General features: G+C 38.4%; 2 protein-coding genes and 1 pseudogene across 7 annotated transcripts; 1 reads left to right on the top strand and 2 right to left on the bottom strand.

Annotated features, from left to right (window-relative positions):
• The first annotated feature begins 5,143 nt into the window (after nt 1-5,143).
• LOC137738916 (centromere protein C-like) lies at nt 5,144-15,859 on the top strand (annotated as a pseudogene).
• A 219-nt stretch (nt 15,860-16,078) lies between these two features.
• On the bottom strand, nt 16,079-20,411 carry LOC137738913 (uncharacterized). 2 transcript variants are annotated; one of them, XM_068478382.1, is made up of 5 exons: nt 20,166-20,411; nt 18,515-19,839; nt 16,852-17,753; nt 16,699-16,755; nt 16,079-16,444 (listed from the first exon to the last, which is right to left on the bottom strand). In XM_068478382.1, exons 2-5 carry the CDS (start codon nt 19,479-19,481, stop codon nt 16,199-16,201), a joined length of 2,172 nt encoding a protein of 723 aa, XP_068334483.1. In that variant the 5' UTR covers nt 19,482-19,839; nt 20,166-20,411; the 3' UTR covers nt 16,079-16,198. The 2 variants fall into 2 exon arrangements, with proteins under 2 accessions (XP_068334483.1, XP_068334484.1); XM_068478383.1 differs by having other exon boundaries at nt 18,515-19,616.
• A 3,423-nt stretch (nt 20,412-23,834) lies between these two features.
• On the bottom strand, nt 23,835-29,871 carry LOC137739983 (protein MLN51 homolog). 5 transcript variants are annotated; one of them, XM_068479754.1, is made up of 12 exons: nt 28,985-29,871; nt 27,802-27,907; nt 27,506-27,705; nt 26,565-27,415; nt 26,116-26,236; nt 25,667-25,789; nt 25,323-25,378; nt 25,152-25,197; nt 24,928-24,999; nt 24,775-24,850; nt 24,308-24,399; nt 23,835-24,211 (listed from the first exon to the last, which is right to left on the bottom strand). In XM_068479754.1, exons 1-9 carry the CDS (start codon nt 29,506-29,508, stop codon nt 24,942-24,944), a joined length of 2,085 nt encoding a protein of 694 aa, XP_068335855.1. In that variant the 5' UTR covers nt 29,509-29,871; the 3' UTR covers nt 23,835-24,211; nt 24,308-24,399; nt 24,775-24,850; nt 24,928-24,941. The 5 variants fall into 5 exon arrangements, with proteins under 5 accessions (XP_068335855.1, XP_068335857.1, XP_068335854.1 ...); XM_068479756.1 differs by having other exon boundaries at nt 24,333-24,399; XM_068479753.1 differs by having other exon boundaries at nt 24,308-24,396.
• Nucleotides 29,872-51,101: the final 21,230 nt, after the last annotated feature.

Raw genomic sequence — 51,101 nt, 5'->3', positions numbered from 1 at the left:
AGTTCACTAGAAGGACTCTAGTACTTAAGGAAGCTCGTGATTGGGTTGTACGAATCGCCACGCGTAGTGGCAACCGTGGAAGATTTGGAACCCGAATTTTCACCCTTAACAAAATAAGTTCAATATAAACCTCGATGAATGGAACAACTTTCCTAACTAGCTTGACGACAAATTCTAGCTAGAAACTGGCCAAACCTATCGGGGAAAGCCATATTTCTAAGGTTCTAAATACCTGACTCCAAACCAACTACCAATGCATAAACCAAACATATCAACTTGAAGATCATGAAGAGTAGATGAATATTTATACCTCACACGACGAAATGGTTGCCGGAATAATCGAAAAAAGAGAAAAATCACCGAAAAATACTCGGGGCTTTGCAGCTTTGACCTGGAAAACAGGAGTGAAATTTGGAAATCTAACACCAGCAAGACTTTTAGCTCGTTAGAACTTTCCATAGACACCAAGATCACGCAAAATAGAGGTCAGATAGAAGAGAAACGACGGGATCAACCAACTATGTTGGCTACCTTAGTCGCCCCCAAAATAGGTCTGCAGTCAGCCTTCCATTTTTGGAAGCTTCTAGAACTTTCTGAAAATGTCCGTCTATTTATAACACTCTAGCCAATTTACCAAAATGCCCTCTAACTTAAGACGCTTCTAACTTCTTCATTCTAACTCGAAACTAGGATCTATTTGTGCCTACGAACTCATGGGATCGAGATTTAGTACATAAACTAAAGATTTGACCAAAAAAGATGACTAAATTTTTTAAATGCTCAAAATACCCCTAACTTCACTTTCTTCAAAATTGGAGAATTATCTCCAAACTTCAATTAGATCTTTGAAATGCTTCTAAAAATGAAATAAAATACTAAAATTTAGGATGGGATATCACATGCACATACCAAGAAGTTTGATACTGCTAGGTACAAATAAAACTTTTCCCTGTCCACCAGTTTGCCCATTAGTGGAGGGTCAGATAAGTATTCATTCAGCTTTATGAAAGCTTCTTCACATTCATCCGTTTAGAGTAGGCCTTTGCTTTTCTCTATAGCAGTGAATTAAGGTTTGCATTTGTTGGTAGACCGCAAGAGGAAGCAACTAAGTGCTGCTGCTTTTCTGGTTAGACTCTATATTTCCTTTATTGTTCTTGGGGACTTCATATCCATGGCCGCCTTGATCTTATTAGGTTGGTCTCTATTATGCGTTTACTCACTAGGTAATCCCAGAACTTTCCAAATGCCACTCTGAATGTGCACTTTTCTAGATTAAGCTTTATGTTATACCTCTGAAGTAAGTCGAAAGATTCCTGAAGGTGATTAAGATCTTTCTTCTCATTCTTTTGACGACCATGTCGTCTACATAAACTTTCATTGTTCATCCAATCTACTCCTTGAAGATCCAGTTGACCAACTTTGATATGTTGCTCCTACATTTTTTAGACCAAAAGGCATAACTTTGTAATACTGTGTACTCGGTCTATGATGAAGGAAGTTGTTTCCATGTTTGGCTCATATATCTTTATCTAGTTGTAACTGTAATATGCATCCATGAAGCTTAGTAACTTGTGCCTCATTGTGGAGTCTACTAGCAAGTCAATCCGAGGAAGAGGGTATGGACCCTTGGAGCATTCGGCATGGTGGACTTCAATGATGAAGTTGGTGTCTTTAAGTTTATCGATATCTGATTTAATGATATTACTCAACTTTGTGCCATAATTCTGCTTCTGCTAGATAACCAACTTGTCAATTGGGTCTAAGTGGAGTTGATGGCAAATGGTGCAGGTGTCGATTCTAGGCATATCTTTCACAAACAATGCGAATACATCCTTGTTGGCTCGTAAGAAAGATGTGAAAAATTCTTTCTCATGGTCGAACAACTTTGACCCTATCTTAGCCCTGCGCCTCGATTTATCGAGGTCAAGACTGATGTAGACAACATCCTCGTCAGCCTTGGGTTCTTGATTGTTGTCATCTTGGGGGTCAAGGTTTAAATCGAATTCTTTATAATTTAGTTGTTGACTGTCCGGTTGTGAGTGTTATACTGTCTCATCCATGGTAGATTTGGGAGACCGTTATTCTTTCCGGATATCATTTATACTCTCTACCATGCATCAACGTGCTACTGCCTGATCTCTCATAATTTCTTTGACTTCGTCGGGCGCTAGGTAATGTAATAGTTGATGGAAATATGAAGGGCTTGCTTTCATCTTATAGAGCCAATTGCTTCCTAGTATGGCATTGTGCGAAGTCGAGGCAATCCATGATGTGGAAAAACACCGAGTAGTTGTAAGGTACACATGAACTGCAAGCTTCGCCATTTTAAACGACTGGACGAGAGTTTCGATGAAGGTGTGGAACGTAGTCTTGTTTTTGTTAATGATATCCAAAATCCTCATCCTTTCAATTGCATCCTTGAAAAAGATGCTAATCCTAGCCCCAATATCGACCAGAACGCGACTGACCATATTGTTAGAAATTTGGACCTTAATGACAAGAGCATCATCATAGGGTGAATGAATATCCTCCAAATCCTGATAAGAGAACATTAAGATATTAAATTCGATTGAGAGTGGTTTGTTAATACTCGCCACCATTCAGGGCTTCTTGCATGCTGCATTTCTTCTTTGCAAGTCTTCTTATGTACTTTTTCTCCCCATAAATGCAAATGACCTTGAGTGTGAAACCTTTGGTTAGGTCTTAGCCTTTCGAGGATTGTTGAGTTATTTGGGGCTTCTTTCGTGAAGCCTTAGAAGCACGGCGTTGGTGCTTTGCTCACTGAGTTTAGGCAAGTGGTTCTTGTTGGAGTCTGAATAGGCGTTGCCTCTGTCTCGAGTTCTGTAAAACTGAAGATGACTTCCTCTAGGGCATTCACACATCTTTTGAGGTTAGCGAATCTTGCATGCTTTCTATTTTGCGAGTCCTTTCGAAGCTTGTCGATGATTACATAAATATGTAGCAAACTCTCCCAGATCCTATCTATGGGTGGAGTATCTTCGTTGGTGCACTTACACCGTGGGGACGTTGCTGTAGTCATATTAGTAATAGAGTGATGTGGTCAAAAGGTTCTTGAGTTCAACTCTCAATGAAAGCACCAATAGTTAGAACCAAATCCTCACATTGCCATGAGTGGTGGATATACTCGAATTCGTTTACCTGTAAAAGTACACACAATCGTGAGTAAGCTTAAGACCCGGGGGGTGTGTCAGTCAAAGGCTTTTCGACGATCAAGTTAGTAAGCAATATTAAGACTCAAGCAGTAAGCAAGAGAATAAATATGCAGAGATTGTGCTACCGGAGATGAACCTTAGAAGGACGTATTTATACCAGTCAAAGATATGACCTTTTAGGATAGTAGAATCCATATTAAACCAGAAGAATCCATGAGGATATCTAGAAAGTAGATATTGTATCCTCTTAAAAGTGATATTACTTGCGGCGCACGCCAATCCTTAAATTATAAGGACTTCAAGATTATAGAAAACTTGTTGATTCCTTGCTCAATTGGGTTCAGAAATCTTACGGAACAAGAATGGTCTATCTTAACAAAGTCGACAAACTTCACTCACAACTTCTGAAACAGGATAATGGTCGCATCTCTGATTCGTTTAGTCAGCTCCGTTTTAGACGCTATTGCATCCATGACTGGACTTTTGAGGTTGGTATACTCAGATTCGTGTTACTCCAGCCCTGGAAAATCATGGTCCTACATAACATTTGTGCCTTGTGAATGACTTTTTGTGTAGATTGAACCACATTTGTGTTTGTAGTTGCGGAAAAAAGAATTGTGAAACAACATAATAACTTACATAATCAAATTATTACTTTTCAAATAACCTAAATGACATTTTAACATGACTTAACAATAAAATTTTATTACCTCATTGGCTAGTTATCGCCACTTTAATAAATTTCTTCCGCTTTATGTAAATGTTTGTACTTGCTCGATATAGATTGCTCAGTCCATGATGTGCTTTGAATCTGCTCAACAAATTGTGCATGAATCTTCTTCTACATGTGTTGCACTCTCATTTTTTCCCATGACTAGGTCATGAGTAATAAGCACCCAAGCCTCAAGCAAAGCAATGTTTTCCCCAATTGACCAATTTGCATTCTCACTCATTTTTTGTGTGCTAACAAAAGGATTTGGAAAGTAGATAACAAATATAGGAGATTGTAGTAAAAATATATGTTGAGCCATGATGTGGGGAATGAAGAAGAACGTTGGGTATTTATAGAATAAAATTGGGTATTTTTGTTTATATTTTTTGGGTAATTTTTTGTTTTTTGTTTTTTTTAAAGTTGGATAAATTATGGCTATTGATTTTCAAAATCTTTTGAAATCCTATGCGCCAAATTTTGCCACGTGACACAGTAGAAGAATTTTCAACTTTGTTTACTGTTGAAAATTCAACGGTCCAAATCAACGAAATGTTGGGGCACACCTTTTGCTTGCATGATGTTATCATCGACAGTAACCATTGCGAGCATACTAAGGCCTGGTTTGGTATTGAGGTGATTTTGAAAAAAGCTGGTATAAAAAAAAGCTGGGAGCTGTTTTTGTGTTTGGTAAATATTCAACTTCAGCTTTTTTTCACAGTTTTGGATGAAAAAAAGCCAAAAACAAGAAGCTGCAAAACCCAGCTTTGAAAAAGCAGCTTTTTTTCCAATCTGTTTTACATAAAAGTTTACCAAACACTATAATACTGCTTTTTTTTTTTCTTTTCAAAAGCACTTTTACAAAAAAGTTTACCAAACACTCTGCTGCTTTATTTCATAGCTGCTTATTTTCACAGCACAACAGAAACAATTTTTTTTCTTCAAAACACAGCAATACCAAACCAGCCCTTAAAAGCACGCTACTTTTTGTCCAGATAGTTCAACGGGCTACTGCCAGCAACCCAACTGCCTCCTTCTTTTTGGAGCGGTGGTGCTCATTTTGTTTGGTTGGGTGCAATTTAACCCAATTGCGTGGACATTTGGAGCTCCGTTGGACTTCTCGTATAGCGATGAGCTTGTCCAAAACCGTTACTTAGGGACAGGTGTCATCAATCCAATCAAGGGACAGTTAAGCGACAGATACAATGGGAACACAAGATCCAAGCTCGGTTAACTCCCGCTCAAGTTGCCTCCTCCGTCTCGCAGACCCCGCGAGAACGACTCAAACGGTCTCGCCTCCGTCGTCTGACTCCTCCTTTCTCTATCTCTCTGGAATCGATCGACCTATTCGAAGAGGATCGACAGATCTGAAATGGTGTTTAGGTAGGTAGCTTCTGGGCACTTTTTTTTTCTTTCTATATTTTTCTAAATTTCTTACCCGTTTCTGAAATCAATTCTTGCTGTTTCTTCTCGATATTTGCTGAAATTTCTGTTCAATTAGTATTAGAAGTGAAATAAATTGTTAATTTTGACCGCATTGACAAGGGTTTAGGGCTTCTGAGAGCTAGGGTTTAAGGATTCTGTAATTGTTAATTAAGAATTCTGTATCATTTAGCTGCTTCGATTATTTGTAGTTAATTTTGTGGCAGAGTGTTATCATCTGTTTCGATTATTGCCCGTGCAACAACATGCTTCTTAATTAATTAAATTACACAAAACAAACCCTAGACCCTGTATTTTGTCTCCTTATCTCTACTAGGGATTTCCCTCCTGAAAATTGAAATGTGAGGGAGAAAAAATGAACGAAGCTCGGAGCTCTGATCCATTGGATCCGCTGCAGGGTTTCACAGGCCTCTCCCTCTTCCACCAGAGCTTCAAGGCCATCCCAGACAATTCAATTTCCATTCCCTTCGATTTTGACCTCAACCTTCAACCCATCCATTTCCAATTCAACTCCACGGTACTTGGTCACACTACTCTACTCCCCAAAATTTATATTTGAGATCAATATTTAGTTTGGGTGAAAAGTTTTCAGTTAATCATATTTCTGCTTACTGTGAGTTTGTTTCGGGGAAATATTGTTTTTTCTTTCATTTTTCGAAATTTTTGTTTTGAATTTTTTTTTAATTTATGACCTAGAAATTATCGGATTAATAATTTCATTTTTGTTTGGAATCTTGTAATTTTGTTTTTATTGTTGATTGAGCTCAGTGTGACAATTTTGATGTGGGTGCTTAAGTGAAGCCTATATTTTCTGTTGGTTGCTGAGAAAACGAATGGACATGGTATAAATATGAACTTTTGGCACTTTGTAAAAATTTTGAAACTTGGAATTGGGAAAACTATAAATTTTACCAGAGTTTGATTTTCCTTTTCAGAATTTTGGGGATATTAACTTTGGAAAGCTCATCATATTGTCTATTTTATTTTATGCTTACATTTGTTAAAATGCAACAAGACTGAGAACCAATTAATTACTGACTTTATATTTTAGTATAAGGCAATACCGATTCTATGGGGGGGTGGGGTTCAGGTTTTGTCTCAAATAAAGTCATTCTGTATCTGATCTCTTATGCAGTGGAATTTTATCAGTGGGTGGAATGCTTTCATAGTTAATTTTTTTCTAGTGTTTTTTCAGGCCTCACAAGTTAAACTTGTAGATCAGGTGAAAAACATTTTAAGTGATGCTTCGAAATTCTGAAGTCTGGTATTCCACAAGCTAAACAGAATAGTGAAGTTGTTCATGAAAAGGCTGAGTATAATCCCCTAAAAAAGAATACCAGCCTCCGGTCGTGAACTTGCTCGTTTTTCTGTGAAGCCTAATTCCAGGTAAAGTGTATGGTTGGTGCTTTTGATTTTCTCAAGAGTCACTTTTACAGCAATAGGTTGATATTTGGTTGTATTCATTTTGCAGTCAACCTAATATGTGTTCACTACCACCTTTTGACATCAGTCGGCATGAGAGTAAGTTGCACTCCCTCTGTGTTCCTGAATTTATGCTACAAACCCTTGTGCAACTGTAAATTTTGATGCTTTCTGATCGGTGCACAGATGCTAGAAAAGGAAAAGAGAATTTGAGGGGTGGTGCTGCGTTGGATGCTGATCAGCAAGCCATCCATATCCTACTCAATTTCATGGTACTTACTCACACAATCTCCATCTCATTTTGTCCCACTAACTTATTCTACTATATCAAATAAAAGTTTAAGTTTACTTTTATTTCTTCTGAGTCTCAGTTTATCTTGGGTAGATATTGTTTTTCTTAACATGCTAACTTTTCCAGTGTATTTATTCCTTAATATTATGACCTAGAAATTTTATGAGGGGATCAAATGTCTAGTTGATTGAGCTCAGTGTAGTTATTTTGATCTGGGTGCTTGAGTGAAAACTGTAATCCAGATTGGTTGCTGGGAGAACGAATGACAAGTAGATAAAGGCATTTTAATATGAGCTTTTTGACACTTTGTTTGAATCTTGGAATTTGGGTAGTCTGAAAATTGGAGCGTGTTGAATTTTCCTTTCAAAGTTTTGGCAATTTTAATCTCAAGAAAGCCCAGAATGCTATTTATTTATGATTAGGTTTGCTATATTAAAGAAAAGCAGACGGAGGACCAATTGATTTTTCATTACGGAATTTATATCTTATCATCTCCCATACAGTGGGGAACTAACTCTCTAAGTATGTCCTCATTATAGGGTTAATTTTTGCCTTAAATAAAATTATAAAACCTTTTTATATTAAATCACTTTTATACATAATGCAATCACTTGTACACTGCAGTTCAATCACAGAAGCAATAAAAGTTAATTCTTATGGTGCTTTTTTCAGGCCTCACAACATAGTCCAAGTAAACTTAATGATCAAGTGGAAAACATTGCAAGTGTTACTTCAGAAATTGTGGAGCCTGGTAATCGACAGGCATTGAAACAGAAAAATAAAGTTGTTCCTGAAAAGGCTGCGAAAAGTCCCCGACAGAGAAGACCAGCCTTGGGTCTTAAACATGCTCGGTTTTCTATGAAGCCTGATTCCAGGTAAAGCTTACAGTTGATGCTTCATTTTATTAAAGTATTTTTACTCTTTTAAAGATAGAGGTTGATGTTTTTTACATGCAGTCAACCTAATACGAATTTGCTAACACCTTTCGATCCCAAAAATTATAAAGACCCAGAGGAATTGTTCAAGGAACATGAAAAATATGAGAGTAAGTTGCACCCCGCTTGTATTTCATAATCTTTGCAAATTCTAGTCCAACTGTAAATTTTACTGCTTTTGGATTTGTACACAGATGCTAAAAAGGAATTAGAAAAGCTGAAGGGTGGTGCTATGTTTGATGCATACAAGCACAATCCATCCCCAATTAAACGAAGCCGTCGACCATCGATTATGAGGTAATAATAAATTTTATTTAATGGCCAGAAAATATATATTTTCATCTATTTGTTCATTATGCCTGCATTAGGATCTAGCACACTTTTTTATTTTTTTATTTTTTTTATTTTTTGTTATTAGGACAGCAGTGTTTTTTATAATGCAGAAAGCGGGCTAAGCACAAGCATTCCTATCCGCTGATGGATTTTGAAAGTCGTGAGAATGGTAGTCCACTGAACCATTGCTCACAAGTAGAACCTAATGAAAATGTTACATGGGAGGAGATGGATTTAGCTGGTAAGAAAATGCTGTTAAAAAGGTCTTTTAGTATCTACTGTGAATCATGACAAATCTTTGCGTGTATGCATACATAGATACATATCTTCCCCTTCCATCCCCTTATTATTCATTCCTTGGGGCATGATAACTGTGACCATTACAGGTTCATTAGCTGAGGAAGTGAACGATGGAAGTTTTTGTTAGTTTTTGGCTCGTCAGTTTGTGTCCTTTTCTGTTTAGGATTGTTTTAGGGAAAGGGTGCACCAATTCTTCTCCTAAAAGGGCTAGGAAAGAATCTTAGTTTCCTTATTCAATGTAGATTAGAAATCCTAGAAGTCTATTTGGAATTGGAAAGGAAGTCTAAATTCCTATTCCACTTAGAATAGGAATTATAATCTGTAAAGGACATGTAAGCCAACCCTATATCTATAAATAGGGTGCGGCAAGGCTGATTTACAGCAGAGAGAAAACAGCCAAACAGCAGAGAGGTTTGAGATTAGTTCTAGGGTTTGCATAAGTTCTGTAATCTCTATTATTAATCAAAGAAGCGGTGATTTCTCTACCTAGGGAAATCACAACTGGACGTAGGCATAAGTTCTGCCGAACCAGTATAATTCTTGTGTGTTTCTAAGTTTTCTATATTTGCTAGTTTAGTCTATTGCCGTTGGTTACATCAAAGAACAAGGTCCAGTGTGCGGGGTTTTTCAACAATTGGTATCAAGAGCTAGGATCAAGGTGTTCTACGATGTTAAAAGGGAAGATGAATGCAGATCAAGGACCTGCGTTAAAACCCTTTGACGGCAAGGATGACTTCACGGACTGGCAAAGGATGATGAAGAACGTACTGATACAGCAGGATTTGGATGATGCACTTGATGGTAAGAAGCCGGAAAGCATGACAGAAGCAGCATGGAATAAGGTTCTCAAGAAGGCCAAGAGTTCCATCGAGATCCATCTCACAAGATCAGTTCGGTCACACATCACCGAAAAGATGTCTGCCCAGGAAGCATGGGAAAAATTGGAGAATGTTTATATGGGAAAAACCGTGTCCAATAAACTTTTTCTAAAGGATGAACTATTCGGGCTTCGACTAGAAGAAGGAGGTGATATTGAAGATCACGTATGCAGGTTCCAAAATTGCATAGCTAATCTTCAGAAAGTCGAAGAAACTTACAAAGATGATGATATGGCTATCATCCTGCTAAGGTCTCTACCTTCGTCTTTCAAGCACTTTCGAACAACTCTAATGTTTGGAAAAGAGTCCTTGAAGCTTGAAGACGTAATTCAAGCTCTTCAGTCATATGCTAAACTAGATGATATAACTGAAAGCTCTCAAGGCCTTTATGCCAAAGGCAAGGAGAGGGGGCGGGAAAAGACAAGAGAAGAGAAAACTGGCAACAGAGGTAGGTCAAAATCCAAGAAGAAAAAGGAAAAGAAGGAAGGTTGCTTCGAATGTGGTTCAGCCGATCATTGGAAGAGGAACTGCAAGATTTGGAAAGAAAAGAAAGCCAAGATGGAAGGAAGCTCAGGTTCCGCTAGTGCTGTCACCGAACATGAGAGTGACGGGGAACTTCTTTCGGTAACATCGGGCTCCAAGGCTTTCAATTGGATTTTGGATACTGGATGCACGTTTCATATGTGTGCAGTAAAAGAATGGTTCGATACTTTCAAAGAAGTCAGCAACGGGGAAGTCTTAATGGGGGATGATTCTTCATGTCCTGTAAGAGGAATCGGCACTGTTCGAATCAGAATGTTCGATGGGATGATACGAGCTTTAGGGAACGTCAGGTATGTCCCTAGACTAAGAAAGAATTTGATTTCCTTGGGTACTTTAGATGAGGCCGGTTATGGGTACAAGTCTAAAAAAGGAAGACTCAGGGTAACCAAAGGATCGCTAGTGGTAATGTGGGGTGACCTACAACCCAATAAGTTGTATAAGTTAATTAGGACCACTATAGTTGGGGGAGCAGCTGTTTCTGTAAATCAAAGTATAGAAGACAAGACTGAACTATGGCATCATAGGCTCGGGCACATAAGCCAGAAGGGATTGCAAGAATTACACAAGCAAGGCTTGTTGGAAGGCGTGTCAGCTTGCAAACTGGACTTTTGTGAATACTGTGTTCTTGGGAAGCAAAGAAAGGTATCATTCGCAAGTAGCAGTGCAGATAGCCGAAGTAAGGAGCAACTCAGCTATATTCACTCAGATGTTTGGGGTCCTGCTCCAACTAAATCAAATGGTGGAGCCAGGTATTTTGTTACTTTCATGGATGATTTTTCTAGGAAGGTTTGGATTTATTTCATGAAGCAGAAATCCGAGGTTTTTGCAAAGTTCAAGGAATGAAAAACAGAAACCGAGAATCAAACTGGAAGAAAGATCAAGTATCTGAGAAGTGACAATGGAGGTGAATATACAAGTAATGAGTTCACCGATTACTGCAAGCAGGAAGGCATCATAAGGCACTTCACAGTAAAGAAGAATCCCCAACAAAATGGAGCTGCTGAGAGGATGAACTGAACTCTCATGGAGAGAGAAAGGAGCATGCGATTTCATGCAGGATTGCCTGATAGTTTTTGGGCAGAGGCTGTTAATCATGCAAGTTATTTGATTAACAGATCACCATCTACAGTTCTCGGTTTTAAGAGTGCAGAAGAGGTATGGTCTGAGAAGCCGGTGGATTATTCCAAGCTCAGGGTGTTCGGCTGTAGTGCTTATGCACATATTCCAAGTGATGAAAGGTCCAAGCTCAAACCGAAGTCTATACATTGCATATTCCTAGGTTTTGAGAAAGGAGTGAAGGGTTTCAAGCTTTGGGATTTCAACAACAGGAAAAAGGTTGTCAGCCGAGATGTTGTCTTTGATGAGACAACCATGCCTCTGAATAAAGTTGAGAGCAGTAGGGAGAAGAAGGATGATGCTGGAATTGAAGCAACAAAGATTCCGTTAATCAGTTCAGATGAAGAAGAAGCTCAAGTGGAGCAAATTGAGCAAGAGGCCGAATCTGATGGTTTTGAGGAAGAAGAAGAGCATCAGCATCATTCACCAGTTAGGAATCAGGTGGAGCAAGAAACAGGACAGATTGAAGGTACTCCAATCCGCCAGATATCCCAAAGGGGTCAAACTCCACCCAACAATCCACCTGCATTCCAAAGATGCATAGCACTGGACAAACCTAAGCAGAACAAGAAGAAACTTGATAGGTTTGGGTTTGACCAAAACGAAGTTAATTATGCTCTTAACATTAGTCAAGGAGATCCGACTACTTATCGAGAAGCTATAGCAAGTGATGAGCGAGATAGTTGGATAAGTGCTATGACAGAGGAAATGGAGTCTCTTTACAAGAACTCTGTTTGGGAGTTGGTTCCTAAACCCAAAGACAGAAAGCTAGTTGGATGCAAGTGGGTATTTAAGAAAAAGGATGGACTACATGAACAAGATGCCGTGAGATTCAAAGCAAGGCTCGTGGCTAAGGGGTACTCACAAAAGGAAGGGGTGGATTATGATGAGATCTTTTCACCTGTAGTCAAGCATACTTCTATCCGATTGCTTTTAGCAATGGCAGCTCAGCATGACATGGAGATTGAGCAGATGGATGTGAAGACAGCGTTTCTTCATGGGGATTTAGAGGAGACGATATTCATGGCTCAACCAGAAGGGTTTGTTGAATATGGGAAAGAAAACCTAGTATGTCAGCTAAGGAAGTCCCTGTATGGCCTGAAACAGTCTCCAAGACAGTGGTACAAGAGGTTTGATTCATTCATGCTGAAAATTAATTTTAGAAGGTGTTTGTATGACTGTTGTGTGTACTATCATGTGTTCCAAGATGGGATGATCATATTGCTATTGCTATATGTGGATGACATGTTAATTGCTTGTCAAGACAAGTCTAGAATTCAAGACTTGAAAAGGATGTTGAGCGAGGAGTTCGACATGAAGGATCTAGGTGCCGCACAGAAGATCCTTGGCATGGAAATTCAGAGAGATAGGACCGCTGGAAGGATTTGGATATCACAAGCCAAGTATATTCAGAAGGTTCTTGAGAAGTTCAACATGCAAGAAGCAAAGGTAGTTTCGACTCCTTTGGCAGCTCACTTCAGGTTAAGTGGACAACAGTGTCCTACGTCCGAGGAAGAGCAACAAGAAATGAAGAAGGTGCCTTATGCTAATGCTGTGGGCTGCCTCATGTATGCAATGGTATGCACACGTCCTGACATAGCTCAAGCAATCAGTGTCGTTTCCAGATACATGGCAAATCCAGGAAAGCAACATTGGGATGTAGTCAAGTGGATTTTGCGTTATTTGAAGGGTTCTTGGCGACAAAGGATTATGTTTGAGAAGCAAAAGGAAAATGTAGGGGTGTTAGGATATGTGGATGCCGATTATGCAGGGGACTTGGACAAGAGAAGGTCAACTTCTGGTTATGTGTTTACATGCACAGGAGGACCAATCAGTTGGAGGGCACTACTGCAACCAATTACAGCTTTATCGACCACAGAGGCAGAGTATATTGCATTGGCCGAAGCTGGAAAGGAAGCAATTTGGCTTAGTGGCTTGGTAAGTCAAATGGGAATCACTCAAGATTGTGTGAAGCTTAAGTGTGATAGTCAAAGTGCCATTCACTTGGCAAAGAATCAGGTTTTTTCTGGAAGATCAAAGCACATTGAAGCAAGATATCACAGAATCAGAGATTGGGTGGAGTCTAAGGAAATTTGGATTGAAAAGGTTCATACGGATGACAATGCCGCAGATTTCCTTACAAAGATAGTGCCGGCCAAGAAGTTCAAGCATTGTTTGAACTTGATCAATCTCGTTGATTGATTAAAGTGGAGCACCTCCTCACCTGAGGTGCAATGAGGCAAGAAGGAGGTTGCCAAGGTGAAGACTCTTGAAGTTTTTCCAGAGCTACTTCAAGAAGGTTCAAAGATACTCTGGGGTGCAAACGATCAAGACTTGGTTTGACTCACCAAGGTGGAGATTGTTAGTTTTTGGCTCGTCAGTTTGTGTCCTTTTCTGTTTAGGATTGTTTTAGGGAAAGGGTCCACCAATTCTTCTCCTAAAAGGGCTAGGAAAGAATCTTAGTTTCCTTATTCAATGTAGATTAGAAATCCTAGAAGTCTATTTGGAATTGGAAAGGAAGTCTAAATTCCTATTCCACTTAGAATAGGAATTATAATCTGTAAAGGACATGTAAGCCAACCCTATATCTATAAATAGGGTGCGGCAAGGCTGATTTACAGCAGAGAGAAAACAGCCAAACAGCAGAGAGGTTTGAGATTAGTTCTAGGGTTTGCATAAGTTCTGTAATCTCTATTATTAATCAAAGAAGCGGTGATTTCTCTACCTAGGGAAATCACAACTGGACGTAGGCATAAGTTCTGCCGAACCAGTATAATTCTTGTGTGTTTCTAAGTTTTCTATATTTGCTAGTTTAGTCTATTGCCGTTGGTTACATCAAAGAACAAGGTCCAGTGTGCGGGGTTTTTCAACAGTTTTGATGAACTGCTGTCTCTAAATACTGAATGTCTAGAAGGTGATGAAGCAGTCACTCATGTACAGAAGTGTTTGAGGATGAAACCAATTGAACCAGAGAAATCAGACCTTCCAGAATTCCAAAGTATGACAAACATAGATAATTTGGTAAAAGGGTTAATCAGTTCAACAGGTGTGGAACATAGAAAGCGGGCAGAAGGGTCTGTTCTTTTTGCATCTCCAACATCACCAAAAAGCCCTTTTGCTTCGGTTCTGGATTTGCATAAGAGAATTTTACATTCAAGTCAATCAAGCGATCCATTTTCAGCTCATGACATTGATCAGTTGCCAGTAACAAATCCTTCTTCGGTTGAGAACTGTGACAAACAATCTGAGCTGGTTGACATGGGAGAGTGGATTACTATTTCTAATGAGTTGAAGTCACATTTAATTGAACCAAGTGACAATGTTGAAGTTGCCGAGTTAGGTCCACCTGACATGGATTTTGAAGAATTCAGTCATGCATCAAAAAGATCTGCGAGTGAAGATTCAAGAAAACATGATGCTAGAATTGAGTTTGGCTCAAGTGGATCTCACGTTGACATTGAGGATAACATTGGAGGCAGTAACATGCATAACAGGGTTATAAATGATACATCAAGTTGCCCTAATGCTGATACAGATGCTTGGGACAATGGGGACAATGATGGGGATGAGGTCTGTTTACCTCTCGTCTTGTTTTTACGTGTTTTATTTATGTAATTATAAACTTTTGCTGATTTTGTGATGTATTATGAGAAGATACTGGTCGAAAACGAGCATGAGGAAGCAGTGGCTAGTGCGGAGCCTGAACTTTATGTGGCAGACTCAACTTTGGGAAAGGCGAGCAGCACTGTGAATGACAATACACACCCTGATGCTGATACAAATAATTTGGACTGTGGGGCTAATGATGGAGACATGGTCTGTTTACCTTTTTGGCTTGTTTACATTTATTTTTGGAATTGTAAACATTTGCTTATCTGGCGATTTATTATGACAAGATACAGGTGGAAGACAAACATGAGGAAGCAGTGGCTAGTGAGGAGCCTGAACTTAACGTGGCAGACTCAACTTTGGAGCTGAACTCACGCCCACAGAGAAGGCGGAAGAGTAGGGAACTTTCTAGAAGGAAAAGTCTAGCAGGTGTTTACTCATTCATATGTGACATCATATAAATATCCAATTCTGCTGCTGCTTGTTTACTGCTATTAATTAATATTCATTGTGTTTGAATATCCACTTCTCAGGGGCTGGTACAACATGGCAATCAGGTGTTAGGCGAAGCACGAGGATCAAGACAAGACCTTTGGAGTATTGGAAAGGGGAGCGGCTGTTATATGGACGTATACACGATAGTGAGTATTTTGTGTGGATATTGTTGGATCGATCGCAGTTAAAATGCTTTTTGTTTTCATTTTTGCATTTACTAGCCCTTGCACGTGTATCTGGTTGCAGTTTCACTTTCTATTACGCATAAGAAATACACGAGTAGAACAAGTTAATTGTATTGGATATTGCAGGTTTGGTAACAGTGATCGGGATTAAGTACGCCTCTCCAGAAAAGGATAACGGAAGAGGTCCTCTGAAGGTGAAGTCATTCGTATCTGATGAATACAAAGAGCTCGTTGAGCTGGCAGCTTTGCATTGACATGGCTAATCACGTAACAATACAAGATTTGAGATATGTAATGGCGTTTCTTGTTCGTTTCATCCCTACGAACATTTTTTCGTTTTAATAAATGTTCGTCGAAGTAACCAGTGCTGCCTGTTGTAAAAACTCACTCTCCACGATGATCAGCTTATGAAAGGTGGTTCTCTCATTGCCCTTTTTATCTTCAAATATTTTCTGTTTCTGAGACTCTAAATTGTTGAAGCCCCCTTAATACCCTTCGTTTTTCTTTATCCGGCGTTACAGACGACATCAACTTTTGTGGAGCCATATGATTGTTCATCTTCATTTTTGAACTAACTCAACCAAGAAAGAAAGAAAAGAAAGGAACAACCTTTCGAACAATCAAAAACACTCGCACAAGAAAATATCGAGTAATTGTATCGTATCGATTAGCCGGAGTAACATATTTTGCATTAATTCCACACTCGCAGCATTCTCTAAAATTAAGAAACAAAAGAATAAGAATGTCATCTTACTGGTACATGTTCTATTTGGGTCTCATGCACTTGAGAAGAACGTCTACAAATTTCTTGTACATGTGCCGCTTTAGGTACATCCGCTCTACCTTTTCTCGTCCTTTCAGTCCCATTTGCTTCCTTAAAACTGGGTTCTTAAGATAAAACCGAAGATTTTCAGCGAGGCCATGGGTCCCGGATTGCCCCACAGGATGAAGCAGACCTGTTACATTGTGTTCAACAATCTCCTTTGTGCCTCCAGCTTCTGTTCCAACCACCTGCCCAGAGCAAAAACAGAGGAATTGTATTTGATCAAATGACCGAGATGTATTCGTGAGGCCATTTCGCTTCACAGATGCATGCATAAAAGTATCACTGTTTTTCGTCATTGCATAGCCGATTCTGAGATACTGACTTTACGTAGTTGTTAGAAAAGAAAGATTATGCCTTTGCAGATCTAAGGTTCGGTTAGCAAGACTAACTGTCAGCAGTAGACTTAGGATGAGGAATAAAATCAACTTGTATGTCATACCGGAAGACCGAATGCCATGGCTTCAATTGTCACTCTCCCAAAAGTTTCTCCCAGTCCCTGTGCACCGTTTGACAAATTGTGTTAGTTCTAAATGACATCGAATAATTGATCAAATACATACAAGCGTAAATAAAGTTTAACAAGATGGATCACCTGAGAGTTCATTGCATAAACGTCAGCTGCAGAGTATAATGCGGCTACACGTGTGGTTGCTGGAGTCCACAACACTGACTTTGACAAGTTTGAATGCTGAGACAGGAATCCTAAAAGTTCTTTGACATAAACGACCTTATTACTCTTAGATCCAACAGAACCAACAAGAAATTTAACAGACCGTTTGAGTGTTCCTCCTTTATCTGACAACACTTTCCTCTTATGAGTGACATCGAAAGTCAAAGCACCTGTACCATCAACAGAGGTATAGAGATTACTTAACGGAAAAATATTCTTCTGGGGTTCATTCAACTGGTCATCAGATTCCCTGGACGGTAGTAATCCATTTGATGATACACCATCTTTCAATTCTTGTAACAAAGCTCTCAAGTGATGTTTTCTACCCAAGGTAGAGCGGGCTTGGCGCTTACGTACGGGATTTTTTATCTTAGGATTATCTTTCAGAGGTTCTTCAATCATCAAGCGTGCTGAGTCAAGAAGCAAGAGCTGCCCCTTTCCAGGGTTTATACTGCTCAGAGTCATCACAAGCATATCATTATCGGTTAACCCCATTTCCTTTCTGACTGAATCTCGCAATAACTGTCTCTTCTCGAGCATCTTCTCAGTACTAGCAGATGGAGTATTGAGTGAACAAGCTATGCCAGCTACAAAGGCCAGCTCATCATTAATAGAGAGTGGTACAACAGCAGGTGGAGACCTAAGGTTAATCTTTTCTTCTTCACACCAGTCTTGCCATTGTTTAGACTGTGATTCTGATAGAAAAGCCAGCATTTTCACTCGGTTAAGCACAACCTTCGCGTGATCAAAGTATTCTCTCCGGTTTTCCATGATCCACCAAGCAATTTGACTTGCACCAGCTGGAAAATGATCCATGTATTGATCTGAAACAAGCAAACCAAGACAAATCATATCAGCTGCAAATTTAAGAATGGTTCTTTCTGTCCAGTCCCAAAATAGCAAATATGAATGTCACTTAGTTTAAAAAAAGTTTTAATACAAAAACCCACCAATGCAAAACAAACTAATAAAGTGTTAAAGGAATTTATGTATATACAAACTACTGAGGGAATACTGATTTCAAATTTATATCTGATGGCTTGCACAGAAAAATAAACGATGCATAAACACATCCTCAGACGGTAAAGGAAACCAGAGCATAATAATAACTTAGTCGATGTCATTGTTCTCCTAGAATGAAAAAACCCGTCTTACTTGCAGAAAACATGCATAGTTCCCACATCAATCTGTATGAAAGTAGATAAGAGTATTGGAGGACAGTACATGGTTTTCAACACAGGATAAATTACTTAGGCAATATATGTTGTTCCATCCACACGGTGCTGTAACATTTACATGGAAATCACTCTGGAGATTGGAGTCATCGGACCAATTTAACATGTTGATAAATATATGTTTTTACATGTATAACGTGTACTGCATGAGGCTGAACAGGTACTGAAATCTGTAACTACACAAGCACAAGACTCGATGGTAGATACAAAATCACTCCACTGGCTAGCATAGAAACATTGCAACATGTTATTACTGGAAACAATATGGAGGTATTGATAGTTAATGTCATACACTTAAAAAATTTTGAGATCAGCAAATGTATTAACTTAGTTCTTAAAATGGTTCTCACCAATCCATGATGCACACACTGCCGACCCGGCAATGACAAGATCTGCCTTCATAGCAGTTTTGAAGCTTTGTTTTTCTTTATCCTCAAGCACCTTGATTCTTCTCCTAGCTAGCTCTGGCATCAAACCACCCTTCTTGCTAAGAACTACAGCAGAAACCATGGCTCCACAGCTCAAAAGCTCTGTTGCTAACTCCATCATAGAAAGTGGAGCCCCAGTCATTGAAAGTTCATGGAATATTAATATAAATCTCCTAGACCAAACAAGACGTGCAAAGTCCCCCTTCCTGTCACAGGTTCCAGACCGTGTTTTAGGACTCCATTCTAAAATTCGATCCTCTAGAACGCCAAATGGACCAACAAGCATCCCATAAGTAGTGTTTGTCTTAGGAAGGTCCAATTCCTGCTCCTCTGTCTCATGGCTATCAACCTCCACTGCTTTCTTCTGATTACCTTGCCCTTTACCACGAAGACTACGAGCTCCTTTTTTACTCCTCTTTTTTGGACTTGCATTTCGATGAGATGAAACTCCATAATCCTTTTTTGTTGAAACTACACCTATCCTTTTACCATCTTCCACCTGATTTTCAGCGGTCTCATTCTTAACTTCCACAGAACTGTTGCTGGCAAGCAAATTTCTCTGCATATTCTGTTCATTGTCTGAGTTCCCATTCCTTGCTTTATTTCGAAACCCCAAGAAGTTATCCTTGTTATTGCTATGAGCCCAACTGGACTGAAAATAAACTCCCAGATAAGCCCAAAGAGTAATCAATAACAACCAAAACAATACCCGATTGCTCCGAAACCACTGTACACCACCACTACTTCTACCTTCTTTTTGTGGAGTACGGCTTGAATTCAATCTCCGAAATGAAGGAGAATTTCGAGGACTCGATCTTCCTGACAATATAGACTTAAAACTTCCAATTTCCCTCGAGGGTTTATATTCCACTCTAGTGCTATCCTCCATTGCTCTTTTTAAGTATTTTACAGCAGAAAAAAGCTCAAAGCACACATTCTTCGAAAATCATCAGATTCTCTTTTAACAGCTAAAATACCTCCAATAACACTCAAACAGCTCAAATTTTTACAGTGATTTACGTTTCTGCAACAATTAAGGATACAAAAAAGTTACTTTCTTTATACAGAAGAATGAGCAAATGTGTAGAATTAAAGACGCAAAAATTGCTTCCAGAGCCAAAAATTTCCTCAGCTGTCAGGAATCTTCTTTAAGTTCCTAAATAGCACACCGACTGAAATTTTAATCTGTTTACCATTACTTGGAAATCCCGGCAATCGAACGGAGTAGCTGCCTCCAGCATTCTACCCTAAACCCAAAAAATCAGCACGCAGATTCTATGTTAATTTAACATCCATCTCTAGGTCTGAAAATAGTATCACTGTAATTTGTAAAATCTCAACCAACTGGCAAAACACAGGAAAAAAATATCGAATTCATGTAAATCTTACCTGTCTGTACTAAAAATTAACAAAGTAAAAATCAAGATCCAAGTATTTTCATTTCTTTACTTTCTCGGTCTTCAAAGTTATCCGATCCTAATTCTCACTAACTTGACAGACTTGAGTCATTTTCTTTCTATCCATTTTCTCGGCAGCCAAACAGACCACAAAAGATTGACTGATTACTACTTACCAAGAAACAATGCAATTACATCAGAGCTCCTTCTCTTCCAAATGGTTTTTTCTTTCTTTCGGGAAGATTCGGTAAGCAAATACGAGCTTTGAGAGGAGAGAGAGATTATATGGATTTGCTGTATGCTCTCGCTCCGCAGCTGCGGCTCCAAGATCTCGACGTTTCTTCTTGAGAGGGAGAGAGAAGCACAAGTTGCAGGGTGAGTGAGTGTGAAATGGCTGACAGGTTTTACAGACAATTGGCATGTGTCTCAGCTCTCTATATTTTTCCAACACAATCTGATCGCACGTGCGAGTCTGTAAACGGATTCAAGAAGCGGGGATTCCCTGCGGCACTTTCTGGCTATTGGGAGGGCCATGAGTTTGGGTTACATGGACCGCATTTGGATCCAATACGGATTCTCTTTGTGAAAATTCTAATAGTTTTGATATCTTTTTCATTCATTTTACGTTGTTCGGTAAAAACTATTTTAAAATTTTCATTTAAATTTAAACACAAACAATTTTTAATAAAAATTAACCTCTCAATGTATCATAAACGGATAGATGTGAGGACCTGTAAAATCTGCACAAATAAGATGATCTTTATCCACGTGGACGAGAGTGCCTGGATTTTGGTCTGGGTCTTCTTCTTATTGACCTACGCTGAATAGAATTGTAACGGTCCCACGGAAATGTCGGTGGGGTCTCACAGCCAATCCTGGCCCTTCATCTGTACTGCCCTTCTAATAATCTGGCCCCACAAAACCCCTTAAAAACTTGCGAGTGTTCCGCAAGTGGCGGCAAGTGTCCGTTATTTTGGATAATTGCACGATCAAGCTTTGATTTCTTTATTTTGTTTGCGCTAAACCAACGTTAAAGTCAATCATTCATGCGTATTTGTATTTTAACGATTAGTGTATGTCATTTTTATCAACTGTAAACGACCTATGCCGACAATTGGTGTTAGCAAAAAATTAATGCTACGAAGGTTAAATTTTACACAAAATTTGCAAACTAAATTATGTATCACCAATAGAAAATGAGCACGTTTATTAACGTTTAAGTAATAATCCAATCATAAATTTCCATGTCATTTAGTTTACTAAAATTTATCTACAAATTTAGTCTCTCTAGCATTACTTTTAGCAAAATAGTTGTGTACATAGTTAAATTGTTGTATTTCGTAAATATATTTTTGGTTTAATTCGTATTTACACAATGAATACAATACATATAGGGATACAACCATGTAAAGTTGTCAATATAAATGCTGTAATTCCTAGGGCTTTATAAGGTAACTAAGCCCCTTTCTAAGTACCTTCCAAATCCAATATATCAAAACTACACACATCCACAGATAGTTGATTTTGTTTACAAAAGTTAACACTAATAATAAAGACATAACACAATCTGTATACCACAAATGATTCTAACTAGGACGGTGCCACGTGGCGGCACGTCTTTCTGGTGCGTAAGGCGCGTGCAAACTCGTGGCCTACCCTAAGGGTTTTTGGTGTTCTAAATCACGTGGCACCCTTTGTTTGTGCAAATTTGAAGCCTAAATGGCAATTTTGGATAATTTTTGATAGAATGACTACTAGACAAGCTTAGTTAAGCTGCATGTCACATCCAAATGTTTATTAGAGATTAAAAGGAGTCAGACAAGGAGCCTAACGAGGAAGGACGCTATACTTACCTGTGAGTGGATTCCTTCGAAAACTAGGGTTTACTTTAAATGACCAACAATATGATTAGTTTAAATGATATCTTGATACGATTGGTGATTTATTTTCACCACATGGTCTTCATACATATCGTATAGTTATATACTGCAGTAGGTTTATTGCAAGTACTAATATTTCTAGTAGAGGTTAGATTCGCTAGTAGACGCTAGTCATCGATCAAGTAGATGCCATTTCACTTGCTATACAACTTGATTGATATTGCGTGTTTGATTGAATTACTTTCTTTGATATGATGAGCGTTGTGTGATGTGAACCTTATTACTATTATGGTAGTATTATTATTTATGTAGTTTTCGACTCTATATGTGATTTCAAAACGGGAGTTAATATGCTCAAATGATTTTAACTAGATAAACTTGGTTCATTCTCACTTGGTTTGTTGACCCTCGAGACATAGCAAGAACAAGGAAAACCGTGGGAGTGACAAGTGGGCTTGCCAATGAGGTTTTCACTTACAGACTTGGTGATGGTTCCTCTACTACAATATTACCTAATTTGTAATATTCACGTAATCTTACTTTTAATTATGCACTGCACTACACTTTATTGTGTTAATTGTTATGCAAACTACTTTCTACTCTGAATTGATGTGATGTGATAATAATGGGATTGTATCCCTAAACATGTGTTCCCAAGTGGGAAGGTTGATTAGGATCGCTTAGTAGTTTACTTTTGAAATAAATAAAGAACATTTTAGTTCAAATTCATTCGCATCATTATTACCTTGCGTTATTAGGTTGACATTGTGACGACATCTTATGATGGAGTTATATCTTATATCAAGCCAACAGCCCAATGAACAATGTTTTATGGGATCACAAGCTTCACTAAAAATAAGTGGACAAAAATGCCCCCTCAAACAAAAAACTTCAAAAATAGTACAAAATAATCCATCAAATGTGGTAGGAGTATTTTCGTCATTTTAACAGTAATTTTTTAATAATTAATTAATTTTTTTGTACAGTTTTTTATTTATTTATTTTTATAATTAGTACCTCACAATAGACTAGCAATAATGTGATTCAATCAGTAGTTCATTAAATATTATTTTCTCTATTTTTAAACACGTTCAAAACATTGCGTATAATACCGGTTATAAAAAAAAGTTTTTCGCACACGCATAATAATGTGATTAAATTAGTTATCAAATGATTATTTTTTTTATTTTAAACAAACGATATTATCTACACTAAAGAGGAGGGGTAGACTTAGCCTTATAATAGACTACTAATAATGTGATTCAATCAGTTGTTTACTAAATATTATTTTCTCTATTTTTAATGTAAATTCAATAGAAACCGATTTTATTAAGTGAATTCAGCTACTTTGATTAGTTTATGAGGGATTTCTTCTAGCATGATCTAAGATTATTCATTTCCTTCAAATATTTGACTTTTCTTCTGTTAATTTACGCATATAAATACATTTAAAACGTCTAAATCGCATGTAGCACGCCGTGATTCAAAAAATACCTTCTGGACACACTAAAGCTAGTTATCAATTTAATGGTGGTGAGCACATAACCACCTCGTAACTTTTGATTATCGAGGACAGGCATTAATGCACATATATATGGGCATTTTGGTATTTTGGTTAAACAAATCATTGTCATTCAGGTCAGGTAAGCAGTCAATGTCAGATTTAATCGTTAAACTTGTATCATGTTGTCCATTTCTAAGATTTAAGTACCCATTAGCATCCAAATCATGCTGCAACCAATATGCCTTCAAATCTGCGACGACCTTCGATCAGGAGGCGGATGGTCGACTGCCCTGGCCGCCTCAGACCACACAACCCAGATCGAAGGCTGCCGCGGTCGCCGTCCTTAGACCGGGCCACTTGAAGATGTCATTTGCTTCGTTCTCACCAGAAAAAATAAAAAATAAATAATAAATAATAAAAAAATAAAAACATGGATTACCGATTACACTTAACAAAAAATCTCAGCTAAAAATTTCCAATTAAACATAATTAATTCACTTATCAAGGCAAACAGTGATTACATTATCGACAGTTCAATAATCAAGAAACTCTACTCTTCAAATATTCAAGCAGGTTCAAACTCCCCAGCTAAACAAGGAAAATAAACTAACACAAAGGTCTTTCAACAATATAAATAAACAAAAAAACCAATGCATCTATATATGTAAAAATTAAAAAAAATTAAAAAAAAAACCTTTTGAAACTCCGACCGACGGAACTGCTGCTGCACAACAATTCTTTGTACTTTTTTTTCCATTTTCTTTATATAGTAGTTTATGAGGAGGCCCGTCTTCATTTCTCACGAGCTTTTCGATAAAAAACCAAACCACAAGAAAACCTGAAAACAGCAAAAGAGAAGGTATCGCACAACTGTCAACGCCAATTCACAAGGACAAAGATGTTAAAAGTCATTTCAATTGAGACCGTTTCCTACCGAACATGTAAACAAGGAATGCCACCCGTCAAGCCGCAAATGTTGATCTTAGGTTGAGTACAGCATGAGCAGGTGTTTGTCATACATAACTGCTAGAACAGGGGGAACGGAGAAACAGAAGAAAACTTTGTCAAATACAACTAAATAATATCACAAAGCCGTAAAATACATTCAGCAATATGACGATAAAACTTTATCAAATCTTCCCGATGGTCTAAGTACAGAATAAGAAAACTAGTCACAATTGTGGTTGTAGTGTCCAATTCTCGACAATACAAATAAATGAATTTTAGTTCTCCACCTAAAGGCCTTTCCAAATTATTTAATTGTTCATTCGTGTTTGTTCATAAAACATAGAAGGCCATTACTTGTGGAAGAAATTTGAGCTATCCATATAGAATTATCACTTTGAGATGTCAAGCACTAAATATATGTAAAACCAAATTAACGAAAGACCAAGGCCCTACCTAAGATATCTTGGAACACAGTGGCCCAAAGTGCCCCAGAACATAAGCTGAAGATCACAAAGGGCTGAACGAAGGACTGCATCACCAAATAAACACAACTTAGAATTTTGTGACTCCCACAGCAGAAAATTTAAATTCGGGCAAAGATGGAACCTTTATCTGCTTATTCAAACAAGCTCCGTTTTATTTTGAAGTACTTCACTGGCCACATTCATCTGTGAGTATCTGTACGTGAGAAGAAATAAAAAACATTCAGATCGCATCAAAAGGTAGAAATCTAAACCATGCACCCTCACCACTCTAGCCCAACCCTGGATAAGTCAAAGAAAGTCTGGCAAACAAATAATTAGCGCAAGAAAACATGAGGTATGACTTGCCTGCGAGGCTTGTTTTGTCGCTGCCCATATTCATCTCCCGCAATCTCTGTAAAAGAAAAAACTATGTTAATACCAAATCATAACAATAAATTAAAAGTATTTAATGCCCAACTCAATGGCCAAGAGTTAAAAAAGTAGGAAGCAGAGGCAAAGTGTAAGATAATGCTGTACCAGGCTTTTGTGAAGGCTTCCATTCGTTATTGGTTTTATTTGAATTTTTCTCTTTGCTGCAAATTAACGAAGATTATTTAGAATGGTAGATAGAGATGTTAAATAAAATATAGGATCTTCTGACCACGTGGCAATAAAAAGACCACTTAAACAATTATTTCAACTTCAACAAGGGAAATTTAACCAAGACAGACAGTTAAATAAATAAACAGACAACAAGAAGATAAAAAGGAACCACATAATATTAAACGAGACAAATCTAACAAACAAGCTAAGTAAAATATGATACAGGAGAGGCCATTATCTCAGAATCAAAACTATCAAAGAGGCACCAAACCACCAACCTCAAGGAACCCACAGAAGATGTTTGTCCTGATGGGCGAGCATGATAAGAACCATCAACAGTAATATAGGGAGGGCAATATGTTGCCCCCAATGGTCCTCCAGCACCCGCCAATACAGGTAACCTGAAAAAATTCAAACAATTACCACCATAGATCTTTCTCAAACTAAAGGAATCACCCCTTTATACTGCACTCCATTCTCATAGCAATATTTGAAGATATTTTTCCAAGACAGATATGACATTGAAGCAGTTCCTACGCACACAGCAATGAAGTATAAAGAAAAGATATTTGAATATAATTTTCTTTATAGCAGACAATAATTTCTAATGCAAAGTAGTCAACCACTAACTGAACTAAATAAGATATCTACTTCCCATAAACAAGAAGATCTAAAAGAAGACAAGACAACAGATAGAACCATACTGACATTAAAATAATTCCCATACCATGTCATTTCGCCCGAATTTCCTAAACCGCCAAGTTGTGGCTGAGCAACATATCCAGGGAATGCCATGCCAACAGCAGGAACTCCCATACCCCCAGTATGCTGGCCACCAAATTGCATGACTGCACAATCATCGAACCAGATGAGATCTCAAATTATAATCTATTGAAAGCTTAAGTGTTAGAAAACGAAACAAGCTAACATGCACTAATAATTTAGTCTCTATATTCTAGCTACTGTCAGTCACTGTCGATAAACAGTTCAGAGAACAACGTGGTATAATCATAAACAGTTCAGAGAAGCAGTGAAAATGTTTTCTTAGGTTACAGTGCAGGGCAAAAATTGGTAATTAGTCTAGATTATGGTTTATTTTTCATTTCTACAATTAAGGGAAACTCTAATTCTGGAGAAATTGATAAACAGAAAGGTAATCCAATCCAATACACTTACCAGGCAAAAAGGCTGGAGTACCAGGAAAGTTAATATCTCCATGATTAACATCCATACTCCCAGTGGGTCCCATAACCGGAGCTCCGCCATACGTAAGAGTGCCCCTTCCACTACCCTGAACACTGCCTTTTCCCTTCGCAACCAGGGCACCTTGAGATTTACTTGAATCTGAAGGTGATTCAACTTCTTCCGATTTGAAGGAATTTGATGACATGGTTGTTTTGGGCGGAGAGGAAGCTTGAGATCCACTTCCAGGGCGTTGTCCCATCTGCTGAGCAGGAGCTTGCAGAGCCAGTTGAGATCGATTTTGAGCAGGATTGCGCCGAACAGCATGGAGATGTGTTGATGGAGAAGCTCTTGCCATTTGGTTCTGAGACACTGGTTGATAACTCATCTGTCCTGGGATAACGCCCCTTCCTTGAACCCTAGACTGGGGAGCTTGAGTGGTATTTACAAATGACCCAGAAGGTGACATTTGTATGTTAGTCAAAGTCTTCCCAGCAGCTGGGTTGATAGAGTCATTAATATAAAGCTTGTCCATATCAACAGATTCAGCTATATTCTTCCCTCGCACCAATGCATTGGTTTGGGGCACATTGAAACTCTCCCGCATGACAGAAGACCGAACATTTCTCTTACCACTCCCAGACTGTACATCCCGCTTTTGGGTAAGAGTGATGTCTTTATTGGAACTGGAAGAAGCTGATGGGTAAAAAGGAGGAGAAGCTGAATTCAAGCTTGAGGCAAAGACATTTTTCCCAGCAAAAACTTGGTCAGATTGTGCATTTGAGTTGGGAGTAAATGTTCTCTCTGAATTACTTTGTATGTTTTTCTCGGCAGGCCTTCCAAACCTGAAAATAACATCAATGTGACAGTTAATTATAAACAAATCATAGAATAACAAAGAAAGTATTAGTACCATAAGAATCCGTTGTACTCACTGCTTGTTTTGTGTTGGCTGTGCCTGTCTGTTATTCCTAAAAGCCGGTTCATACCTCCTGGGCCCTCTCCCTCTCACACCCTTGGATACCTGTAGATTATTATTGTCATATTCTTTAGACCTGTTTCCTCTGGTACTCCCACGATCAATACCTCGGTTTCTTCCGCGACCTACATAAGGACCCTTCAAAGGTTTCTTTCCCTGCATTAGTAAGCATTCCACATAAGAAAGTCAGATGAGAGATGAAAAAAGATCTGTAGAAATATTCTGCAGTATGACCATGTATACAACTATTACCTCTTCGTAGTGCCTTTCCTGCAAAGTAATCTCTTCAAACTTATCGTGCCCCCATTTCCTTTCATCTTTGGACTCCCACAGCTTCCTTCCACCATGTGTTCGCCTACTAAAAGAAGAATAATTCAAATTATTACAGTGCTATTCACCATAACTAGACCCATAAAAACTAAAACCAATGAGAGGCAATTCCAAAAAGGAAACTTTAGATATCAATGTTAAAATAATGTTATACTGTAGGAACCCCAGAGTAAAATACTAGGTTTGGCATAGAAAGTTTGGATGGGTTATCACACAAGGAAAAAGCAATTATGTCCATCCATGTTTTCATTTTATTTCAATATTAAACAAATCAACATATAATCCACCAAAATTTCCTCAACTTTTATCATACAAGTAACCACAGCATCAAAATAAAAATGGCAAATCATTGTTTGACACAGCAGTCATGATGAGCAAATGCAGTACTTTTTTGTTCTTTTGATAGCAAAGACTGGGACAACAAAAAGGAGGTAGCCCTATAGCATCTGTGGGAAATTCAACTTGAGGCCTATGCTTACGAGGTGCATCTCAACCCGTCCAACAACAGGACAAACCCCTGGGGGTTGTGAGCCATTGTGGTGTTCACAAAACTTTGCCAAGTGTGACAATGCAAAATAAAATAATGGATACACAGAGAAGAGATATCGATTTACACTAACTTGCGATAAAGCAGCGTCCAATTTCGCGCACTAAACCTTATGAAAATCGTAAACAATCACTTCCGTGTAGGAATGAAACTGCGATGTCCACATCTATACAATGAAAGTGCAGATGATGTTTTAAGATCAACTAAATTCTACCATAAATCCTTTTAACCAATTCCACTGTTTAAACGAAGCTTGCTTGAGTGAAAAACACACCAAATATGTGAGGTAACTATCACCTTGGCATGTCCAAGAATGTACTTTCAACCAAAATAATTTAACTAACACAAAACACATAAGAAAAGTAAACTAATGGGTAAGACGAATAACATTAATAAATAAATAAATAAAGGAAAAAATGCCAATGGAAAAACAATGATACATAACGAAGCCACCACCACAGCTGCACAAGTTTACTTCCATAGTACAACAGTACAACTCCCACCTGCAAAACTAAACCTACATTCACACTGAAGGAAAATACAATTATAAATAAATACCTGTGCCGACCACCAGAATTGTCCCTGAAACGGTCATCATGCATATAAAATGCACCCGCTGTCGGCACTGCGAATGGCTCATTCTCCTTCTTCTCTTCCCCTTCTTCGACCTGATTACCCCCATTCCCATCCACGGACCCTTCCACAGACCTCCGCCCATCACCTTCCATTTCCTTAACAGCCAAAACCTCAACCCTGCCACCTGTCTCGCCTTCACGGCCGCTTTCCTGATATCCTTCCAAGTCCTCTTCTTCCACAACTTCTTCCTCAACCTCTTCTTCTTCATCAATCTCTTCTTCTTCATCCTCTAGTTCTTCGTCATCATCGTACTCAGCCGCCCCACCCTGATCATCCGATTCATCGGAGTGAACCACGGCCCTTGGATCCACCCTTGGCTTCTCCCTCACCTCCTCTTCACCTTCCTCCTCATCGCTCGCCGCTGCTCTCCTCCGCATCGCCAGAGATCGCTTCGCTTCCTCCGGATCACTGTCATAATCCGCATCCTCCTCACCCACCGAAGCCATCAATTCAACTCTAAACCAACAAAAACCCTAAATCCCAACCAATGAAATCTCCAACAAAAAAAACCCTAAACAATCCAAGACTTCCCCAACAAAAATCAAACACCAACCGCACAAATCTTAACTCAGATAAACCCCAACCTTCGTGGAAATTCAAACGCGAATTCGAAAAAACCAAAGCCCTCAATCAAAAACCGGTAAAGACCAAAATTTCGCGGGAATCAACCCCAAATATGTACATTACCTTAAAATCGAAACCCTAGGAGTTGGAATTGGGAAAAACTAGGGATTTGGGATCTTACCCGTGAAAACCCTACAGAGAGATTTTGGGGCTTTTGGACGACGATGCCGTCACAAATTGAAAGAGGAAAGACCTGGAGAGGAGTTAAGATTTCGATGAAACATATAATTACGGAAATATCCGGGGCAGTAAGGTTGTTGTGCAGGGGTATTTTGGGAATTGCACAAGTTGTAGTCACTAGTCACAGACTCACTGGTCTGGAGAGGGAGTGAGGCCGACGCGAGGTAATTTCCATAACTAAGGTCTGGTTTGGCACTGAGGTGGTTCTGAAAAAAGTTAGTATAAAAAAAGCTGTGAGCTATTTTTGTGTTTGGTAAACATTCAGCTTCAGCTTTTTTTCACAGTTTTAGATGAAAAAAAGCCAAAAACAAGAAGATGCAAAACCCAGCTTTGAAAAACTGATTTTTTTTCACATCTGTTTTACATAAAAGTTTACCAAACACCATAATACTACTTTTTTTTTTCAAAAGCACTTTTACAAAAAAGTTTACCAAACACTCTGCTGCTTTATTTCACAGCTGCTTATTCTCACAGCATAACAGAAACAGCTTTTTTTTAAAGCACAGTAATACCAAACCAGCCCTAAGCATGAGATGCCTTATTCTCACATGTGGACCGGCTTACGTTTGTTGGGTGCTCTCAACCAATCAATTTCTGCCATTTTTGTATCTGGAAAGTCGGGGTGTGATCCAAATTCAGCATTTTTTTTGTTTTTGTTTCTTTTCTGCATTTTTCCTTTTTTTTTACCTTATTTTTCCTCTCTCAGAATTTAAAAGTACCACTTAATATTACAGTTTAGTAGTATTCAACTTTATTTGTAAGTGGGAGATTTTATGTTCGATTCTCGGTAAAAACAAATTTGAATCACATTATTGCTAACTTATTGTGAGGTTAAGTCTATCTCATATCTCTTATATTTAATATAGATAATATCGTTTGTTTAAAAAATAAAAATTCAAAAGCAATTTTATAGGAGTAAAGAGAAAAGGGAAAATGATATGATTGCTTTATCCAATACCAGATGAAATTTTTTACAGGGTGTAATTGAAAAAATATTGTTTTAAGAGTTTAGTTATTATGACCCTCAACCTTCAAATAAACTAACCTCGTCTTTCATGTTAGTTTGTACATCAATTTCATCGTCGTCGTTAAATTTGTTTTTTAAATTTTTTGTTAAACTTGATCCTGTGGTGTGCATATAATTTCTTTTTAATTTTTGCTCGTTGGCCATGACACGGTAATATGATTAAGTTTAGGTACATTGGCAAAAAGTTCCTAAACCCTAAACCTAGGATGATTCTAGGTACATGACAAAAAAATCAACATTCACTCATAATTACAACAAAATGGTGCTTTAGTGATGAATTTCTTGGCTATAATAATTTTCCTCACCAAAAGACACTTTCATTGTGGGTTCCCTTATGATCATAACACTATAATGTCTAATTTGGGGTCTCTAAACCTCTAATTCTTAGACTGCAAGTTCTTACAAGTCACATGCAACTCTAACAACATTTTATCTAAATTACATGACGATCCAATGGTTAGATCGACAACCCTCACATAAGTAATGGCGATTATTGTAACGATCCTTCCCCAATTTTACGGTTTTTATAATTTTAATAAGTGAATGTACGAAAATGCCCTTCGAGGTAAATGCATTGATTTTGTTTGACTGCCTTATTGTGTCACATAAGAATCATTTTCTTGATGTATTTGGGTAGTACTCGTTGCTACGAACACGTGGGCGCAAACAGAATGTAATTTGGAGTTGTAACGAAGATTTTACGAACCTTTAGACGTTGAGGGCATTTTAATAATTTGCCATTTGAAATACATGTTGTATCTGGAGTAGTGTGCCATGTGGGACCCACAGATTGGTCCCTAATCTTCTGGAACTCTCCTTCGCTTCTTTCTCTCCCGTGACTCTCTTCTCTCTCCCTTAACTCCCATTCTCTCACTTTCTCTCGACTCCCTTTCTTCCCGTAGAAACCAAACCAGCACCAATCATTTTTCCAGCAAATTAGACACTGAAAACATCATAATCATGTCCCCAGCACCCTTGGAATTGTGAATGAAATCACTAGGGTTGCCTCTTTTCAGCTCTTTCTTAGGCTCTCTCGAGTGGGTTTGCACTCTGTTATGCTCTTAGTTTATCTTCTCTTGGCTTCTTTCTATGGATTAATCCTTGTTCTACGCTCATGCTCTTTCCATGAGGAAGACTTGCCCTTGATGATGGAACAATCCCTAGTTGGGTTTCGAGAATTTTTGTGGCCAAAGGCAAGTTAGAATTCACTTTTAGGAGCCGTGGGTTTCCCTTCTGTTTCAAATAATTTTTAGCCATATTTTGCACTCTAAACAGGTATAGATCGATTCTTCTTGTCAATTAGATAAATTTTCATGTTTGGATCGTATGATTTGGTTTAAAAATGAGAAAACTATAACGATTTAAGGTTTGCCTAGTTTCTGGCAACCTTCGCCACTTTCAAGGTGTTTTTCGACCAAAACACGGCGAGATAGCCACCGTGCAAGGTACCAATCTCTTCCTCTCATTGAAAACTATGATTTCCATTTTTGAATCACTTAATTTTCTAGAGTATTGACAAAGTTATGGACGTTGAAAGGTTACCCAGAAATTCTGGCGAGTTACCAATTTTCCCGCGGACAGCCGTCTTTCAGGCCATTTTTTGGCCACCTCCAGCCACCATTGGGACTCCAAGTAGGTATAAATTTGTTCTACAATTCTCTATCTTCAATTGGGTATATTATGGGTCGAATTTGGTTGAGAAACAAGTGAGATATGGAGTTCTAAAAATTACCCCAGAAATCTGCAAAATCTGCAGAATCCGACGAAGTTCCATTAAGGTCCGCCACTTGATTAGAATAGTAATCGACGATCCGACAGTTGGATTGTCACCAAACTCTAATACATTATAGTACATAATATTTGAGGACCATAAGAACTTACGTATCGAGGATTCGACGTACGGATCTTCCTGAATTAGATTTGTAAATTCATAAAATAAAATGTTAACCGCCATTTGAAATTATAATTGGTGGAGATCCAATGGTGGGATCGTAATGAAACTTTAGTATGATGTTTTAGAAGCATAATGTGGATATTTGGAAGTTACGGATCGGAAATCTGAGGTGTGGATCTTCTAGATCGAGTTACGTAGGGTTGTAGACACTACCGTCGATCTTTGACTGACGGTTGACTTTTGGTCAATGAGTCTCAAATCATCTAGAACGTCCTTGGGGATGTGTTTTATGCAAGTTACGTGTTCTATATATACGTATATATGTTTTCCATTTTCCTAGAAATGGTTTTAAATGGATTTACGTTTTTAAATGCCATGTCAATTGCATTACATTTTAGTATATGCATTAGTACAAATATGCATATTATTGCATGATGCTGCGGACGCCCATGTAAGCTTTAGGTGAGTGCATATTGATGATAGTAATTGCAGTGTGTATGGTTATGTTTGGATGCATTTAGTGTTCATTATCCTGCACCCCGGTGTTAGTGCTTTGCTCGAGGCCAGGGCTTAGTCTTCATGTGATCGTTTACCTCCCGCACCACACGCTTACCTTGGATCCAAGGCAGGTGCCAACCTCTCGTACAGACCACATTAGGTGGTTCCGACTCATATGTGACTTGCGATACTTTGCACAACCTTCACGTGATCGTAATACTTGAGCGTACTTTTTTACACCCAGCCTATCGTACAGACCACATTAGGTGGTTCCAACTTGTGTGTAGGAATAGGTTGATGAGCTATAAGCTCAGCCGTACAGGTCACGTTAGGTGACTTCGGCTGACATATCAGTTTACATTGATTTATTTCACCTGACTTACTTATTTCATTGCTGAGATACTTGACATGGCATATACTTGGTTTTCACTACTCTTGAGCATGATTTCTACATAAGTATGTATTATTATTTTCTGGAAACTATACGGGTTTTACAACAAGGGGTTATAACGTTTTCAAAAGGTTTTTATTAAAACTTTATTTTTAGGCCCACTCACCCTTATTTTTTGCCTCTCCAGGTTTTAGCTGCTGAAAGTTCGTATCGACGAGGATTCTTGGCGAATCTCAGTATAAGTGGCTATTTCTGAGGGTATGATCCTTGACCATAATACTGTACTTTACTTATGCTCTGACGTCAAGTGTGAAATGGGTTCATTCCCGCTCACAGTGCACTCTTGTCTTTGGGCACTTTTATGTTTAAATTTATTCACATTTTCCACATCATTATACCTTATGGCTTCGTCACCTTCCAGGTGAGGTGTTGGCCAGCACAACTCGATTCGAAGTCTTAGTGGACATTCCAGGTCAGGGTTTGTCAATTACAACTTTAAGATCTAATGCTTGAATTCCACAAAACTGTTATAGGTTCACATATAGGAGGCCAACAATGTAGATAAACCCGTACAGAGGCCTTATAGGCCACCACACACAGCAACATCTGTAGTGGTTTGAGTAATTATACGATATTAACAAATTAACAAAATTTCTGATGTAGTTAGACGATATGAATGACACTGATGCGTAAAGGTAAATTTTGAGGACGACACTAGTCAATTTTGAACTTAAGGGACAAAAATAAGGCCTTTTGAAAACATCACGGACTATTTGCTCCTTTTTTTTTAATGCAATAATATTCTAGTTTAATTAGGGAAAGCAGAGAAGGAATACTACCGACAAATGAGTCTCACTTAAACCTACGACTTACAAGTGAATAAAAACTACTAGACCTAAGATCATAGTTATGCATAATATATTCTTGACATTCCTTTTTGGAGGCAGTTGAAAATCAACAATGAAAGATTGGAATGTTGGTGTAAAACAAAACTTATGGGGTGAATAACATCTTGGCCCAAAACAATTTAAGCTACACTTTTCATTTGGACTAAACCCACCGAGTTGAAAAGGAATATCCTATCCACCACTTGCTACCTTATTTCACTATTGAGTTCTTAATTGTGTTTTGCACTTCTTCATATAATGGCTCAAACCTTGACGAGCCTATTGAGCAACAATAATATTTTCTTAGTAAAATTGGTATTTTTTTGGAGCTACAAAACTAGCACATAAAACATATACTCTTAAGTACTAGAGCTATAAACTTCTTGCAGAGTGAAAATAAATTTTGTTGTCATACATTGTCTTTTATTGAGAACCAAACATTATATGTATTATATTTTCTTTATTGTTTGGCCTCGTACAAATGCTAGCAAATGACTAGTTCTTATTCTTGGCTTTCTCCATAGATCTCTTTAGTTCTTCCTCTATAAGTTCTCAAAAGAGGCAACCTATAAATTCACCACACCTCTAGTGATTTGAGATGGATTTTGAAGCTTGGAAGAAAGATTGAAGACTATTAATATTTCCTCTAAGGGCCGGCTTTTTGATGTTAGAGAGGAAGAGTTGCTCTCATCTCTTGTTAAGATATGATCCTAATTGAAGGAGAAGCTAAGTGTTAGCTTATAGAGGGAGATTAGTCAACGACTCTCTCCTTCCTTTCTCACAAAACCGCCCATACATAAAGGGATGGGGTTTTTAGGCCATAACTAATGGCTATCGTTAATTCTAACTTGGATCCATATAGAATAAGCGGCATTCAGGTGTTTTGGCTTAGAATTTTTTTGTCTTTTCTCTGAGGAACAAAATTGAACAACTTTTGCTTTGTGTGCATGAGAGAAACACAAATAGTATTTATAGACTCATTGTCAGAACCCCTATGCCGCACCTCCCTTGGGTTAGGTGGAATGGGCTTTGTTCCATTTGCCTAGGCCTATCACTTACCCACTTTGGGTTTGTGACTTGGACCAATTTTAATTAAATAAGCTCCAATAGCTATTTAATTAAAATCATATCCAATAAGCCCAAATAATTAATCTAATATAATTAACAATTAATTATATCTAATTATCATCCATATAACATTACTGGAACTTATCATGTGTGTGGTCTCTTTGGTTCTAATTAAATCCAACAGTGAAATTAATTAATGAATTAATTTAATTCCATACACTATAAGTGACACCTAATAGCATGTCATGGCTATCCGGTTAGTAGAAGTAGGAGTGAATTTTTTTCCAAATTACCGTGCTAACCGAATTGCCAACCATATCATACTAATTTTATGCCAATCGGTTTTGGCACGGTATTGTCACAACCCGTCCCGGAATTTTTAATTCCGAGGACGTGAAGTTACGAAGATGCCCTTAAACGGGACTAAGGGGCGTAAAGTTGGCATTGGTTTTTACCGGAAGTTCCTAAACTAATGTTAATTGGAATATTCATTAGTTTTAGGGACTTAAATTTAAGACTTGGAACTAGGTTTATATGTTATAACTTGATGATTTGGGGATTGGGTAGGAACCCCACATCCCTCAAATCTCTCCCCCATTTCTGCATCTTGTCTCTCTCTCTCCTCCCTCACAAATCTCTCATTCTCTGTCAGTGCTCTCTCTCTCCTTCGAACTCACACGGACCACCCACAAACCACCCTAAAACTATACCAACGAAGGATCTAAGACCACCATCGTACTCCTGAGGACCACACGAACACGATGGTACCAATTTCAGGTGAGTTTCACTTCGGAAAACATGGATTTCAATTTCACTGTGCGTGTGCACTGTTCATGCACACGTAAAGATTGATGTTTTTTGGGATTTTGAAGCTTGTAGGAAGCTTGGTGAGGTCCTAAGGAAGCTCGGAGTGCTTCGTTTGAAGGATTTGGACGTCGGGATCACGAACTGTAAGTCCGGCCGAATTTTCATATTTTTGGAAAAGTTTGATTCCGTTGTTTTTAGGCCCTAAAACTAGTCCAACGTGGTAGATTATGATTAGGGCTTCATTTTGGTATAGATTATGTGAAAAATGGACGTAAGAACAAGGAGAATGACAAGTTCAAAGTTTGGCCGGAGCTTTCGGGGCTTTTTCTGGCGAATCCACGGCGATTTAGGGGTCGAGGAAGGTATGGATGTGTTCGTCTCGTCAATACCTTCAATTTGATATATAGTACGTCGAAAATGGTTAAGAAATGAAGAAGTTATGACACTTTGAAGTTTACCCAGAAATTCCGGCAAAACACCCACCGCCGGCGAAACCAGTCCGGCGACGCGAGGAAGAAGACGCGCGCGTGGGCAGCGCGTGAACAGGGCGCGTGGGGGCGCGTGAGAGATCCAAATTGAGTTCTGAAAATTGTCACGTGTTCGTGATGTCGTGTAGATCACCGTGGTATATTCATACACCCAAATTGAACAACGTATGAGAAAGTTATGGACGAATGTTTGGTGTATGTGCGTTAAATAACGTCAATTTGGTTACTTTTTGTATAGGTGAAAATTATACAGAGGAAGAATGTAACCAAGCTAGGGGAGGTTCAGGGACCTATGAGACGTCGATATGATCAGTGAGTGGGCAGTTATTTTTCAGTATATATATATACGTATGCTTGACATATTTCCCAGAAAACGTATTTTTAAAAGAAATACGAATTAAATATCCTGTCATATATGCATCATATTTTAATATGTGCATTACCATAATTATGCATACTGTTGCATGGTGCTGAGGAGGCCCAGGTAAGCTACATTTGAAATACTATCATCACATGCATTAGTAACGGCATACATTTATATATGTGTATTGGTGCTGTGGACGCACAGGTAAGTGCCAGGTAAGTGGTATTCATGTTGTTATGCAGTAGTAGTTTGAGAGGATTAGAGAGCTCATAATCTGCACCCCCGGTGTTAGTGCTCCCGCCCGAGGCCAGGGCACAGCCTTCACGTGTATGTTCACCAGCACCGCATGCTCGCCTTGGATCCAAGTTAGGTGCAAGCCTGTCGTACAGACCACATTAGGTGGTTCCGACTTGTAGGTGACCCGCGATTTATCGCACAGCTTCACGTGATCGTAGCACTAGAGCATATATATATTACACCCAGCCTGTCGTACAGACCACGTTAGGTGGTTCCGACTCGTGTGCAGATTCAGTTATTGAGTTGAGAGTGGAGCTCTAGATGCAGCCGTACAGGTCACGTTAGGTGACTCCCGGCTGCTAGATTATATGTTATTGATGTGAATTACGCTTGAGCAATTACATTTGATTATGAGTTTCCGTTGTGGCATATTCTCGAGCATGAATGGCATATTTATGAGCATGAATGATATATCTTTGAGCATGACTGGCATATCTATACATACGTATATATGTTATTTTCTGGGAAACTATACTTGTTTTACGGCGAGGGGTTAGTATATGCAAAAGAGAAAAGAAGGTTTTGAATACGTTCGTTTTGCTGACCCACTCAATTTTGTTTTGCGCCCCTCCAGGTTCAAGAATTGCAAAGGTGTGGTGACTACGAGGAAATTCAACGGTGTTCTGACAGAATGGACCAAATAAGGACTCACCTTCGGGTGTTTCATTTTAGAAGTTGTATATTTTAAAGCTTCCGAACTGTGCAAATGGTTACGTCACTCTCACGTGACGTCCAGCATGCCCTCCTTCGGGACGGGGTGTGTCAGTATTGTACCGAACCAAAATTCTATGGTACAGTATTGATATTAGATACCATTACCACAATATTATCTTACCGTACCGAAAAATATAATATATGTAATATATAATTCATTAAATCATATAATTATTTATGTAATTATATAATATATATTTATATATTACTTATCACCCTTCGCTTGCCTTTGAAGTGCTTCTGCTTGGCCTCTGAAATTTGGTATGTTGTTCTAAGATTTGATCACACTTCAAATAAAATCTAGGTTGTTGATTTGATTTTACAAAACTCATAATTTATGTTTTAAGAAATCATATACAGTATATTTTTATTTTTTGAATTAGATCCATTTTCAATTTTCTTTTCTTTTGAAACTATAACTTCTATTTGGATTAGAAACTTCTATTTGATTTGGTTGGAACTTCTATTTGGATTGTAACCTTAATCTCCATCATGAATCATTTGATTTATTATGTGTGTGAATTGTAAATGATGAATAATAGATGAATTTAAGCTATAATATATGAGACAAAGGTTTAAGAAAGTCTTGCCCTTGAATTGGGTTGGGAAAAAAAAGAAGATTTTGGCCCAAAACAAGGTGATAATTATCATTACCATATCATGCCAGCTGAACTATTTGGCGTACCGAAATTCGGTATATTAAAAGTTTGGTACGGTAATGGTAATATATTTTGCCAAACTGAAAGTTTAGTATGATAATTGATACGGAGGTTTTGGTACGTTAACTGTACCAAACCCACCCCTAAGTAGAAGTATACATGAACTAACCATGATACTCTTTTGAACTTTGATTGTAGTTACAATGCAATTCGGTTCTTCTATCATCCTGTTTGGACCCAAAATAATAGTATTAGGCTGAGCGTAGGTTTATGCTCGGCCCAAATGATATGAGCATATTTAGGCGACTTACTTAGCTTGTTTTCGTGCATTTATATTGTTAATTCATAGTTGTTTTTGGCGTTTAAGCCATTTTCGTGTGTTTTTAGGTTCATGTGGCTAAGGAAGCAAAAAGATGCATTTTGGAGCATTTTGGAGCAAAATTGGACTTGGAAGGGATAACTTATACTTGGAGTAAAAGGAATGGACGAAATTGAAGAGTTGATGTCACAAGGATTCCTACTTGAAGTAGCCACACACCTTCCACATTTTAGCCACATGCACTTGTTCCTCCATCATTGCACCAACAACAACCAAACATGCACTCCCTTTAATCACATGCATAAATCAGCCACATGCATCTCCCATCACCATATCAGATTTCCATCATATTCACATGCATTCCATCCTTTAAAACATTGCACATGCACTCCCTTTAATTAATTAAGCCACATGCACTCCCATCCATTTCATCATTGCAGCCAACACATGATTTCACATGCATTTTCAGATTGTCCCCTTGCACATGCAGCCACATATTCATTGCACATGTAATTCCAACCCACATGCATCCTTTAATCATTCAAACATGCAGCCACATTCCCTCCTAGCTGTCATGTTCCCCCCATTTCACCTATAAATAAGCATCCATTGCATTCATTCTCATTCAATTCGTCCATATTCAGAAAATCATCCAAAACACCACCAGAAATCATCCGTGAGTTTCCCTACTAATCCAAACACCACTCCAACCACTCCCCATCCCTCCAAAACACTTCACACTATCCCAAAACTCACCTTAGACCTTGTGATACAACAAGGAGGAAGAGAAGAGTGCCTAAACGTTCATACAATTCAAGTTTGAGTTGTTGGAATGTTTAGGTGTTTCTTTGATTTCAATGTTAATTTCAATACTCTTTGTTTTGTACGTATGAGGAATGGAAGAGAAGAATGCCTAAACGTTCATACAATTCAAGTTTGAGTTGTTGGAATGTTTAGGTGTTTCTTTGATTTCAAAGTTATGAGGAAATTCGAAATATATGTTTATGCTTGCATTTTGATTTGATTACTTCTAATTGCGTTTCATAAGTTGTGATTCAATTTGTTTAACCGTTTGATTGATAACTTATTTATGTATGTTTATTGAGAGTGCACGCTTAATTTTCATGCATGAATATGACGCTAGAATATAAGTGAGTTTCACCTAATAGTTACGAACTTATATTCACAAGTAGTGGAGGTTGCTTATAAACAATCGCGTTAAACGAATTCTTGGCATAAGTTTCATGCGTATTCCATAGTAACGAATGCCTCGTCAACACTTATAATTTTCATAGAGCGTAATGATTCTTGCTTGTATCTCTATTATGCAATCATGTAGGGGACTTGTGGGGAATGTTTTGAATTGTTGTATGCGCTAACCCATCCAATTCAATAACGTTAGGAAGATTTGAAGGTTAATTAGTGCATCACGGTTAACTTGGGGTGTTGAGAATTCATGGTTTATTGAAATGCAATTGGAAATCATTTTATTATGCAAGTGTAACATGTGTGGAGAAGAACCTTCTAGCTAGCATTCATGCATTCATTTTCATCGCATTCATATTTACATTCTGTCTAGTTTATTAAACTTGTTTCGTTATTTCAATTTTCGTCAAATTAAAATCCCCCTTTACTTTATTGTCTAATTTAGTTAGAAAGTGTCTTAGTTTGTGTTTATAAGAGTTTTGAGTCATTTTGTTACACAAATTCGTCCAAATTTGTGTTTGTGCTCAAATCTGCCCAGAAAGTGGTTTTTAGGCAGATTTGAGTGTGTTTGTGTTGTTTTGAGTCTTTTGGTTTGTTTTAGTGTTTTAAAGTTTAGTTTTGCATTCTTTGAGTCTAGTATAGTGTTTTATATTGTTATTTTACGTTTGAATCAAGCCATAATCTTAAATTAGTCCAACATTGGGTTTAAGGTCAGAAATTGCCTAGTTAGTGTTTTTAGGCAGTTTTGAGTCTTTTGAACTTGTTTTGAGTCCTTTGAGTCTTTGTGAACGTTTTTAACTTTGTTTTTATGTTTTTGAGTCAAATCCAAGTGATTAACAATCCCTCCTAATCCCCGGTCCAGAACGATCCCTACTTATACTTATACTACAATTGTCAAAAAGAGGGTTTAATTTGTGTGCGTTTAAAACCTCGCATCAAACTTTGGCGCCGTTGCCGGGGATTAGTAAATTTGCTAATCTCTTGGATTGTTCGTTTCTGTTATGTATTTTAGTTTTAGTTTTTGATTTGTGTTTTGTTTGATTGATTTTAAGTACTAGAGAAGCACAACATGGCACTTGATAATGCTTCTCTTTTGTCACAGCTCATGGAAAGGTCCCAAATGCAAAGTGTTGATATATTTGATCTTCAATCAAGGAATAACGTGTTTTCCAATACTTACAGTTCAGATTGGAGTGATCATTCAAACTCTATGTGGTGGGAACCTCAACATGTTCAAGAAGAAGTATATTGGCAGCCATATGAGAAGTTCTATTCAAGACCTATACACCCACCACAACCTCATATTCAATATGCCCAACCAAATTTAAGTTCGTCAATAGATTATAATCAAAAGCTTAACGAATTAATTTGTTTGGTGCAGGGCTCACAAAATCAAGACAATGAGGCTCGACAAGAAGACAAAAGGTTGGACCACTTGGACAAGCAAATTGGGCAGATAGCGGAGTTCGTAGGACAATTTTGCGACCAAGGCAAACTCCCTAGTTCAACCATTGTAAATCCGAAGGGAGGATTTGAAGCACCTTTGTCAGAAGCACTTATTGCTCCTACGCCATCTAATTCAAGTAAGGTTGTTCCAATTAGTTCTAACCCCATTCCAACAAATATCCCTATTCCTTGTAGGTTCATGAATTCCAAGGAAGAAGAAAGTGAAAAAGACATCTTGGAAGCCCTTCCAAAGGTGCAAAGTAGGGAATGTCATGAATTCATCAAAGAGGACGTTCTTGAAACCACAAAATCCAAAGAAGTTAAATTTGATGACATTGGACAAGTCATAACCATCACTTGCAATCTGGCCAAGTCCAATATCCCTGAAACTTTCAAAGGAGTGGTGTTTGTCATTGAGTTCTTATCGGACAAAACAAGTAAGTTTTTTTTTCCAAATTCCATTACATTTTATACTAACTTGCTGTTTTTTATGAATCAGGCACCTACACTAGAATTCAAACCAATGCCGGTTCACTTCAAGTATCACCTTCCATTCAAGGACCAATTCCATGCCGTTTGATTTTATTTATGTAAAAATAAAAAATAAAAAAAAAAAAAAAAAAAAAATTCATTTATTAAAAAAGGATACTAAACATGGAGAAAGGTGGAGCTTCACAAAGGTTGTTTATGTGAAGCCCCACTACGAGGCGCAGAAGCGGAAGGCATAGAAGCAGAAGGCATAGAAGCGGGAGGCATAGAAGCGGGAGGCATCGGAGCGGAAGCCATCGGAGCGGGAGGCATCGGAGCTAGAGCATTCCAGGCCTCAATACTTGGCCAAGCGCTGGATGACCCAGGAAAAAGGTGCCTCTGGAGGAAAGACGAAAACCTTTGACGGTCACTTTGAATTCGACCTTCAGACTCTTGCAGTTCATCAAGCTTCCTCTTCATGCCCGACGAATAGTTATTTGCAAGCACATGCAAACTTCTATTCTCGTACTTAAGCTGCTGGATCTTTTGCTTAAGACTTTCCACCTCTGCCATCAATGATTCCACCTGACGGGAGCGGGCAAGCAGGCATTGGCCCATGTTGGACACAGAACTCGCACACTGAACACTAAGTGCGAGGGACTCTTGAACGGCCAACTTATCGGACCGTCCTGACAGCAGCCTACTATCTTTTGGAATGAGGAGGTTCCTAGCTACTATTGTAGCTGTTGTGGCGTCCTGCATCACAGAGTCTTCACCTGTGAGAGGACCGTTAGAAGAGAAGAAAGAAGGGCGCCATACGTTACCTTGACGCGGCGCGCCCGTATCACTGCTAAGGCTCAATTCCAAGCTAAGGTTCGATGAGTTTGCCATTTTTCAAAAGTGTTCAAAGAGAAGGGATGGAGTTAATTCTCAAAGGGCCGGAGTCGATTTTCAAGAATGGGAATTCTTCAGAGTGTGTTTGTTGTGGTGATCGATAGCTCTATAAAAGCCAAGGCAACGCGTCCACCGATTCAAGAAGCCGGAATTTCCGGCGTAATTTAGGCGACGCTTTCTCGGCTTTTCAGAAGGCGCGTTCAACTTTGTCAAAAGATTTCTTCTTTTCAGACAACACGTGGAGGCCATGACCGCAACTACACATCTTTAGCCGACAAGCGCAAAGTTCGGCGACGCTTTCTCTGCTTTTCAGAAAACGCGTGCAGCTTTGTCAAAAGGAGCCGCATCTGCACTACCACGTGTCGTTCAGAAAGAGAAGGGGCGTCGTTCAGAAATCGAAGGGGCGCCTGCTCAGAAATCGAAGAGGCGTCGTTCTGATATCGAAGAGACATTTGTCGACAAGGGTAAAAGAACAGTACCACCACTTGATATTATCTCTATATATGTCGACCTTCGTCTTTTATGGCAAGGCAAACCTGAAGAAAATGCCCAACTCTCCCTCACTTCTGAGGGCGCACTCCCAGCAAAGCTTTTCGAAATACTCAATTCTTTCTTCTTCCCCAAAGATGATACCAGATGCCTGGAGTACAGATGACCCAGGACGAAACGGCGGATTGAAGTGTGCTGATTCATTCACCGCTTCTTCAAAAGCAAAAGTATCTCATATCATCAAGGTCAAAAGCAAAAGTATCTCATATCATGCTCTTTCCCTGTCTTTTTCTTTGTCCTTGTTCTTACTCGCATGGCAAAGTAAAAGAAGCAATCAGCCGGCACTTGGAGTCAGTCTTCCGATCTGGAGCCAACTGCTTGGAATCTATTCTTGATTGCTTACCTAGCGTTGCTCTCGAGTAGTCATCTTCAACGGTTGATACACTTCCGGAGAAGGGACCACTTCTGCAAAGGGGAGCGAGTAAGGCAAGTGAAAATGATACATTGAAGCATGTGGAGACAAACATAGGCTGAGTTATCCTCCAACCCTTTTCAATACGAATTAGAAAGATTGAACAAAGAAACAGACCAAAGGGGTAAGCTCAGACCTTCGGGGAAGACCAAAAGAATCATCCAGCCTAGTAGCACAAAGGAAAATCAACAAGTGGAGGAGACCCAAAGGAATCCTGCTGCCCAGTTCAAGAGTAGCACAAAGGAAAATCAACGATGGGCAGAAACCAGTTCAAGAGAAAGCCTGTGGAATCACCAAGATCAATGCCTCAATGCAATTACCAAGGAGAAGATGGAATTTACACTCCATAACCAGATTTGCGTCCCTAAACTCTTCTCTTTGTTAATTACATTCTGCCATGTTTAGTATGCTTAAGTGCTTTTTGTGTGTTTACTTATGTTTTGTGTGAATCTATGCTTAAGGACAATGTTTGATTTAAATGTGGGGGGGTAACTAAGTATATTTGATGCAAATTCGTGGGATTTTATCACCCATTACTTAAAATGTTGTTCCTTGCTGTTTTAAGGTGTTTTAAAGTTATTTTAGAGTGTTTTAGTATGTTTTGTTTTTATAACTCCGAAAATGACATAAAAATTTGAAAAACATGTTTTAAAAAGCCTAAAAAGAGTGTTTTGAGTCGTTTTTGTGTGTTTGTGTCTTAGGGTACCTTCCAACACAATGATAAGGATTTGGTTTGTAATTGCATGACGGTTAAAAAGAGTTATAAACATAGAGAAAAGTTTGATTTACTCTTGGTATATGCTTGGTTATGGTTATAATGTATGACTTCACATGCAATCATAAAAGAAAAATTCGTTTTTGTAACATGCTTGAAGGAAGGAACTCAAACAAACACTACAACCCTGTGAAACTCGAGCCATTACCTTCTTTGGAGAGTTATTTTCTGTGATTCTTTGTTTTCTAAGGTTGTTGCATGATCTCATTATTCCTTGCTTGGTTGCTACTTAGAATGCAATTGTATCATGATAGAACTAAATTCTAGAACTTATATCCGTTTCATTCAAAGCATGACATTGAATTGCATAACATATATCAAGATGAAGTTGTGTAGTTGCCACCATAGCCAAATAGCCTTACTTCCCATATTTCGTATATATTAGTTTTAACCCTGTTGAGTCTCGTTTAGCCTATTTTCTTTGCTAACCACATCACCCCTTACCTAGCCTAGTATAGGACAGTCCACACCCTTGTTCTTAAAAGATAGTGAGCATGACTTAAATGAATTCCTTTTGAGTACATTATGAAAGAAAATGAGTGTGGGGGAGAGAATGTTTTGTTCTTAAGTGTTTATGTATGTTTTGAGAGTCAAAAGAAAAGGAAAAAAAAAAATTGTGAAAAACATATGAAAAAGAAAAACAGAAAAGAAAAGAAAGAAAGGAAAAAGAGCTTGTTCCCCCTTGTTGTTCAAAAGATTGAGTTTTCATTCAAAAGTGAATTCTACGTTAATTCAAATGCTTTGCTCACTATTGCTTTAAGAATGTTTGTTTATCTTTCACCTTTCATTGTTAGCCAATACCCTAGCCCCGTTACACCCCTTTGACTTCTATCTTGATCGTTATGTGTTCAATAATGTGGAGTTTGGAATTGATATGAGCTTATGGAATCACTGGTTCTCGTTCTAAGTAGTGGCATTCCATTCATGAGATCATATCTAAACATGCTTATTAACTCCAGAAATTGCTTCCTTTGAAATACATATATGTGAGTGTTCGTTTTTATGTTTACATCAATCTTCTCACATATAACTAGTTTAAGGTGTGTAGTCAGAAAATCTGAGTGAAAATTGAGTGCATATATTGTAAGGAATTGAGCAAATTCTCTAAGGCATGTTACTACATTCAAAATATAGTTTTAAATGCTTAATTGTGAATTAGTATGTGGTGACTATGATTAAGTATGTACTTAAGTGTAAAGATAACCAAAATCTGTGGAATAATGATTTTTAACATGTCATGTGCATTGGAAATCCCTGAGACGATTGTTGGAAGGTGTAGGTTGTGTTTTGTTCGTTTTGTTTTGTTTTTGGTTTCTTTTGTTTTGTTTTGCTCGAGGACTAGCAAAAGCTAAGTGTGGGGGAATTTGATAGGAGCATATTTAGGCGACTTACTTAGCTTGTTTTCGTGCATTTATATTGTTAATTCATAGTTGTTTTTGGCGTTTAAGCCATTTTCGTGTGTTTTTAGGTTCATGTGGCTAAGGAAGCAAAAAGATGCATTTTGGAGCAAAATTGGACTTGGAAGGGATAACTTATACTTGGAGCAAAAGGAATGGACGAAATTGAAGAGTTGATGTCACAAGGATTCCTACTTGAAGTAGCCACACACCTTCCACATTTCAGCCACATGCACTTGTTCCTCCATCATTGCACCAACAACAACCAAACATGCACTCCCTTTAATCACATGCATAAATCAGCCACATGCATCTCCCATCACCATATCAGATTTCCATCATATTCACATGCATTCCATCCTTTAAAACATTGCACATGCACTCCCTTTAATTAATTAAGCCACATGCACTCCCATCCATTTCATCATTGCAGCCAACACATGCTTTCACATGCATTTTCAGATTGTCCCCTTGCACATGCAGCCACATATTCATTGCACATGCAATTCCAACCCACATGCATCCTTTAATCATTCAAACATGCAGCCACATTCCCTCCTAGCTGTCATGTTCCCCCCATTTCACCTATAAATAAGCATCCATTGCATTCATTCTCATTCAATTCGTCCATATTCAGAAAATCATCCAAAACACCACCAGAAATCATCCGTGAGTTTCCCTACTAATCCAAATACCACTCCAACCACTCCCCATCCCTCCAAAACACTTCACACTATCCCAAAACTCACCTTAGACCTTGTGATACAACAAGGAGGAAGAGAAGAGTGCCTAAACGTTCATACAATTCAAGTTTGAGTTGTTGGAATGTTTAGGTGTTTCTTTGATTTCAATGTTAATTTCAATACTCTTTGTTTTGTACGTATGAGGAATGGAAGAGAAGAGTGCCTAAACGTTCATACAATTCAAGTTTGAGTTGTTGGAATGTTTAGGTGTTTCTTTGATTTCAAAGTTATGAGGAAATTCGAAATATATGTTTATGCTTGCATTTTGATTTGATTACTTCTAATTGCGTTTCATAAGTTGTGATTCAATTTATTTAACCGTTTGATTGATAACTTATTTATGTATGTTTATTGAGAGTGCACGCTTAATTTTCATGCATGAATATGACGCTAGAATATAAGTGAGTTTCACCTAATAGTTACGAACTTATATTCACAAGTAGTGGAGGTTGCTTATAAACAATCGCGTTAAACGAATTCTTGGCATAAGTTTCATGCGTATTCCATAGTAACGAATGCCTCGTCAACACTTATAATTTTCATAGAGCGTAATGATTCTTGCTTGTATCTCTATTATGCAATCATGTAGGGGGACTTGTGGGGAATGTTTTGAATTGTTGTATGCGCTAACCCATCCAATTCAATAACGTTAGGAAGATTTGAAGGTTAATTAGTGCATCACGGTTAACTTGGGGTGTTGAGAATTCATGGTTTATTGAAATGCAATTGGAAATCATTTTATTATGCAAGTGTAACATGTGTGGAGAAGAACCTTCTAGCTAGCATTCATCCATTCATTTTCATCGCATTCATATTTACATTCTGTCTAGTTTATTAAACTTGTTTCGTTATTTCAATTTTCGTCAAATTAAAATCCCCCTTTACTTTATTGTCTAATTTAGTTAGAAAGTGTCTTAGTTTGTGTTTATAAGAGTTTTGAGTCATTTTGTTACACAAATTCGTCCAAATTTGTGTTTGTGCTCAAATCTGCCCAGAAAGTGGTTTTTAGGCAGATTTGAGTGTGTTTGTGTTGTTTTGAGTCTTTTGGTTTGTTTTAGTGTTTTAAAGTTTAGTTTTGCATTCTTTGAGTCTAGTATAGTGTTTTATATTGTTATTTTACGTTTGAATCAAGCCATAATCTTAAATTAGTCCAACATTGGGTTTAAGGTCAGAAATTGCCTAGTTAGTGTTTTTAGGCAGTTTTGAGTCTTTTGAACTTGTTTTGAGTCCTTTGAGTCTTTGTGAACGTTTTTAACTTTGTTTTTATGTTTTTGAGTCAAATCCAAGTGATTAACAATCCCTCCTAATCCCCGGTCCAGAACGATCCCTACTTATACTTATACTACAATTGTCAAAAAGAGGGTTTAATTTGTGTGCGTTTAAAACCTCGCATCACCAAATCTTTTCCAAATGTAGTATAGGCAGCCTGGTGGTCCTAGGCCATTCAGTGAAGGTGGTCGAGTCCTATTGCAAGAAGGAGTAATTTGGATGAACGGATGGGTTGAAGTCCCAGTACGATAAGGGGTCCTAATGCAATATGGATTCTTGGGCATCAATGAGTACGGCCTGAAAAGGGGGGTAAGTTCAAAGTCCTAATAGGAGTAGAATTGGTTGAGATAAAATTGGATCAGAATAAGAAGTCCTAATCCGAATGTGGTTTCAACTTGATCTTAAGGAGGATTTGTTGTTATAAATAGAGAGCAGAGTGCATCATTCGAGCTCTCCAATTCAACACACAACTGCCATGCGCAAACCTCTCAAACATCTTAAGATTTTTTATTTTCTTTTTTCGCCAGCACATCTTCAGTTTGGATAAACAGTATTGTGAAGGTAACCAACGAACACTTTCAGTTTGGATAAACAGCACTGTTGCCGTAGAATTAGCGGACCAAGAAACACCTTAAGTTTGGATAAACAGCACTACGTTGAGGTCGACTGGTTACCTATCCATGTCTCGGTTGAGAAGGGTTTCAGAATCCTTATTGGTAGAGGTCATCTTATTAGTCTTCCCGACAAAGTAAGGTGTTACAAGTTACTACATTCGGCACATTGAACTCCGAGTGGTTTTATGATTGGATACTCACAAGTGAGTTTCAGAGTTTGGCATTCTAACGGCTGAACCACATTTACCATCAAGACATACATCTTTTTTGAGTACTTGTGTCCATATAGTCTGGTGTCGATTCGACGTACTTATACTCTTACGAATATAATCACCGTGACCAAACCCAGTGCCGAAGAATCGTGAACTTCGCAAAACTAGCAGCCTTATCTTCAGGCTCGAGAACCCGAAGGTCGAGACTTGTTCCTTCCTCGGCCGCAATCGCAAGATCAATAAGTCAGTAACGCGCTCAACGTAACATTAACAAATTGTACTCCTCGGCCAAGCTCGACGGACGAGTTGGCACGCCCCGCATCAACCGAAGGACATAGTTGGCTTATTAGTTACTCGGCCTGCACGCCACGTAGGCTTTGTAATTTTTAAGGTTAACATTTTGGCATGCCCAGTGAGACCCAGTGCCAAACCTTCAGATTTCATGACCATTGAGACACGGTCAGTAAAAAAGAAAACAGTCATGGAAAAGTCAATGACTGACCTACCAGTTCAGGGCCCTGGACAAGATTTTTCGCAAGTACAAAATCCCCTTATTACTGTGCCACCCAAGGTTGCAAGTACGATACACTGAGAAAATGAAGTTTGTCTCGGCGACCAACCTTGTAACGCAGAAATTTCCAAGAAAATTGCAGGCATTTTCATCGAAGGAATAATGGAAGACTGCGACGAAGATGGTGGGGAAGGTTCTGATCCCCCAACTAGGTTATTTCTTCGAAGACGACTTGATGAATAATCTCGGTAGGTTAAATAGTCGATTGGCAAAAAAATGAACAATCTGCTCGAAGCAATACAAAGTAATGGTGATACACATATTATATTACTTAAACTATTGGTCAGTAAAGCCTTCGAAGATGAACACGTTGGCCAACCTCGACAACTTCCATTTAAGAGTGTTCCATTGCAAGCCGAGACATGATCCACTCGACTCTAACTAATTGACTTGGAAAAAAGAGGAGAATCAAGCAGTAAATCAGACGGACCCAACCAGGGGGTGGAAACAACATCTGTTAATATGACGAAGGTCTAAAGGATGATCGATTCGGCCTTAAAAAATGGGCCAAAGTTCCCAAAGTTCATCCATCCATACCCGGTTTATGTGGAGAAGTTTGAATATCCTAAGGCTTTAAGATCCCAAATTTCAGCCTTTTCGCTAGAGAATCGTCCTTATCTTCGCTAGAACATGTAACTCGGTTCATTGCACAATGTGGAGACGTTAATAGCGACTTCCATAAACTACGACTATTCAACTTCTCATTAACAGGTTCAACATTTGCTTGGTACATCAACCTCTCACCTAACTTTGTGCAGAGTTGGGAGGAATTGGTTGAAACATTCCATGAACAATTCTATTGACCGGGGATGGAAATGTCAGTTTCATCATTAGCTAGGATGGCTTAAGCCTCAGACGAGTCGCCAATGGAGTACTTAACAAGGTTCAAGTCGACCAGAAATTGGTGTGGAGTACCTCTCCCTGAAGTTGAATTCGTCAGAATCACTTTAAACATCCTGGACGTGGAATACAAAAAGAAATTCCTGGGGGCATATATCTGAGATATGTACGAACTAGCTCAGCACGTTGAGCAATATGATTATTTGCTCAGAGAGGACAAGATCTCAAAGTCTTTATCCCGGGGAACGATATACAAGAATCCCATGGTTAGTTACGCATTGGCCAAAAGCGAGGATTCCCAATACGCCAGTGTGGACGCGGCTGAGATAGTATTAGACAAAACATACGTTTGCAAAAACCCACTTGGCCTCTGAAGAGACAATTAAAACATCAAAAGTCTACACTTTTGATATCACCAAGGCTGAT

Source organism: Pyrus communis, chromosome 7 (assembly GCF_963583255.1).
Source record: "Pyrus communis chromosome 7, drPyrComm1.1, whole genome shotgun sequence".
NCBI classification, from domain to species: Eukaryota; Viridiplantae; Streptophyta; class Magnoliopsida; order Rosales; family Rosaceae; genus Pyrus; species Pyrus communis.
Note: the sequence above shows the minus strand (reverse complement) of the source record. Positions and strands in the feature narration are given on the sequence as shown.

What these genes read in the sequence shown, in the direction of transcription:
- LOC137738913 (XM_068478382.1), bottom strand. Translation starts at nt 19,481, where the DNA reads ATGGAGGATAGCACTAGAGTGGAATATAAACCCTCGAGGGAAATTGGA. An exon ending in AGTGTGTGCATCATGGATTG is followed by an intron (nt 17,754 to 18,514) that starts GTGAGAACCATT and finishes TGCTTGTTTCAG; the next exon opens with ATCAATACATGGATCATTTT. An exon ending in TTTATGCAATGAACTCTCAG is followed by an intron (nt 16,756 to 16,851) that starts GTGATCCATCTT and finishes AACGGTGCACAG; the next exon opens with GGACTGGGAGAAACTTTTGG.
- LOC137739983 (XM_068479754.1), bottom strand. Translation starts at nt 29,508, where the DNA reads ATGGCTTCGGTGGGTGAGGAGGATGCGGATTATGACAGTGATCCGGAG. An exon ending in AATTCTGGTGGTCGGCACAG is followed by an intron (nt 27,908 to 28,984) that starts GTATTTATTTAT and finishes TTCTTCTTTTAG; the next exon opens with TAGGCGAACACATGGTGGAA. An exon ending in TACTCCAGCCTTTTTGCCTG is followed by an intron (nt 26,237 to 26,564) that starts GTAAGTGTATTG and finishes ATGATTGTGCAG; the next exon opens with TCATGCAATTTGGTGGCCAG.